Source organism: Sciurus carolinensis, chromosome 1, assembly GCF_902686445.1.
Source record: "Sciurus carolinensis chromosome 1, mSciCar1.2, whole genome shotgun sequence".
Classification (NCBI taxonomy): Eukaryota; Metazoa; Chordata; class Mammalia; order Rodentia; family Sciuridae; genus Sciurus; species Sciurus carolinensis.
Genome location: NC_062213.1, coordinates 202,561,677 through 202,631,430, shown reverse-complemented (window position 1 = coordinate 202,631,430; position 69,754 = coordinate 202,561,677). Strand labels below are relative to the sequence as shown.

Genomic DNA, 69,754 nt, shown 5'->3' with positions numbered 1-69,754 from the left:
ACAATAGGAAAGATGACTTGAGGGCATCTCAGGAATTAGCAAGACCGCACCCATCTCAAACTTAAAGGTGTAAAAGTAAAAATTCCGTTGAGAAGAGACAAGGAGGGCACCTGCTTGTACACGGGGACCTAGAAATTTGTTTTCACCATGCTCAACCATCCAGGTACTCAGATGCTGCTGCAGCCATGGTCTTAGGAGGTTTGGCTCCTGCTTGGCAGCAGACCTTGGTATCAACCACATGATGCTGGTTCTGAAGGAATGCAGGATGCTGGAGTTCATGGATCATGGAGGCTTCCACCAAGATTTCAAAGGAAGGTTTGGGAGACCAGGTAAAGTTCAGCAAGGTTGGAGTCCCTGAAAGCTGCCCCAGAGAGGCTGGTGTGTGAAGATGTGAGAAAGAAACCAAGGCTGTAGCAGAGACCCCCAAGATTAAGAGATGCCAGTAACATAGAAAGTCTGCTGAAGAAAGCTGCAGGAATTGAACAGAGACAAGCCAAGAGAGAGACCATATGGACTGTTACCAGCAAGGCCATAGGTATACACCTTCACAACCTTCAAAGAGAGCATCAGGGGCCAGGCACAGTGGCACATGCCTGCAATCCCAGTGGCTTGGGAGACTGAGCCAGAAGGATCATGAGTTCAAAGCCAGTTTCAGCAAATTAGCAAGGCCCTAAGCAACTCAGTGAGACCCTGTCTCTAAGTAAAAAATGCAAAAGGACTGGGGATGTGACTCAGTGGTTAAGCACCCCTGGGTTCAATCCCCAGTACAAAAGAGAGGGAGAGAGGGAGGGAGGGAGGGAGGGAGGGAGAGAGAGAGAGAACATCATGAGGCCATGTGCCCCAGATGCTAGACATTAAGCTATAAGACTTATTTGCCCAGCTGAATTTTGTCTTGTTTTGGTCCCACTCCTTTCTACATTCCCATTTCTCTCTTGTGGAATGGAAATATTACTCTGTGCTATTATATATTATATATCTATAACTTGCCTTTGATTTTTACTGGGAAAAACATCTGTGAGTTTGCCTTGAGTCTCAGATGAGATTTTAGACTTGGACTCTTGGGCAATGCAGGAACTATGAAGGCTATGGGGACTCTCAAAAAGGACCAGATGTGTTTTGCACTGTGAGTCAGGCATGAACTTTTGGGGACCATGAATGAATGTTACAGTTTAGATCTGAGGTATCCCCCAAAAGCCTATGTGTGAGACAATCCAAGAATTTTCAGAGGTAAAATGATTTCACTGTGAGGTGTAACCTAATCCACTGATATGGATTAACTGAGTGGTAACTGTAGGCAGGTAGGGTGTGGTTAGAGGAAGTAGGTCACTGGCTATGTGCCTTTGGGGTTTATGTTTTGTCCCTGGTGAGCTGAGCTCTCTCTCTCTGTGCTTCCTGGCTGTCTCGTCCTGAGCTGCTTTCCTTCACCATGACTTTCCGCCATGAGGTTCTGCCTCACTCAGGCTCAGAACCTCAACCTCTGAAACCATGAACCAAAATAAACTTTTCCTCTTCTACATTGTCCTGGTCAGGTCTTTTTGTCACAGCAACACAAATGCTGACTAAAACACTCCCCCTTCCTACTTCCCTGCCTTCCTGTGCTTCCTGGGCCCACCTCCCACACACCCCAAAGCCTTGCACAGCGGTGCTGTGAGTAAACCAAGGCAGACATAACTTTCCCACTTGGTGTGAGGACACATGGGTACCACTTCAGAGGGGCTTTTCACCCACTCTGCCTTGAGTCTGGATAGAGACACAAATTTCCCCTCCTGTCTTTGTTAGCGAGCACCATGCACCAGGGTAGACTCCACTTCACAGAGGCCCTGGCTGTGTTCCTACTTCCTCACCCACCTCAGCCCAGACATCGGGGTACAAAATGCAGTGAAAAACGTGAGCAGCTACAGTGCCCTCATCCGATGCCGGGAGATTTCCTTATGGTTTTATAGGAAACAGTTCGGGAGCTCCTCAAAGACACGGAGAACCACCACATTATCCAGTGATGCCACCTCCGGCGCACACCTGAAGGACTCAGAGCAGGGACTTGAACAGATATCCGTACGTCCGCGTTCACAGCAGCATTATCCACAGTAGCAAAAACAAGGAAGCCACCCAGTGTCCATTGGTGGCTGCAGAGATAGGCGAATTATGATGTATCTGCAATGAGAGATTCAGCCCTAAAAAAGAGCGTGCTGGGAGCTGGGGCTGAGGCTGGGGCTGGGGCTGGGGGCTGGGGCTGAGGCTCAGCGGTAGAGCGCTTGCCCAGCATGTGTGAAGCACCGGGTTCGATACTCAGCACCACATAAAAATAACAAAATGAAGGTCCATCAACATCTAAAAAAGAAAGTATATTTTTAAAAAGAAGAAGAGTATTTCTGGGGCTGCTGGAGCACAGTGGTGGAGTATATGCCTCGCATGTGGGAGCCCTGCCTTTAATCCCCAGCACCAAAAAAAAATGTTCTAATAAAAAAGAAAATTCTGACACAGACGAGAAAGATGGATGGATGGGGCCGGCCGGCCGTGCACAGCAGCGTGAATGTCTGAAGTGCACACTTCAGAACCATCAGGGGAGCTGGGCGGAGCTCAGAGGCAGAGTGCGTGCCCAACACGAGCAAGACTCTGGGTTCCGTCCCCGGAACCACAAGAAAAAAGAACAGGCACCTGGTGAAGAGGGTGAGTTTTATGTTAGGCATATTTTATTACCATTGTAAGTTAGTAAGGAAAAGTAACTCCATTTTGTGTTTTAAAAGTTACTTATGTTTCTTCTTGGATTTGTAGGAGTCTTTTAAATTGAAGTGAGGCTTCTCCAGAGAAACAGAATCAACAGAGAAAGAAATGTATTATGAGGGATGGGTTTACAGGACATGGAGGCTTAGACGGTCCGCCCTCTGCTGTGTGCAATCTGCGGGCCCAGGAAAGCCAGTGGTGTGGGTCCCAGCCCAGGTTCAAGGACCTGAGAGCAAGAGGCCTCGGGTGTGGGTCCTAGTCCAAAAGCTCCACAACCAGGAGCTCCCATGTCCGTGGGCAGGATAAGACAGACGGATGTCCCCGCTTGCTCGGAGAGGCCACCTCACTCTGTCGGGCTCTCAGTGGGTTGGCTGATGCTCACCCACATTGGTGAGGGTGGATTCTCTTTGCTTGGTTTACCAGTTCTAATGCTGATCTCTTCCAGGAACATCTTCACAGACACACCCGGAAATACAATTTATCAGCTATCTGGGCATCCCTTAGCCCAGTCACGTTGCCACAGAGAATTAACTGTCACAGGGACCAACAAGAGAAGGGCCTCGGAGGACACGCATGACCCGATCACCACCTCCTCTGCCTCTCGGCAGCACTATTTGCTGTCAGCCTGAATGGGTGGCTCGGGTGTGTCTCAATCTCAGGCTGCTTACTGGAGTGAAGCGGCAGCATATGAAGCAGGATATATTCAGAACACAGGATGCTCTGAGACAATCCCTGGATTGGAGGGTAAAACCAAACCCTCCATGTAGAAGTCCACGTCTACACACCAGCACCAAACTGCTTCTCCCAACCCCAAACCTCTTCTTCCCTAGCTCCCTAGGCTGCAGCCACACTGGCTCCATTCTTTCTGTTCTTTACACAACCCAAGCTCTCTCCCACCTCAGGACCTTTGCACCTGCCATGCCCACTGGTCAGGACACACTTTCCCCGGGCTCTTATAAACCTAGCTTCTCTGCATCCTCCATGTTTCAGCCTAATGCCAGTTCTGCAGAGAGGCCCTCCCTGCCAACCTTCACCAAAAGGAATGTTAGATACTTAGAACGATCATCCAGCCCACAACCTGCTTATTCCCTGGCATTGATCACAGGTGATAATTTACTGTACCATTTGTTTCCTTGTTTGTGGTTGATCCCCTCTAGTGGAATTTGAACTCTAGGAGGGAAGAGGACCATTTCTTCTTCATACCCAAGCAGCTGGTGCCAGATATGGAGGATGAATTCAGGCAGATGCTATGCAAAAAAAAAAAAAAAAAAAAAGGGACTTCTCATGATTCAGTTTCATGATACACTAAGCCCCTAACTCTGACTTCAGGCCAGTGAGCCAACTATGGATGGCAATGTGCTAAGGGCGACCATCCATGGGGAAGATGAGGCCAGGCGGGGTTCAGCAGACATGGGAGGGCGAGAGAAGGAACGACACATGTCTTTGTCTGCATTAAATTCTAAGAACAGCGCGGAGCACACGCTCTCTGACCCTGCTCTGCTTGGACTGTGCGCTGCCAGGTCTGCAGCTGGAGCCAGCTCCTGGGAGGGAGCATGTGGATCCCTTCCAGGAGCGAATGAATCTTTCAAATCCCCAGGCTTATTGGCCCTCTGAAGGGTGTCCTGATTCTGCCTCCTGGGGAGACTGAGCCCAGACAAGATGCCTTCGGGAAAGTGACTCTGCAGAGTCCGCAGTGCTGGGACTGCTGCTTGCATCACGGCTGGTGACGCCAAAAGGGACCCGTGTCATTCTGCACCGTGTGCACCCAGCTGCTGGACCTCCCAGCTTTGCTCCTGTGTCCTCTACCAGCAACCGGGGTGTCCTGCAGGAAAACAGAGGAAATTCTGGTTCCTTGAGACGCTGCCGGGGTACAACTAAGGGAGGCTGCCCAAGAGTAAGGGCCCCTCCGACTCAGCTTGGCCACCACAGTGTCCTCGGCACACGTCTCTCTCCTGTCCTCACAGGCGGGCTCTAGAGCAGAGTGAAGGGGAGGACTCTGGAGTTAGTCCATGCTGGGCCTGGGACCCGCACCTGGGCTCCAGGTCACCTGCATCAGCCCTGCACTTTGAGGTCCTAACCAGCCCAGGCTCAGCCTAGAGAGCCCAGGGTGATCCCCAGTACGTCTAGCGTCAGAGGGGGAGCAAACCATGACCCTCGCCAACCCGGGCTCTAACAGGAGGCCACATGTACGGGAGGCCCAAATCAGAGCGTCTCCAGCCCCCCACCCATGCAGGTGCTCTGCCCCCACGTCCACACGCCCTCCCGAGACGTGGGTCTCTGAACAGGAGCCTCACGGATGGACCTCACGAATCAGCTGTCCACTGCAGGGCCCGGCTCCCCGCCCTCGCACGGCCTTGTTGGGAGTTTTCTTCCCAAGTCGATTTATGGCCAGTCCTATTCCTTCTGCCCCAGTGTGTGACCCTGGTCTGGGTCAGCCCCACTTCTTGTCAATACTGTCCAAACAGCCTCCACCTGACCTGGAAGCCAATCTTTTGCCAACTGATTCTTTGTCCACGCAGGAGCCAGAAGCAGCTTCTTCCACCTTTTAAAACCCTTCGGTGGTTTTCCATTGCCCTTGGAATAAAAGTGCCAATCCCTGGCCTTCCAGGCCTGACCCTGCCCTCCTCTGCCCCTCCCTCCCCACCAGTGTCCAGGCCTGGGGGTCAGGCTTCCTGCCAGCCCCTCTGTATGGGCTCCAGACCTTGTGCAGACAAATGCAGGGTTCCTGTTGCGCCCAGCTCCCCAGCCTGGCTTCCCAGGCTTGCAGGGCTTTCACGTTCTTCTTGAAATTCGAGACCCCTGAGAAGCTCACCTGCTGTGGAGGCCCCATGCCACCATAGGTTGCAAGAGAGGGGGCACGGATCAGCATTCCCTGCACGAAAGCAGACTCGAATGAATGATGGAGAACTGCCTTTTCTCTCTTGCTCTGCTTCTCTCCCCTAGTGGCTGGACGCTGCTATGGGTCCAGACACCTTGTATCTCCCTGCGCGACAGCCAGGTCAAAGCCCCTAGCCCAGCATCCCTCGAATTCAGGACCGTCAGCACTGGGTGCCAGGTTGAGGAGAGCCACACTCTGTGGGCAAGAACCCAGAGCCCCACCTCCTGTGCTAAGGGTCCTCAGTTTCTTGCCCAAAAGCCCTCCACCCGTCTATGTGGCACAAACCCACGTTGAAGGCTGGGAGCCCAAACCACAGGAATGGGGTTTATGTTAATGGGGTACTTTCTTGGGCCAAGGTGCAGTTATCTTATGTAACACGTACTGTTATTACCCATTGCCCCTTTATAGCTGGGGAACAGGTGCTTACAGAGGTCTAGTGATGGGCCCAGAGTCCTGGGATTTGAACCCACCTGGCCTGACTTTCCAGTGGCTTTCTTGCCACCCCCTAGCTCAGAGTTAAGCACCCCCATCTGCAAGCAGGGTTAGCTGGGTTCAAGTTATGATCTGGGAAAATTACTTCATCTCTCTTAAGCTCAGTTTGCTCATCTGTGAAATGGGATAAGAGTGCATGGCTGGTTGGGAGGTGCCGGTGAGAGTGTGTACATGAGGTGCTGGTGTGTAGTCCAGGCTGACTGCTTGTCATCAGCCCTGTGACCCCAGGCAGAGTACTGGGTCTGCTCATTCTCTAGAACACTCAGGCCACCTAGGGTCATTGGGAGGATGGAATGAAACAGAGAACACAATCCAAAAGCCCTGAAAGCTGAAAGTCAAACTCCCTAGGCAGCAGAAACTGACCTGGCCCGACCTCATTTGGTGGCAAACCCCAACCTTACCTGACTAGGAGGCTTGAACAGGGTGTTTTGAAATCCCCTGCAGTGTGGCTATTCAAAACTCCTCTGTGCTTGGTGACAGTGTGTGGACCAGGCATCGTATGCTCTGTGGTGTACACATCCCCCATCTGAATCCTCTAGGATCATCAGAGCAACTCCAACATGTGAAACACGCCCAGGGGTTGCAATAAGGGATTGTGCTTATGGTGTCTTTTGCACATAGCTGGCATACAGCAGGTGCTTAATAAGTGGCCGTTCACTCTTCTTTTAGGATTATTCCTGTCCTTCCCCTCTTTCTCTCCAGCTCAGTCTGCTCTTCTGTGGTGGAAACGAGAGTTCTCGTGTCTCTCAATGGATGTGAACAGATGTTGAGGAGGATCCTGATACAATTACTGCACATCCAGAGCTCCTAGCCCACCTAGGCAACTGTCTGACACCCTGTAGCCAGATGGCCAAGCACAGGTGCTCTGCAGAGGTGCCTTCTGTTCAAATCCCAGTTCTGCTACTTTTTAGCAGGGCCTGCCATTTGACCCCTCCCTGCCATAGTAACAGGGATCCAACTTCAGCTGTCCTAGGAGGACTTGGAACCCAGCATATAATCAGTGTAGGCAGAATTATTATCAATCCTCTCTCTGAAGCATAAGCCATAGCTAGCCTTACCATGCTGGTTTGGAAACTGAGGCAGAGGCAAACCATCTTGGCAGTTCAGGAACAGAGCCCTGTTCTCTGCTGCCTCTCAGAAGCTGGGACAGAGGGACATGGTCCACCCCAGCAGTACCTGCCCCCTGGCCTGTCATCTGTCCATTTTGAGTGCCCAACAAAGTTCCCAGCATTATTCAAAATGTTTCAGAAGCACAAGTCTGAGCCTCTTAGACTTGACACGATTCCAGAGATGACTTCCTTCTAAAAATGATCAGGGACACTTGTGGGCAGAGACAAAGAGCTCACAGAGAGTCCAGGAAAACAGGTTCCAGACTGGCAGCTACCGAGATTCACAAGTTATAGCTTTTCCTTGGAGACACGGAACACCACTGGCCTTCCATTAACGGAAGGCTTTGCTTGCAGGGTCTCTTGAGGACTGTCACTGGGAATGGTTCAGGCTGGATCCACTGTGGAAAAGTGAAAAGAGGGAGTGCAATGGCAGCTGGGCATTTGTCCTGTGCCCCACACACACCACACCTGCCCCTGCTGCTGGGGCAGAAGTAGGCCTCACTGCTTCCTCTTATTCCAATCTACCGAAGGCCTCCTGAGAGAGAAACCAGCCCTGCCCCAGCCTTCAACTCCTGCAAAACCAAAACGCTCCTTACAATTTCTGGCATAGAAATGGAACCTCAAATAGAGGGAAATAGAGGGTGGGAGGGATGTTTTTCCCATAGCCAGCAGCTTTTGCAGAAAAACAAGGATTAAAGAATCAATTAGAGGTTTGACAACCAGGTTAAGAGAAAGAACAGGAGGAGGTCAGCAGGGAGCCAAGAGCCCTTCACAACTGGCATGGAAGGGCTGGGGGGTAGTGCGGTGGTAGAGCACTTGTCTAGCACATGGGAAGTCCTTAGCCCAACCCCCAGCACAGGGAGAAAAATATCTGAAATGGGTACAAAATAGCCAGATAAGCTTTTCTCCTCCCACCCTACAAGTCAGGGACCCAGGGATACCTAACTGGGTCTCTGTGTGTAACTGTCCATGCAGTTCGCCTCTAAAGTTGACATACGGTACACATATTTAGGTGTGTGTGTGTGTGTGTGTGTGTGTGTGTGTGTGCGCACGCGTGTGCACGGGCTATGGTTGGAACCAGGGTCTTATACATGCTAGGCAGATGCTTTACCACTGAACCCCCAGTTCTTAGTGGTACATATATTTTTTGCCTTGCTTTTTGTTTTCTATTTCATCAACTTTTTTGAAATATGATATACACACAATCAAATGCACCCATTATAAGTGGAACTTTTAATGAATGTTACCCTCACTATCTGCATACACCTTGATCAGAATGCAGAACATGTTCAACATTTTCATCATCCGAGAAGTTTCCTCTGGCCTCTTTGCACTCAGTCCCCTTCCTGTCCCTGCCCTAATCGTCCACTGATCTGTTCTCAGTCACTATGGTATTATTTCATGTCTGTTTTCTTTTTTTCTTTTTTTTAATGCTATTGTAAATAGATTTTTAGATTTATTTTTATTTTATTTTATTGTTAATATTATTGGACTGAGATCAGACTCAGAGGTGCTCTAGCACTAAGCCACATCCCCAGCCCTTTTTATTTTTTATTTTGAGATAGGCTCTCACTAAGTTGCTTAGGGTCTTGCTAATTTGCGGAGGCTGGCCTTAGACTTGTAATCCTTCTGGTACAGCCTCCCAAGTCACTGGGATCACAGGCGCACACCACCTGGCTGGATTTTTTTAATTTCATATTCAAATTATAGCGAGTAAAAAGAATTTTTATATAGTTTATTTCTTGTGATCTCACAACATTCACTCACTAGTTTAAGTAGTTCTTATATGGATTCCTTAGGATTTTCTAGTTATCGACATATTGTCTGTGACTAAAGACAGTTTTACTACTTCCTTTTGACTGTGACTGAACTCTGGCTCCAAAGTTCATTAAAAGGAAAGTCAATATCCAAGAGATAAATGTTGGGAAAGCAGGCATTATCAAGTGTGCTAGCAATCTTCGAGGTAGACTGTTATCTCCAGAGCCCCTTTCCAAACCTCTGGAGAAGTAAGGGATACTTATATGAAGACAAAATTAGAGGTTACACACAGGAGCTTGAGTCAGGCAGTCTGGTGTTTTGACATCAACCACAGGTGATAATCTTCTAGTGACAGCCTATTCTTATCTTGAAAGCAAGATGCTCCCAAAGGCAGAGAGGCAGCCATATCCTGGGGAAAGGGAATAAGAATAAAGCAAAATGGAGTCACTGATGGCAACAGACTTTGTGCCATTTATTTCTTTTTCTTGCCTTACTGCATTGACTAGGACCTGTAACACAATGATGAATACAGAGCAGACACCTTTGTTTACTGCTCATCTTGGGGTACAGACAGGCATCTGTTTACTCTTAAGTATGTCAGTTGTAGGTTTGTTTTCAGTACCTTTTATCAGATGAAAGATTTCTCTCCCATTTCCAGTTCACTAAAAGCTTTTTATTATGAATGATGTTCAACTTCATAAAGGCTCTTCTGCATCTATTGACACCATTGTCTCCCCCCCCCTGCTTCCTTCTGTTAATATGCTGAATTATGTTGATTGATTTTCCAATGTTAAGCCAACCTCTCATGCCTGGGTCATTTCTCATTTGGTCATGATGAAGTATCCTTTTTCTATATTACTGAGTTCAATTGTTCATGTTTTGCTAAGGATTTTTATCCATTTGAATCTCTGCTATATGTCCCCAGAGCTTAGAACACTGCCGTGAACAGTGTAAATACTCAATAAACGAGCTGAATCTGATAGCTTCCTTGACATGGAATTGCTGAATCGCAGGATGTGTGCATTTCTATATTTTAACAGAAATTGTCAGACTTTCCTCTGAAAACATCCCTGTCTTCACTCCCATCAACATGTGTGCAGTATGACTCAGCTACACGCATGGGGGTCATAGCCACATTCCCTCCACTGAGCGGTGGGGAACAGGTAGGAGAAGCACTTGACATCCCCCAAGCGAGCACGGGGAGGTTTTACAGAGAAGCCAATCCCTGAGTCGTCTTGCTAGAATTCCAGCGAGGAAGAGGAGGAGGCCCACCAGGTCCAGAGTCTGGCCAGCAGAAGAAGGGGAGCAGCCTAGGCGGCAGAAACAGCATCTTCAAAGGCACAGAGGCATGAAAGATTGTTGCATCAGCCACCAACTAGTCATGTGACCTTAGACAAATCTATCCTGCTAATCCATAAAAAGGGAATGTCAACAACAGGGCTGCCAACACCATGAGCACCCACTGAGATAACACAAGAGACCCTGGGAAACCTCTAACGTGAAGGCACTGTTACTACTGATAAGGAGGCAGGGAGGCCAGTTTGTGTGTCCAGCTCAGCACCAGACTGACAACCCTTGAGAAAAGAAAGTGGGGGTCCACTGCTAACTTGGAGTTAGCAGCCTAGGGCCTAGCCTCAAACACCAGCCTAGGTAAGGACTGTGCACCAAGGATTCAGAATCCTGCTCAGTGGAAAGAGTCTGGTTAACAGCCTGACAGAATTCTCCTTAGCTCTCCTGCTGCCTCAGAAATCATCTGCAGCTAAGATGAACGCTGACTTCCTAAGCGACTTAAGCAATGACTTTGGTAGATTCCGGAAACAGGATCACATCTCCCTTTCTTCCTTTCCTCCCTTCGTTCTTTTCCCCTTATGTATGGAGCATTAGCATGGCCTCCTCTCTTTCTAGGCCTGGAAGCAATGGCTTTAATATAGAGCAATCGCCGTATTTGTATTTTGGATGACCGGTGCCTGGGAGTTATTTCTGAAGAGTTCCCATAATCAAATACAGATTGGCTGCTGGCTTCTGTTTGCTCACAGCTCCCTTCCTACTTGGGCTCTCTGTTTACACATAGCAAGTGCATCTAGCAGCTGGGGCTGGTCAAGGTGCTGCTTTCAGCAGCTGCAGGGAGGAGAACACAAAGAGTTGGTGTTATTCAACACCAAAGGGTAAAGACTAAAGGACTAACAGACAGAAGGGGTAAAGTTGTGGCCTATGAGAACAGTTAGAAGATTTTTTTCCCCCTGCAAAGTAGATAAAATTCATGCAGACCTGAAAACCTTAGCAGTAGTGGAGGGAACACAGAGAAACAGGTAGATTTGGATAATTTTAGAAGCTAGAAGAGCCAGGTGAGTGATGGGCTGCTGAGAGAGAGGAGAGAATCTGAGGAAAAAGGAGTTTCTGGCACTGGTCCCTGTGCAGACTGGCAGTCACCACCAGAACAGGAAATGGAGAGGTTGAGCAGGTTTGGAGGAGGGGAGGAATGATCAGTTCAATTTGGGACATTTATTCACTAGTTCCTTGCACATTACAGGACAGCAGGAACCATGTCAGGAACAATTGTTGAGCAAGAAAAAAATCAAAACCAAAGTCCCTGCTCTCCTGAAGTCACATTCCAGGGTGGGAAGGGCAATTTAAATAATCAACAAAGTAAGTGCAGAAGCTCAGGTTAAGGATATTCAGGGGAGTCATGAGATAGACTCTGCTGCAAGGGTAACCAGAGAAGGCCCCATCAAGTCAGCCCAGGAAGTAAAATGCCAGGCTGAGTTAGACAGTGACCCAAGATGTACAAGTAGAGAAACAGTTTAGATGTATCAGTCTGGACTGGAGAAAACAAAAATAGGTCAAAAAGTGCATTGCAAAATACATACAGCAGATAATACTACTTATAAATCAAATAGCGTGGCATCCCAAAAATATATAAAATGATGAGCTGAGGTGTAGCCCCGTGATAGAAAGCTTGGCTAGCTGGGTAGGGTCCTGGGTCCCATCCCCAGCACCACAAACACATGCACACACAATATACTTAGGGTGCACTGTGAGGTTAGGCTATTTAAAAAATCATTTAAGCTGGGTGATGGGTACGATGTATTTGTAGTTTTTGCACACGTAAATATCACAAAGTAAACTTTCTAAAAAGGAGAGTTCGAGGGCCTGGTTACGTCTCGCTAAGCACGATTTCGCCGCCTGGGAGCTGGGACCATGCAGGCCCTGCCAGTTTTCACTTCATCCAGCAGTGGCCTAGGACCGCCCAGATCGGTGATCCGCTCGGGGCTGACCCCGCCCCATCCAAGGAGGTCGCCCCGCCCACATCCGCCTTCTGCCCAATAGGCGCACGGAATCCGGGCCCACACCTCCGCCGCGCCCCGCCCCCGACTCGCGCCGCCGCGTGACGTCACGGCCCAGCCCCCGCCACGTGACGGCCGCGCGCCGGGGTCTCCTTCGCCGCCGGGTTCGCGCCGCAGAGGCCGGTGAGGCGCCCGCGGCGAGGCCGCGGAGGGAGCGGGGCTGTGGCGCCCGCACGCGAATGGAGGCACCGGGGGCCGCCTGAGGACAGCGGGGCGAAAGGACCGGGTGACTTCGCGCATCCCTCGAGCGGCGGCGGCGGGCCGCGGAGCCGGCGCGGCCATGGCGACGGGCACCCAGCAGAAGGAGAACACGCTGCTTCACCTCTTCGCCGGCGGGTGAGCCTCAGGCCGAGCCCACGCGCGCCGCGGCCTCCTCGGCGGGCGCAGCGCGGCCCCCAGGGAGGGGGCCCGGCGCCGGGAGGGGTCGGGGCCTCGTAACCCTGCGCGCCCCTCCGCTCGGCGTGCCCTGCGTTTTCCCTCCATAACACGAGTGGCTGGTGAGCCTCACGGCGGTCCTGTCGGCCAGGGAGGCTCGGCCGCGGGCCTCCTCCCGGGCCACGCTCGCCCGCCCGCTGCCCAGCGGGATTCGCTTTGGTGGCCTGGCGCCAGAGACCGGCATTGCAGCCCTGGGCAGCCCTGCGGATGCCCGGGTCTGCCTGGAGTTCTCGGGGTGGCTAGTGCGGGAGGTGATGTGGACGGTCAGAGGCCGCAGGTGTTGGAAAGTGCGGGCGAATGGCAGAGGTGCCAGCCAGCAACACGTGGGAGGGTTAAATGAGGAGCCTCGGGAGGCTGCGGGGTCGGGAAGGTGTGCCCATTGTCCAGTGCCTTAGGTTTTTTCAGAGGAGGCCACCCGTTTGGGGGAAGGTTGAATTGTATGGAGGCTGGGAAGGTAGCTGATCACCGCCCCCCCCATAGATCTAGAAACGTTTTTGAGTATTAGGAATATTTTTTAATCACAGCTGGTGGCATTGGATCCTTCCGGTTTCTCCCAGATATTTGGGGTCTTATTTGGGGATCTCACAGGCCTAACACGAAGGTTTTTAAATGTAGGACATTTTTTAAAAAAATTTTTTTTTAGTTATCAATGAACCTTTATTTAGTGAGAATTGAACCCAGTGCCTCACGCATGCTAGGCAAGCGCTCTACCACTGAGCCACAACCCCAGCCCCATGTGTAGGTCATTTTGCATAAAGCAGTTTATCCTGGCTTATCATCTTGAGTATTTGGGTTGCAGCCTGGACTGATACCTAGATGTAGTCCTCATTACAAACAAGGTAAGGTTAAGAAACTTACCTGCAAGGATGATGAAAGCAGTTTCTGAGCTTTCTGTACTCTTATAGTAGGCCATTACTTGTTTTCTTCAATTAGACAATTCTGGTGGTTCCTCATCGGAAGAATTTCTCATTCATCTCTTTTCTGTCAGTCCTTCAACCCTTCCCATCATGTCTCCATGGATATTTCCTTTGAGAGTAACAGAGAAGCATTCTTAAGAGACTATAAATTTGTCATTCCTGGAAATTTTAAAGAAGTTGGCCACATTTTTAAAGTCTCGTGCATTTTTAAAGCCAAGTAGGAGAATTTTTTTAAAATGAAATTTTGCTCAGTGATTTTTGGTTTACTGTTTTTAGTGAAGTGGTCTTTTTAAGTTTTTCTTTGTATTCTAAACTGGAAGAACCTCGCTGTAATTGATGGCCCGTCTTAATGGATTTCCCCGTGTGCCCTTCATAGTGCCCTCTGGCTGCCTATTCTCCTACTGGAGTATCAGGCTTTTACCTTGTGATAGAAAAACTGCAGTGGGCAGCACCACCACCAGGGCTGATGAGGTAGTTCATTAGGGTAGTGCCAGAACCACAGGATTTAACAAACTTCAGTTCCCTCATTAGTGCAGTTTGGGATTACTATGCTTACTGACTCAAGAAAGAAAACGAATCTTCAAAAGGGATGTTTCCAGACTCACTGATTGGATTTTGATCCATCTTAGTAGTCTCATATACTTGACTGCAGTTCTTTGAGGGTAGAACCTGAAAGGAGCTTTGTAGAATGGGCAGAGTCTACAGTTAAATGTAGTCAGGCCAGTTGTCTCACTAGTCCGGTGGAATACATACTGCTTTGCTCCATGTAACCATTTTTACCTCTTGTTAAACTGGCATCTTTCCAAAGAACTAAGTTCAGTTCCTTTATAAAAGCTTTCTGAAAAGAAGTCAGGGCCCTTTTAAAATCTGTCACATTTCTCCTGTTTATTAAATAGTTTTCAGAAGGTATAATAATAAATTAATGCTATCACTAATTAATGATATTGAACAAATAGTTTTGTTAGGTTTAACAGGCTTCTGAATAGGTGGAAGTTAATTTTAAAACCTGATACTTCCTTGGATTCTTTGCAAAGAAGAAAAATTCCTGTATTAACCTGTAATCATATTTGTTGCCTTTTAAGAGAACAAGAAAAACCACCCACAAACCAATACCTAGAAGTGAACACTTTTTAAAAGGTTCCCTGTGTAAATATATGTCTCAAATACAAATTCAAGTTCATTTTTAAAATAGTTCTGTATTCTTTAAATTGCTTTCTTCTTAGTGATATTTTGAGTTTTAGGGGAAGCATGGTAGAATGTCTCTGAATACAGTTTTTCATAGAGCCATATTTATTTACCATCAATACTGAGCTGTGGAGAGAGCAACAAAGAAGGCAAGCTTAGTTTCTAAACCCAGTACTGAAGTTTATTGAGGATGTTAATTAGACTCGTTTACAATAGGGTTGGCTAATGTTCTAATGACATTTCTTCCTAATCTTCTATCGTTGCTGACTTCCACCACTATAAATAACTGGATATCTCTACCTGTGGAGGAATAATTACTGAAACGTTTTTGGTCCCTCCATATCCATAAACTATCTTAAGTTAGATCATTTCTGCATTAGTGAACTTCATTCATTTGATGGTGTTTAGTACCTTGGGGGTTTCTGCTTCCCTAATCTGGGTGGTATTATTGTCAAAACAAAGTACTCATACACATTTTATTGTTATTGCATAACAAAACCTTTTATTTCTTTTCTGCTGTTTGAACCTTCTCATTTAAAAAATGCTGGACTGCTGTGAAGTGGCCCTTCCCTGTTTAGGCCTGATTTGCCCCCAAAGATTTTGGGGAGGGACTGGTGGTATAGCTCAGTAGTGGTGCACTTGCGTGGCATGCCCAAGGCCTGGGGTTGGATTCCTGTATTGCGCACAGAGGATGACTTGGGGATTCTGCTTGTCTGTTAGTGTCAGTGATGCCCTTCACCTGCAGCACAGTAGCGGGGTGGAGATTAGCAGATCTGCTGGGTGCCTGAAATAGCTTGACTAACTGATAGAGATTTAGAGGGGGAAGACCTGGACTAGATACTTCAGGTCTTATTTTTATGGCATGATTTTTTGTTTTGAAATCAAATATACTTAACATAGCCTTTAAAATGTATTTTAATGGGAATGTAGTTATGTCTTTAAAGTCTTAAAATGTAAAAATCACAGATATTTTCAAAATTAGTATTTCACCCCTATAATGGGCAGCTTTTGATACTCTGGTACTGTATCCCTAGAAGTTTAATCAGCCAGTGGTTACTGTGGCCTTGGGGAATACTGAGATGGTGTGAGTTCACCTATTTTCCAGGGAGGGGGAGGAAATAATCTACAGAAGAGGCAAGGCTTACTTGAAATGCTTAAAATTTTTTGAATAAAGTACATAGTGTATACATAATAACTCGCATATGCTGTTAGGTATATACTGCTTGTATAAACTTGTACATGTTGCTAGAAGTGTAAATTGACTGATTTTGTCCAGTGTGTTCATACATGTTTCAAGCATTTTTAAAATTGTATAGTATTAGGAAATTTCCAATACAACAGAGGCTACATGAGGGTAGGAACCATGCTGGTTTTCTTCACTAGAATCTCCTACTAAATCTCCATGTTACAAATGCCCAATCAATATTTTTTAAATGATTAACCGAGCAAATAAAAGATATTATGTATCTTACCCAAGACTGTAGACTGAAGTGGTCTAAGTTGTCTGAAATAAAGAGAAGCACCACCTTGATTATAAATTGCAAATTTGGTTCTATATTAAGATTTGCTAAAACTATAGGTATAAGGTAATGTTACTTTGGTTTTGTCTATTTGTGAAAGATATGATTATCTTCAGGTTTAGAAAGTTCAGTAGAGTTTTGTTTTTTAATTTGTTTTAGTTGTAAATGGACACAATATCAATTTTTTTTTAATGTGGTGCTGAGGATCAAATTCAGTGCCTCACAAGTGCAAGGCAAGTGCTGTACCACTGAACCACAACCCCAGCCCTACAGTAGAGTTTTTATTCATTTTGAGTGCTGTTTTCAATTTTCTTTCCAAGTGAAGTAGAATATAGGAAATAACTACATCAAAAACTGTTTCGCTTTACTTTTTTTTTTTGTTGGTGGTACTGGGGATTGAACCCAGGACCTCACGCATGGTAGGCAAGCATTCTACCAGAGATACATCCCCAACTCAAACTATTTTGCTTTCACTGAGTGAGTACAGAAAAATTGCATAATTAAAATCTCATAAACTTATCCAAAGTATTCAAATAAAACTTCCCAGACAATTATAGTATGCACAGAAAAGCAACTAATGTTTTTCAAATAGTGACTCCAGAGGTAGCAGCAGAAAAGGCAGAATTGCAAGAAGCACCAAAGATTAGGAGGACTGCTCGTTGGTAGACCCTATGATACGTATATACGAGCCGCACATGTGGAACCCAGTGTACTACCAGTTGGGTAGTGATTCTTACCACAAAGAGCACTTTGGCCTTGACTTTGGTGTCTAATGTGTGTGTGTGTGTGTGTGCAAGCAGTAAACAAAGGTTCTGGTTGAAAACTTCTGGGTTTTGATCAATTGTCGTAGTCATTTGAGTCTCACAGGTCAAAGGTAAAAGTCTGTGAGCAACTTTAAAATATTACGTAGTTCTGTGTGAGCACATAAAATGGTAGAAAAGCCCAGTGTGTATGTGGTGGCAGGAATGCCCTAACTTTGCCCTTCTGTAAACTGGAGGAGAGGTGCCTGATCACCGCAGGGGGAAAAGTCAAGCAAGCGTTATGTGGGTGTTAAAGATAAAAGATTAATGTGCTCTCACATAATAAACCTAAGACTTCAGTTCTGGAAAGGAGGAATGAAAGAAGGTAGAGAAACAGGAGCATGTTTTTATTTAACAGGGAACGAATATTGGAAAAGGGAAAGAGTGCAGGAAAAAAAAAAACCTAGTTCGTAGGTTTTTAGGAAAATAGACTCCAAAGCCAGATGCTCCAGGACTCCTCACAGATGTGTGCTTGGGCTGCTCTGCTCAGCCCCTGCTGCTTGCTTGGAGTGCAGCGTGCAGAGGTTTTTTTACTGGACTTTGGCATTACCAACTAGACCAATATTACCCTGGGAGTGAAATTAAATAGTACCCTGAAAGTTTCTTCATAGCTGTTAGAAACACCTACTATAAACATAAGACGTGACTGTTCTTTGGAAGATTATAGCATTCAAACTCCACAAGTGCCTTCTTGCAAAGTGTGAGCATAATTTTTTTTTTTTTTTCTTTTTGGCTAGGCTTGTTTAGGAGACCTTCAATCCTAAGTACTAGAAAATGTACTTCCCACTCACTTAATTACTGATACATACACCAAACTTTAGAGGAAGGACAGGCTTCAGGGGAGGACTCATCTAACCAGCTGGACAGTATCACAGTGGAACCCACCTGTGCCTGCTCTGCCTCCCAGGTTCGTCTGCTGGATGCTGGGGTTGGTTGCTGCATGGACACAAAGTGGCTTCCAGCAGCTCCTTCTGTCTCCCGCCCCTGAGCAGGTCTGGAGTTTCACTGTCCTTGGACCCACTTGGACACCTTCCCTAAACTGGTCATGGTCCCTGGGGGAATTATGCTGAGCATCTTGGGCTGAATCCCATGTCCTTCTGTGAACAGACAGCCTGGCAAACTGGAAGGTGTTTTATTGACGGGTTTAAGTGAGTCAGAACTAAAATGAGAAATGGGCTCAGTCCCATGTGTAGTGTGCAGCTTGACAAACAAGGATCTGGTGAACACAGAGGGAGGGGGAAGGATGCTGGGAGGCAGCCTGCAGTGCCCGCCACTGAGGGTTCTGCTGCCTCCAGACATGCTGTCCATTTTATTGTTCTGAAACCAAGTTTCTCAACCTTAGCCAGGTAATTCTTTTGAGGAGAAGGGATGTCCTGTGCATGGGAGGATGCTGAGCAGCATCCTTGGCCTCTACTCACTACATGGTAGTAACAGCTTCCCACCACCCATTTCTCTGTGTGTTTTGGTTTTGGTTTTGGTTTTTGTGGTGCTGGAGATTGATCCCAAGGGACCTCTACCACCAAGCTGCATCCCCAGCTCTTTTTTTAAATTTATTTTTTATTTCAAGGCAGGGTCTTGCTAAATTGCCAAGGCTGGCCTCCAGCTTGTAATCCTTCTGCCTCAGCTTCCTGAGTTGCTGGGATTACAGGTGTAGTCACTGTGCCTGGCTCCTACCCCCCATTTCAACACCATAATATTTTCAAACATTGTCAAATGTCATTGGGGATGGGGACAAAATTGCCCAGGCTTGAAACATTGGCCTAGAATAGTGGTCTTCAAATTTTAATCACACAGCCTATGATTGAAATGTTTATTCTGCCCTATTTTATACATGTAAAGTGTATACACAAAATATGAATTAAATAGAGATTAGAAATAAAATAAAATTTTATTTCTTTCATCTTTTGTTTTTTCTTTTTTGGTACTAATTGAACTCAGGCACTCTACCTTGGAGCCACATCCACTACCTTTTTGTTATTTTGAAATGGGATCTGATTAAGTTGCCAAGGACTTTGCTAAGTTGTCGAGGGGGCCTTAGATTAGACCTGTGATCCTCCTGCCTCTGCCTCCCAGGTTGCTGGAATTACAGAGACATGCCCTGTTGAAATTGTGTTTCTTTCTATACATCAGTGGGTCATTACAATGGAAGACATACCCTACTTTGGAGCTTAATGGTCTAATATATTGCTGCTCAGTCAGATTAGTCAGCTCCCCAACTATGTGATGCTAAGTCTGTGACACCATGTAAGTGGACGTTGAATGTGACTTTTCCCATTGTCTGAGCATGGCCACTAGGGCACTCAGATGAACCAAATAAGCCTAGTCTTAGAAAGAGGTGGGAGAGTCTGCCCTCCTACATTGACCGCTCCACCCGCAGACTGTGTACCTAGAAGAAAAGCCATGACTGTCAGCGTTGCGTCCTGTTGAGAACTAAGAGCATCTTACTGTCCCTGTCCTCAGCCCTACTAGGTCTGGGCTGCAGAGTGAGGGAGCTCGTAAGACGGAAAGACTGGAAGCTTGCTCTGAGGCCATATGCTTCCTGCTGGTGGGAGGCTGGTGCGAGAGACGAACCAGCAGGGTGAGAAGGGGCTGGGAGGGACAAGGCTGGCAGCCCGTTGGCTCAGTGTCAAGGAGCATGTGGGCCAGAGGAAGGGAAGGCATCTAGTGCTACCCAAGTCTGCAGGCCAAGAAAGGCAGAAAAGAGGTTGAGAGATGGACTCCTGGTGAGACCCGAGGGAGGGGTCGTCGCACCAGTTTCACTGAAATTGTAACATTGTCTGAGTAGAGCACACAGCCAGATGGACCCACAGCCAGACAAGACCACATCTCTCCTCCCTGTCCCCAAGCCCAGAGAACCATAAATCAAAGGGAGAAACGTGACAGAGCAAGCCAACTCCCCACAAGCCACAAGTTTGCCTGGCAGTAGAGGGAAATTTGAAGCAGAATAGAGATTGAAGTTTTTAGTGGAACTGCGTTTGAAAAACTGAAAGTTAGGAAAAGTCTGGAATCTGCCCATGTCATGAAAAGGAAAGAGGAATTCAGTGGAGCACAGCTGGAAGTGATGGGTGGGGGACCAGTGACAGAACCAGTGCCCTTTCTGAATTGAGGCTCCAGAGATACCAGGTCAACTCAGCCCAACGCGGCTTCAGCTGAGCCCAGTACCAGCCAGGTGGTGTTCGTGTTGAAGAATCCAGACCGCAGGAAGAGTTTTTTTCTACAGAGAATGTAATTTGTTATAATTTTCAGTGCTTTAGACCCAGATATTTTTAGAAAAAGTAAATATTTTATGATTGTGTGTGTGGTGCTGGGAATGAAACCAGGGCCTCAAACACACTCTACCATTGGCCCAGCCCAGCCCTGAGATTTAATATTTTTAGAAAATTTTGGAAGGCCAGTCAAAGTAAGTCAGTATTTCATATTCATATTCTCTTCTCAGACTCATGAATGTCTTGCCCATGGTGGATCATGAAGGAAAAAAATCCACTGAAAGAAACTTGGAAAAATTCTCCTAGGAAGTGTTTTAAATTTTAGGAAGAATTTTTGGGGGAGTGCCTCTGGGAATTGAACCCAGGAGTGCTTAACTACTGAGTCACATCCCCAGCCCTTTTTTATTCAGAAGCGGGACCTTCCTAAGTTGCCGGGCTGGCCTTGAACTTGCCATCCTCCTGCCTTAGCCTCCACAGTCACTGGGATTATAGGCATGTGCTACTGCATCCAGCTGGAAGGATCTTCTTTGGAAATTTTTAGTGAAAGGTCATAACTTGTTTTCTTCTAATTGAGTATTATAGTGAATTTATATCTGACACAAATGACTTAAAAATGTCCTTTGGACAGGTCACTTCTAAGACATTTTTTCAGGCAGGTAAGGTGAGTCCTGCCTGGTGCGTAGACACTTGCTCCCACGCTGCAGGGTTCTGTCTCAGTGCTTCTGTTGCTTGTGGCTTGGTTGCTTGCTGTGACACTGATCCTGCAGCCTCCCTACTTTGTTGTCAAGGCTCCTGAGCCTGTGAGTGCCCGGGTTTGGTCTTCTTGACACTGCCATGCCTTGCGCTTGGCTGGGTACAACATAAGGAAGTGGCTGCGGTGCTTAGTGTGCGACCTGCTGCCTCAGAGAGGTCACTGGCTGTCAGGAGGCAGCTTTGTTGACAGACCGCTTCCCGCTGGTCATCTTCCCACCAGCGGCATAGATTTGGATGACAGTGGCCAAAGTTATATGAGTGCACCTGACTTAGGGACAAAGTGAAGGTGGTTGACCTGTGTCTGATTTGAACTTGTTGACTTTTTGATAAAAGAATTTAAATAGAAGTTTTTTGTTTTTTTTTTTTTTTTCCTGTTTTGGTCACATGGAGTTAGATTGTTCACCATAAATCAACTTCAGGTATTTCTTTATCTTACTCTGTAGCAGGTAATTTTTCCAATATTTTGAAAATACTGGAAAGTAAGTTTATGAATTTTTATCTCTGTGGTGTGTGTGTCACTGACCCTCGAAGCCAGAGCCTCTTGCCCTTCAGGCAGCATCCAGCCCTGAGTTCCATCCCACCTGCATGTTGGACTTTTTAAGCATGTGGTTAGTATTATACTAGAGAGTTGGAGTTTATTTTGTGTTCTAACCCTAGGCATGGGTTAGAAAGTTAGTCTTTCAACCTCTTTTTAAAACTGCTCCCCATTTTCCTGTTTTCTTTGGATACAGCCTAGTGCTTAGCACAAATTATACAGACCAATATTAACTAAGGAAGACTCAAAATTCTTTCTTGATTTAAAAAAATGAGTTTTACAAAGTCTAAATTAACTAACCAAACTAATATATAATGTTATAGCCAAACTAATATAATTGCTTTCTATAATACCCCATAAGAGGCTATCTTAGCTAGATAGGATTGAATACTTAGGCACTTGGAGACTTTGAAAAAGTATATAGCTTATCGAGAGCCATGTTGCCTTTGGTAACAGGGATTCGTTGGTTTTTATCTTCCTGCTTCCCCATCCTGATTGTGATCCCTCAAAGTGCTTTTGTGATTAATGGGTTTAGGCCCTCAATTCAGAAACCACTGTGGTAAATGGCAGCTCAGTGTAGGCTTTGTCCTTGTTGTGACTTCAAGCACCGTTACCTCTGTCCTCTTCTCCCCCATCTATACGTTTCTGTCTCCTTGGGTTCCTCCTTGTAAATTGGGAACAATTATTCCTACCTCTTAGGATTGTCGGAGGAGCGAATGCTTGTCACAGTCCTCATTGGGCTAATGGCAGCAGTGCTGTTGTGTAGCAGAGGGCTTTCAGTGCTTGTCTGGAACTTCAGCTCCCGATGCAGGGCCTGCTTAGAGGTTTAATCTCATTCGTTGTGTGGGAGGGGCTAGGTTGCTTCCTTCTGGGTCTCCCCACCTAACCCTGCCTTCCTAGAGCTAGGGCGCTAGCGCAAGTGCTGTGCAGTGCCATTGCCTGTTCTGTGGTTACCTTTCTCTGTCTGGGATGCCAGTACAGTGGGGGCCATGAACCTCCTTGAGTGCCAGGCCCCACAGCAGCTTACTACAAGTGCAGGCTGCAGGTGGCGGAAGGTAAAGGGCGAATGCTCTTCCCAGATAGTTAGGTGCCTTTAAAAAACATTCTCCATGAAATCTCAAGTGAATACATACTGTTTGAGATCTCTCTTGTTGGGTCCTGATGGGAGGGATGCAAAGTCCTGACCTTGAGGATCATCATACTGTAGAGCCACATTTTCCAAGGAGGAAAGCCTATGTCCCTGGTGGTATGGGTGGTGGCTTTAGATGGTACTTGACATTGTCCATTATTACTAGATTATCAAACATGTGATTCGTGGATACTGTTGTGTAAAAGAAGAAGGAAGTAGGTGTTTTAAGTCAAATCAGTTATTGGGATTACAAATGTGCGCCACTGCACCCAATGAGGCCTGGGTTATAAAGGGATAAAAGAGGAACAATGGAGTAAGGGGAAGTAGCTTGTTTTGAATAATTTTCTGTTAGCCCTGATAGTTACCCAAGTTATTTTGGATGATTTTGATTGGTGCTGGAGTCTGTTCCCACGTTAGTCTACACATAATCGGTTGTTAGGAGCCTAGCTTGAAGGGATTATCAGTAAGCAGTAAAGTTTTAAAATATAAATTAGATTTTAATAAAGACCCATATTGTCATAAACATGGAATTTCAAAATAGCGACATTACCCAAATATTTGGTTTTGATGTACATTTTCTAGAGTATTCCTTATATCATGTAGTGAGATGAGAAATGGCATGAATGTCCAAAGTTAGGAAGTTTGTTAAAATATTATATATCACATATAACTAAAAAACAAAAATGTTTAAAATGTTATATATCGACACTGAGGGACAGTACAAAACCAAGACAAGGTGACATGTCTGTGCCAATATAGAGGATATGGTGACAGTGGTTATCACTTTAACTCTGGAATTTCAGCTTTTTTTCTTTCTTTTTTTTTTTTTAACCGCCCTTGTGTTCTGTTTTCTTTAATATATGTGCCCTTTTTCTAAGAGAAAGTTAGACTCCACATCCTGCTCCTGCAGAGAATCAGGCCACGCTGATCCTGCTGTGTGTGACCTCTTCTCTTACAGGTGTGGGGGCACAGTTGGTGCTATTTTCACTTGTCCACTAGAAGTCATTAAGACCAGGTTGCAGTCTTCGAGACTCGCTTTCCGGACCGTCTATTATCCTCAGGTTCATCTGGGGACCATTAATGGAGCTGGAATGGTGAGACCAACGTCAGTGACACCTGGACTCCTGCAGGTTCTGAAGTAAGTTCTGCCGTGCCCAGTCCTCTGTGCTCTTGCCATGCACACTCCTATTCTGCTGTCAGTACAGAATGTCCACCAGATGAAATGTTTTGTCCTTATTTAAGAACTGGTATTTGTGTGAGGCATGCGCCCGCGCACGCGTGTGTGTGTGTGTGTGTGTGTGTGTGTGTGTGTGTGTTACTGGGGATTGAACCCAGGGTTGTTCTACCTCTGAACTACATCCCCAGTCCCTTTTTTTTTCTTTTTTTATTTTTTGAGACAAGGTCCCACCCACATTGTGTAGGCTGGCCTCGAACTTGCAATCCTGCCTCAGCCTTCTGAGTAGCTGGAATTACAGATGTATGCCAGCACATCCAGCAAGAACTAGGATTCTTTATGATACCTTTGAACCCTGACCTTGTGCCCTTGGCCATAAGGGTCCTGCTGTGCATGTGATCATCGTCCAATGCTGATTGAGTAAACCAAACTACAAAACAAACCGAAAACCTGTGTTTAAATTGTTGCATCAAATTGTCACTGTTGCTTAGATCTTTTGAGGGCTAACAAGTAAATAAGGGGATAAAATTTTTTAACTTGAACAAGACATGGGTTGTATTTTAAGAGGGAATGGTATGCAAATGAAATGCTTTTGAATTTTACTTTTTATTTGGAAATAACTTATAAAAGTTCTTTTGTTTTATTACTAGGCTAGCTGCCTTCTTTGTTATTTTTGCTGCAGAAAAAATATCTCACTTGCTTACAAAGTAGCTAAATATTCCTAAATTGAATTTGGGTTATCAGTCTCAAACGTTAAGGCAAAATAAAAGATTCAGAAGAGTATTTGATGATATCTGTTTTTTAGCTTAGGGGCTGTACTTTAAAAAGAGATGTTTAATAAATGATAGTTGAATTTAACTGAGCATAACACTCAGACCTCTAACTTATCCTTGGAAAAAGATGTATCAGGGAAAAAATTGCTGTTTATTCCTGTAGAGATCTACTTGGGAAACGTAAGTAAAAGAAGCAGCGACTGGAGATTCTCTGGCCTAACACCCACACACTCAGCACTTAGGCAGAGTTCAGCCACATCTTAGTTAACGGAATGAGTCTTGGTTTGTTCTTAGATACATTTTGTTTGTAAAACCTACCTGTACAGCACTCTGGCATACCTGCCAAATATGATAAAGGGTACATATAGCTTACCGAGCAGAGCCTTTTTTACATTAAACACTGAAAAGGGGAGCAGAGACCCAACAGGCAGGAGGTTAGGGTCGCGCACAGAGAAAACAGAATCCAGTGACAAGGAGGTGGATGTGAACTCCAGCCAGGATACACAAGCCACTGTCCTTAGTGACTGTGAAAATACCTCCCACTGGCTGTTCACAGCAGAGGCAGACACTGGGTCCAGGTGACACCTTTCACCTAAGGAGCATGCAGTGCCCAACAGTGAAATGACGTACCTACTTTGCTAGCTTCCATACATACTTGCTTAGTTCCGTTTGACAGCTGAATTTAGGTTTACTGTACCCAGCAGACTATTACCCAAAGTTGTGGGTGTCAGCAGGGCTGAACCTGTAAGATAAATGGGAATATTTCTATTTTAATTCTATAAGATTACATATTCCACATCTCTAATACCTTGTGACTCTCATCTCCAGTAAATCCTGCCTCCCCCCCATACGTGTCCCCAAGTAGGACAATCATTTATCAAAACGTAACTCAAAGGAAAAGGGCTACTCCATCTTTTAAAATCAAGAAACATCTTCCACACTGCACAAAAACATTTTTGCCCTACAACCTTCATTGGTTGATACAGCCACAACAATGAAATACCACATGTGGATACTTTTAAACCTCTTACACTATATGCGTATCAAAATATAAAGAAGGAATTAAGTAAAATTTTAACATTTGGAAAAGCATCTGTGAAGCAGCACTTCTCAGCTGAGAACTGTTTTATTTACTTCAGCTTTATCTCCTAAGCCTGATACATGTATTTTTTGAGATTTTCCATTACGCCTCAGCTGATATTATAGCTTCCAAGTAATGAAAGTCCACTTTCATTTAGTAGTACGTCATTGTCTCCACGGCCACCTCAAGGTATGCTCTCTCAGGCCTGCTGTCACCGTTTTATAATGAAGACATGCAGATCAGAAGTCAAAAAATGTGCACCAAAGTCATGTCTGATGCATAGCTACCTTTAAGGATTTTGAGCAGCTAAGAGCAAGATTTAAAAAACAGCACAAAAGCCCTAGGATTGAGGCTGAGCTGCTGGTCTTTCGGGTTCTCTCAGCTATCCAGGACCATGTCTTCTGCTGCTCCTGTTTCCCTGGCTGTCTGTACCGCACCGCCCCCTGCTGCAGGAACTAGCAGGGCTTAGAGCCCAACCTCTCCTCTAGTGACAGCCCCTCCCTTGGTGATCTGGTGATCACTTTTCATCTTGTGGCTGTAAATACCATCTGTGAATGACAGTGTTTCTCTCACAGCCCGTCTAACTGCCTGTTGGACAGCTCAAACATTCACTGACCATTCCAAATGTACCGGTACAAACCAAACTCCCTGAACCCTGCTGCCCCCGAAGCTCCCTGTCTGGGTTAAATCCTCTTCCTCTGCAGCTGTACAGCTCTGGGGCCTTGGAGTCACCCTTGAGTCTTGTTCCTCTCAACCCCACAGTAGATGCTGTCAACTCTGCCTTCAGAACATATACAGAATCTGACCCCTGTTCAACACCTCTTCTGAAGTAGTCCTGGCAGAGACCAGTGTCACACCTGTGTCATGACATTGGCTTCCCAACTCCCTGGCCTAAGACTTAGCTATCCCCATCCTCTGTTCTCAGCACGGCAGCAGGAGACTCCTCCGCTTCCATCCCTCCTGAGACTACCATCTTCCTCCAAGCAAAAGCCGCAGCCCACAGCTGTCCTTTGTCTCACCTCCTGTGTCCCTCCCTTGCCCCTCCAGCCTCCTTGTTCCTTTCAAAGGCCAGGAACATTTTCTACCACAGGGTGCTTGTTGTGGACATTATCTACGTGGCTTTGTCACCTTTGCAGGAAGGCCCTGCAGTGACCATGCTATTTAAAACTAACCCTCCCCCACACCCATCCCCCCTTCCTGCTTTATTTCTATCCACAGCACTTATCTCCTTCCAACAGTGCAATTTATTTGTTTATATGTTCTTTTCTTTCCTCCCGCCACCCCCCACTTGAACTTCTTGGAGTAGGGACCTTACTATGATTGCTGAAGTGTCCTGAAGCACCTAGAATGCGGCCTGTGACGGAGTAAGCACTCAGTACAATCAGCGAATGGATGGGATTGGGCCGCTCGATAGATACTGCATATAAAGGACTCTGCGTCCCCTGCCGTGTAGAGAAGCATTGGCTGCTGTCTTATACATGTGCCTTCTGTGGTGTTAAACATAAGATTTGTAAATGAGTTTCTTGATGGCCAGGACCTCAAAGGGGAACATCATATTACCTAATTCCCATCTGAAGAAAGCACTCTGGCCCTTCAGGGACAGCACACATGTTTTCCTGTGGGTGAGTTCTTAAGCAGTTTGCAATCAGGCCACCATAGGCTGTGTGCCTCGAGGATGACTGCTTTTCATTGGGCCACCACCCACCACCCAGTGGGAATGCCGTCTTTCTCACCTGGACTATTAGCCACCCCTGAGCCAGGGGCAGCTGCTGTGGCCTGCAGAGAGAGCTCTTTGTATAAGCAAGGCCAAGGACTCAGGCCTTTCCCCTATGCTGCAAAACCCATTTTTGTTTTCTATTTACATTTCTGGAAGACATAGTTATTCAAAGGCCCAAATGGTAGCATGCAACTTGTAATGCTAGTGACTTGGGAGGCTGAGGCAGGAGGGTGGCAGGTTCAGCGACTCAGGCCAACCTCAGCGACTTAGCAAGACCCTGCTTCAATAAAAAATAATAATAATAATAAAAAGGACTACGATGCAACTCAGTGGCAGAGCCCTCTGGGTTCATTAAACTTTGACCACTCATCACGTGTCCTGCTGTGGAGGAGTGATACTTTAAAAGACATCAGTTGCAGTTTGTTTATAGGAAGTTTATTTTTCAAAATGCAAATTGTTGTTTACTCAGGTTAACATCAGAGAAAAAAATTCTCTTTTGGAGAATGGATAACTTTTATCCTTTGAACAGTTACATAAAAGAATAAAAGCCAAGGTATTAACAAATTCAGGATCCCCCTATTAAATATACCAGAGTAATGTTTATTTCAGGTATCTGATTTTTTTAAAAGTTTGGTTTAATTTATTTTTCAATAAGGCTTCTACTCTTTAAACTACTGAGGTGTGCCTTATATTTGTTTTTTCAAGTTTCTTTTTAATCTGAAAAGTAATGTAATGTATGCATCATTGAGCCAGTCTGTATTTTTTAAAAACTGACCTGTTTAGGTAAGACACTGGTCTTGGATTAGTCAGTGGTAAACATATTGTGGTCTGAAACTAGCAAAGAGATTGAAATGCTCCAAGCAAGACTCTCAATTCCTTCTTGCATTTCTTTCCCAAATGAAGGTTGATGTGACTATGGGAAAGTGAGTCTGGATCCTTATAAACCTTCTTTCGAAGCTAAAGTGGACCATTTATAGTAGGAACTTGATTATTCCAGAAAAGTGTTGTAAACACCCAAATAGCTTAGATGTTTGGATTACATAACAGATTTGACTCTTTGCCAACTGTTAATATGCGTAACTATGGAGACGGCTGTCTTCAGTTCTCTAAAGGTCTGAGTCACTTGAGGACATGAGCTCCCTGCTCCATTATGGATGAGAGACTCCCAGCTTCCTGGAGCCAGAGATTCCCTTAATTGTGTTTAAATGGCTTCTAGAGCTGCACACTACATTTCTGGGACCACAGACGGAATCTAAACTTTAAAGATTGTCAAGTATACTTAGCATTAAAAACCTTTATTATATACTATGTCAGGAAGTGTTGGTTATTTCAAGGTTAAGAAAAGTTTTTGTTAAGAGAGCTGGCCTTTTTAAACAGTCCTGCTTTGAGAAAGTAAAGTATTTGAATGTGAAAACATTAAATTCTCGTGTCTCTCTTAGGAGCCAAATGGTTTACTTTTGACCAGTGTGAATATTCATTGAAACCCATGAATTTCATTTTGAAGTATTGTGTTTATAGAATCCTAAGAATTGTGTTTACATTATAATCATGATCTAAGTTGTTTTTATAGCCTATCGTAAACTTTTTTTAGTAGTTTTTTTTTTTTTTTTAAGTTAGTTTGCTTTTGGTTTTTGTGGTGCTGTGAATTGAACCCAGGACCTAACACATGCTAGGCAAATAACTCTACCAATGAACTGTGCTCCAGCCTAAAATGTTTTTATTTTGAAATCATTTCAGACTTAGAGAAAATTTACATGAATGGTACCAATGACTTTCTTATGCCTTTTTATAGATTCACCCAATGTTTAACATTTTGATACATTTCACTTTTATTTTGTCTGTCCATACATATATTTTCTGTTCATCTCTAAGTGGGTGCCATGTGGTTGTCCCTTTACCCCTAATTCTCCAGCACTTATTTCCCAAGAGAAAATTCTCTTAAAGCCACAGTACTTTTCAAATTCAAGAAATTTCATGTTGATATGCTACTTTTTTAACTATTCTACAATCCATATTTCAATTTTAGCATTTAATCTGTTATAAGCAATTGATTAAGCACAAGAACTAAATTTTGCTTTACAATAGCATTTCTCCCCTACTCTAGATCTTTCTTAAGTAATTTTTCCTCCTTTCTCTTTGCCTGTTTATTATTTAAATAAAGATGTGATTCAGGGCTGGGTTTGTAGCTCAGTGATAAAGCACTTGCCTCACATGTGTGAGGAACTGGGTTTGATTCTCAGCACCAATGTAAATTTTAAAAAAAAATCTATTGACAACTAAAAAATATTTTTTAAAAAGATGTGATTGGTATGCCACACAGTCTGCCCATTCAAGAGCGTGCAGTTCAGCTGGTGTCGCTTTGTGTGCGGTGCTGTGTGCTTAGTCCCAACCACTTGGGAGGCTTGGCTTTAGGCTACAGAAGAAGACCCATCTCTTCATTAAAAAAAAAAGAAAGAAAGAAAAAGTGCAATTCAGCTGTCGTTAGTATGTTCACAATTTTGTCAACCATGACCACAATTTAATTTTAGAGCATTTTTGTCCCCACTTAAAACATAACCCTTTACCTGTTTGCATCATTCCCATCTCTTGCCCCAGTCCTAGGTAACCAAATGCTAGTCTGTCTATAGATTTATTTCCCCCCAACATTCACGTAAATGATGTGTGTTGGCTTCATGTGTCTGACTTCTTTCCTTCAGCTGAATGTTTTTTAAGGCTCATCCTTACTGTAGCAGTATCATTACTTCCTTCCTCTCTATTGTTGAAGTATGTCCATGTATGGTTAGGTCTTATTTTAAACTCATTTGCTTTGACCTTTATCAGATGCCATGGAGAAAAAATGAAATGTCCGCTGCGCTAGTATGTGTTCCCTGGTCTGGGTGTGGTAGAGTCAAGCAGAGTTTGTATCAAAGGACTTAGTCTGGGCCACACTATCAACTGTGTCCTGGCCTCACTTCAAAAGACTGCCTGTCAGTAAAGAAAGATTCCCTGATTAGAAAATAAGACTTCAGTTTCTAATTTTTTGAAGTAATTTGATGATGTAAATTGAACTGAGGTCTAGCTTACTATTTTTTAAAAGAATTATTATTCACATACCATGAAATTCATCTTTTTCAAGTCTACAGTTCAGTGAGGTTTAGTATTTTCAGAGTTAGGTGACCACCACCACTGTCTAATTTCAGAATATTTTCATTATCCAAAAAAGAAACATGTATCCATTAGCAGTGTTTCCCATCCCCCTTCCCCCTTTGTCCCTGGCAACTGCTAATTTAGTTCATGTCTCTAGAGATAAATATTTTATTCCTTTTGATGATACTGTGAATGGAATTGGAGGGTTTTTTTTATTGTTTGTTTGTTCTTTTTGTTTTTTAGGAGAAATCCCACTGTGTTACCCAGTTGGCCTCGAACTCTTGGGCTCAGATGATCCTTCCTTCTGCCTTAGCCTCCAAAATAGCTGGGACTGCAGGCATGCACCACTGCAACCAGCTTGGAATTGTTTTTTTTTTTTTTTTTTTTTTTTTAATTCTGTTTCAGAGTGGTCATTGCTCCTGTGTAGAAATACAACTGATTTCTCCTATTGACCTTGTATATTATAACATTACAGGACTTATTTATTAGCTTTATTAACTTTTTAGTGGGTTCCCTAGCATTTTTTAAATATTTTAAAAATATTTTCAGTTGTCGATGGCCATAATACCTGTATTTTATTTATTTATTTATTTTTATTTGTTTTTATTTGTGGTGCTGAGAATCAAACCCATGGTTTCACATGTGCTAGGCAAGTGCTCTACCACTAAGCTACACCCCCAACCCCTAGTATTTCAATATAAGATTCTTCTGTGCATAAATAGGGTTTTACTCTTTTTCTTTTTAAACCAAACACCTTTTATTTTTCTTGTCTACTTGATCTTAAGGTATCAATATTTACTTTAAGCAGTTGAAATATTTCATGAACATCTAAAAATTAGGAGGAGAGAAGCTGAGATTCATAGTTGGGTTGGTTTGTACCCAGGGGATCTAGAGCATGAAAAGTGACATTGTTACCTGAGGAGGGAGAAAAGCTGCCAGTGGACAGGACTTGAACACAGTCCACATGCCATGTAACAAACATCATTCTAACTCTTGCACCAAAAATTTCAGCTTGGTTTGGAAGACCTCTCCGTGAGACATGTGGAAGTGGTAGAGATAGAGAACTAGCCAGACTCACTTTGCTGTTGTCATTAAGTAAAATACCTTTTATCATACCTCCAGTGTGTCACATGAAGGTGTAAAACATAACATGTCACCCTTCGACTAGGATGTGATTATTTGTGAGCTGGTTCAACATAGAATGCTGTCAAATTGAAGGTACTAGTTACCAAATAAAGAAAAATTCTCAATAAGATAAGATTAGCGGGGGCATGGTGGTACACACCTGTAATCCTGGCTGCTCAGGAGGCTTAGGCAGGAGGATTGCAAGTTTGAGGCCACCCTGGGGAACTTAAGGAGACAGTGTCCCAAAATAAGAAATGAATAGGGCTGGAAATGTAGCTCAGTGGCAGAGTATCCCTGGATTCAGTCCCATGGATGGGTGTGTGTGTGTGTGTGTGTGTGTGTGCGCGCGTGCGCGCGCTCATGCGCAGGGAGAAAAGAGATTACGTTAGAGAAGACCATTAATAAAATCAAGGTAACTTCTAATGGATGCAAATATAAGATTGAACCATTGAAAAGGATAAATTTAACCAACTTAAAGAATTGCTATATTGAAGTAGAAAAATGTTGAAGAATGTTCCATACCGTTTTAGGATTTTCTGAGTTGCTTTGAATTAGAAACCATATTAATTTTTTAAGCATGTTGGCAAGGTTGTGGAGAAAGTTGAAGCCTTAGGCCTTGTTGATAGGAATGTATCACAGCACAGCCTGTGTGGAAAACAGCATGGCAGTTCCTCAAAGCCTAGAACAAGCCTGTGGCCAGCAATTCTGCCACTCAGTGTAGGTCCAAAAGTATTAAAAACAGGGATTTGAACAGGTGCTGTATTTGTTTGCCTGTCTTCATAGCAGCATTACTCAATAACCAAATGGTAGGAGCAGCTCAGGTATCCATTGATGACTGAATGGATGAATAAAATGTGATGAATATAACAGTAGAATATCATCCAGTCTTTAAGGAGAAGGGAATTCTGACACATGCTGGGGCATGGATGTCCCTCAAAACATGCCATGGGAAATAACAGTCACAAAGAGGACACATAGTATGTGATTGCACTGGTGGGAGGCATCTGGAATAGCCAGATGCAGAGTCAAAGTGGAATGGCAGGGTCAGGGAGGAGTAGGGGTGGGGTGTTTGGTGGGTAGTGTCAGCTGAAGAGGAAGTGCTAGAGGTAAATGGGAGCTGCTTCCACAATAGTGTCCGTGTCCTCAGTATCACTGATGTGTCCATTTAAAAATGACCAAGATGGTAAACTTCGTTATATATATTAGCACAGTTTAAAAAATAAAAGAATGGTGGTGCATGCCTATAATCCCAGCAGCTCGGGAGGCTGAGGCAGAAGGATCACAAGTTCAGAACCAGCCTCAGCAACTTAGTGAGACCCTAAGCAATTCAGCCAGACCCTGTCTCTAAATAAAAATGTTAAAAGGGACTGGGGATGTGGCTCAGTGGTTAAGCACCCCTGGGTTCAATCCCCACTACCCAAAAATAAATAAAGAATGTATCACAGTATCCTCTTGGGACTCAAGAAACTAGACTTCGGCTTTAAATAACCTTCACATATACCATGAAACTTACTAGATTTTTCTGTTCCTTATGTCCCTCTTTAGGACTCTGCTACCATAGGCAAAGATCTATAAGATAGCACTGTTATAAATAAAGAGGTATTTCCAAAAGAAATGCCACCCAGAGAAATCTCAGAGCTGTTTCTCAGGGAACCTTGTTATGATTGGGGATGCTTCCCTTTGCTGGATGTTCATCCTGAGTAGCATTTCAGTGTGTAGCACAGACTCTGAATATCTTGCTCCTGCTTGAGCAGGGAAAAGGCTGTTGAAAACATACCCAGTGATTGCTTTCGAAGCATGCTGTGTCACTGCATTAGTGGCAACGATACTCGGGGTCGCCTTCTGCATGGAACTGATGTGAAAGTTGACTTGTCGCCATTTGGCACAGTCCTTAAGGGGTTTTTTACAGGTATGTCTTTTATTATTCAGGTCGATCTTGGAGAAAGAGGGACCAAAGTCACTCTTTAGAGGCTTGGGTCCAAACTTGGTTGGAGTTGCACCATCAAGGTAAGCATTGAACTGCTCTAGTTCATAAGAGCAGTGTCCACGCTGGGGCCTTCCTTGCCTGGGAGGCACTGCTCACCAGCCAATTTCCTTTTCTGAGTTGGATTTACTTGAATATATTTGACATGGAGAGAGGATGATAGCTGCGGTTGTTTTTGTGTGAGAGGAAAAGATTCTGGTTATTTTATTAAATAGAAAGCTAATTTGCTATCATCACCTGTAATCTCCCTTGAGTGTTTGCTGCCCTAAGTGTGGTGTGTGGTCACCACATGGTATTATCTGGGAGCATGTGAGAAAAACAGTCATGTAATTGTGGGGCACACCCAGACCTACGTACGGCACAGCAGGATCCACAGATGATTCATGTGCACTTGGAAACACTGATCTGAAGGAACTGGAAAGGCATCCAGGCTTTACTTTTTACTTTCTTTGCAAAGTGACAGTCCCCCCACCTTTTTTTTTTTTTTTTTTTTTTTTGAGCAAGGCTTAAATTCTCTGTAAAGCCTGTTAAAATATACAAAGCTGTGCTGTGCCAGTAGCATAGCCACTGACCACATGCACCTGCTTAAATGTAAATTAATTAAAATGGAAGATTCTGCTCCTCAGTCTTATGTTTCAAATACTCCAAATCCACAGGTAGCTAGTGATTCTGCATTGGAGAGCATACAGGTGCAGAACATTCTGTCTTTGCACGATAGCTGTGGACAGTGCTGATAAAGAGAGTAACTGGGTGTAAAGGTGAACGTGTACATGTCAGAGGACACAATTTCAACAATCTGAAGACTTTATTTATTTCCAATTCTAGAATTGGTCAACATTTTGTTCTATAAAATTTAGTGTGTTCCAGTGGGCCAAACAGAAGATAAGAACAGGGAGACAGAACAATAGAAAAATAACTGGTTAACATCTAGTTCCTTTTTGTAAGGATTAAAGCAGAGGAAACTTGATGGTCACATCAATTGAAACTCTTTGGGAAAGTTAACAGTTATCTCTCTAATCCTGATTTCTTGGAGGGTCAGATAACATCTGAGTTTGGTGACAGGCAATTCCACTTTTTCTGTCTGGTCTTTTTGGGGCGTAAGGAAGGAATTTAGTCCAAAGCAGTGGCCTCCTGCAATTTTTATTTAACAGTAGTCAAGATCCTAAGATAAAACTTAAATCCTATAATTGGGTTGTTGGCCAGCAGAAAAAAGCATTTTGCCTGCATTACAGGGAAACTTCCAAGCAGCCTGAACTCCTGAGCCCCAGCAGCAAGGAGGAACGAGGGGAAAGACTGAGAATATTGGGGTGGGGGACAGAAACACTGCGCTGGCCTTTATGATCCTGAGTTATCCAAGGCCAGTTCAAATTATATTTGACTGTTTTTTTGGTGTAAGATAGAAGTGTGGTATATTTTAGAAATGTTACAAGCTTTTAAAGTGTATATTGCTGCTTTAACAGATTAGCATTCATTCAGAATGAAGAACATAAAAGGACTTTGTACACCTATTACCAAAATCTCATTTTCCTCAATTGTTTTAGACACTCAGTCTTCACTAAATAATTTCTGGCTAGGCAAACAAGAACTTCCTGGGCAGGTTTTGGTTTTAGCACAGGTGAGGTCAGGCTTTTGGTTACTTATTATCTCCCATATTATTTATTATACCTCCCATATATATTTTATAGTGCCATGATGATTTCTTTATAGCGTTCTCTCTTTGTTCTAACAGGGCTGTGTACTTTGCATGTTACTCCAAAGCCAAAGAGCAATTTAATGGCATTTTCGTGCCTAATAGCAATATTGTGCATATTTTCTCAGCTGGCTCTGCAGGTATGTTACCTAGTGAGTGAGATAAAAGCCTCTTGCTTCCTAAAGCATGTGTTATTTTTTTCCCAGGATAGAAATTCACTTCCTGTTATTTTTTTTTTTACCTAAAATCATTTTCAAAAGTTTTATGTTAGAACTGATGGAATGCGTGTTTGAGAGCAGTTTGTAACTTGATTTCATTTTCTCTGACCTCTCAAGCTTTAATATTCTCCCTCAAAATTCACATGTTCTCCTGCATGCTGCTGGTTAGTATTGTTTGTTTTAAGTCATTAGTGTGTTTTTATGTCTTTCTGCTTTTCCCATTAAGTTGTTTCCGTCTTTGTGACTCCCCAGGATCTGGCAGGCCCATCTGTCCTTAATACCTGGGGTGCACAGTGAGGGTTCAGGGCTCTGGGGCAGTGTTTTCAGATCAGAGAGCTTCTGCTCTCTTTCAAGGAAGTCACTCTACTCACTGTAGAATGAGGGGCAGGACTGTTCCTCAGGAAGTCCAGGGTAGAAAGCATGGATTTGCAGATTGCCAAGAGAAGGTCTGTCTTTTTATACAGAGGTTTATGTCCACTTAAATTGAAAAACACTTTAGAGAATTTAAATTGACATTTCAGGAAAATTCCCACCTTCTACCATCCTGTAAGGTATAAACACCAGTTTCATTTGCCTCTGTTACCCCAGTAAAGGTACTAGCAACCTATTTGAATATTTAGAGATTACGATTTCTAGACCCTGAGTGGAAAATGGTAAGCAGAGCTGCTTCACACGATTTCCCACTTCACGTGGAGCTCTGAGGAGGACGTAGCATTCCAGATAGGTCAGTCTGCACTTAATGGGCCCATATTAGTCAGCCAGAAGCCAGAGGCTACTGATCAGTTCTGTGACTTGCGGAATTAACCTAGAAGAACAGAGGTAAATGAAGCAGACCTTCAGGGAACTTTATAAGCCAGTGTCTTCCTTAATAATTAATCTGCTTAGGACTCTGATGTCTTGAGGTATCAGGAGTTGGACTAATAGCACAGCATGGCTTTTTTTTTTTTTTTTTTTTTTTTTTTACTGGAAAGATGGGCAAAGTTAAGATGATTCCTCTAAGCAGATCAGTCTTAATACTTCATTTCCCAAAATGATTCATCAGTTCAGGTGAATAGAGATTGAATTCCTTTTTTCCAAATTAGATATAGGGTAACCTTTGGATTACATCAGCAACTTCTTTAAAAATCCTTTGAGGATCTGAAGCTTCTAAGTTGTGCTCAGAATTCTTACCCTGGGAATCACTTAGGAGAAAGGTCAGCAGCACCACCTAAGGGTGGGAGAGACCCAACAGGCTCTAGAAACTGAGTTCTTGGGGCCCAGGAGTAGAGGCGGTACAGTCTATAGACTGCAGCTTCCACCTTCAGTACAGAGAGGTAACTGTCTCCCCCACCCAGCTCAAGCCACGGAAGTCCTGGTTTCAGAAGTTGTTGTATGGTGTGGACACTGGCTCTGCCCACTGATGACTTTGTTTTTTTTTTCTTCCAGCCTTTGTCACAAATTCCTTAATGAATCCTATATGGATGGTTAAAACCCGGATGCAGCTAGAACGAAAGTAAGTTACTGATTGTTCTTTCCTTAATGTAAGAATTAGGGGAATTTTTCCTTCCCCAATTCTAGCTATGGTGTTAGATGTAGGACTATTTAGCCACACACCCCAACTTTTTTTCCTTCAGTCTAAGCATATGTAGAAATAGCTTTTGTTTTGAGATTTGTGCTTGTAAGCGTTGTGGGGAGAGGAGGGCCACAGAGATAACAGGAGAAAATGGGAAGTTTTCTCGGTGGGCCTGACTTCCTTCTCAGACAATCTTCTCAGGGGGCTGTGTGCAGCCCCACCAGGTGACCTCTGAGGACTCTTCTCCAGAGTCTTCACCATCCAGGGGAGGATGCCAAAAAGAGCAGAGGGGAGTTTGAATAAGGCCCTCAGACACACTTAATTTTTGCCCTGAAACTGTAGCCAGGAATTAGCATTTTTTAATGTGTGCTTTGGATTCCTTTGGCATTCTGGGGAAAACTGTAGGCTCTTTTTAGAATAAAGTCTTTTTAAAGCAATCAAAACCAGTCATTAAAATACAATTAGCCAGTACAGTGGCATACACCTGTGATACCAGCAACCCAGGAGGCACGTAACAAGGCTAGGAGGGCCGTCAAGATGGCAGCAAGGCCAGCTGCCATCTTGAGAGCAGCCAGGTTGCAGAGTGGGCAGAAGATGCTTGAGGCAAGAAAGCGCAGTTGATCAGAAGATGGAATTTCAGCAATTTAGCTTGAAGCTCTTAATCAGTTCTATTTTATGATTCTAGAATCTGTATTACTTTATTCCAAAGCATAGAACAAGTGTTCAATGAGTCAGGCAGAGGAGGTTGTTTTCTTAGAAAAGGGCTATCTATTAAAGGTAATCCCACTAACTCAGGAAGCTGAGGCAGGAGGATCACAAGTTCAAAACCAACCTCAGCAAATTAGTAAGGCCCTAAGCAACTTAGTGAGACCCTGACTCAAAATAAAAAGGGCTATAGGGATGTGGTACAGTGGTTAAGTGCCCCTGGATTCAATCCCCAGTACCACAAAAAAAAAAAAAAAAAAGGAAATAACAAAAAGAAGTTTGGCCATTTAAGAGTTACTTTCCTTGTAATGTAGTGATAAAGAGAGCAAGTAATTAAAAACAACTGGTCAATGTCGGCTTACTCTAGGTTACCTTTTTTATAAAAGGATTAAGACAGGGAACCAAGTTTAGAAATAATAGGATTAAACTACATCGTTCAAAACAAACAAACAAAATACACCTTTTGTTCGTGAGGCTGTGGGTTCCTCAGCGTGCCCACAAAACACTCTGGAGACTAGGGAGCCTTCATACTCCCCAGCCTGTCAGAATTTCCTTCCTTTCACACACTTCATGTGTGATTTTGTCCTGCTTTTCACCTAAGCACCTTCCTGTGTCTTCCTGCACCATGACTTGGAATCTAGCACTTGCCTGCCCATTTTTAGATTTTCCGAGTGTTTTGACTATATTGCAGTTGTGACTCCCCTGTGACAGATAGTCTCCTCCATCAGCTCTTTCTAGAATTAGGACAGAGGCTGTGAACATGCTTCTCTGGCCCTTGATACAGACACACAGACCACTGGGTGGGCCAGTCAGGTGCCCTAGTGTGTTGAACTGGCCTCACAGGGAACCAGGAGTCAGCTGGCCACAGGACAAGGACAGGTTTCTTTCTGGTGCGGTTTCTCTGTACTTCAGGCGATCACCTTTGTGACCTGGTGCAGTGCATCTCTCATGGCCTGTCATTGGTTCTCCCCATGCAGAATAAGGGGCTCCAAGCAGATGAACACACTCCAGTGCGCCCGATATGTTTACCAGACAGAAGGCATCCGTGGCTTCTATAGAGGGTTAACTGCCTCATATGCTGGAATCTCAGAAACCATCATCTGTTTTGCTATTTATGAAAGTTTAAAGAAGTATCTGAAAGAAGCTCCATTAGCCTCTTCCACCAATGGAACTGAGAAAAATTCCACAAGTTTTTTTGGACTCATGGCAGCTGCTGCTCTTTCTAAGGGATGTGCCTCCTGCATTGCTTATCCACACGGTATGTTTTGCTTTTCACTCCCAGAACAGTCGAGCAGCTGACAGGTTTGTCATTTGTCACTGTATCAAGACCTCCACTGCACAAACTGAAGTGCAAATACTGGTGGAGTGTCCTTTATGTGAAATGCTTATGATGAAAAGCGCTTCAGATTTGGGGACTTCCAGGGTTTGTGACATGTGTGTAAGCTTTACCAGTTAAGCACGCGTAATCTGGCCAGCATGGTGCACTCCAGAAGCTTCAGTTGGATTAGCGGATTAGGGATGCTCACCCTGTACCTGCAGGTCAGTGGAGAGTATAGGTGGCCCTCGCTACCCGAGCATAGATTGTGAGCAGTGGAACTGCCTCATTCAGCTTCAGCTGATTGGGGCCAAAACTTGCTGTGCAGAAATGCAGGCCCTGTGCTGCTGAACTTCTGTTTTCAATGAACACAAAATATGAATCTTACTTAAAATTCCTTGATGCACAAAATTATGTGGGAGCCAAAATCACTTTTAAAAAATCACTCAGCTTCTACTTTGCGTGGAATGATAAGTAAGGCTACTTTGGGTAAGTTTGTTTTTTAGCAAATTTGCTTGTTTGTCCTGGTGCTGGAGATTGCAGGGCCTTGTGAATGCTAAGTACATGCTTTGCCATTGAGCTGTACCCTTGCCAATTTTTTTTAAAGAATTATAGAATTGGTGTCCCACTGACATACTTTGAACATGGGCACACACCTATAATCCTAGCTGCTTAGTCAGCTAGAGCAGGAGGATCACAAGTTTAAGCTGAGCCTGGGCTACTTGACAAGACCCTGTCTCAAAATTTTAAAAAGGGCTGGAATGTAGCTTGGTGGTAGACCATTTGCTCAGCATGCTTGAGGCCCTGGCTCCATCCCCAGTAACAAAACAAACCCACACTTAGTTGATTGTGCCATGAGAAATAAACTGTTTCAGAAGCCTGCTGTACTGTCAGCAGTGGCCACTGCACATGGTATCAGGTACCAAGTGGCAGGTATCAAGTTTCACTGTGTGCTGGGGCACTACCAGGAGACCCAAAGGGATGTTGGAGAGGTGGTTGTCCAGGGTCTGAGTTCTGCACAGCAGGCAGGAGTGACCAGTGTCCAGCTGTGGGTGCCTGGGGAGGGGGCCAGATGGGCAAAGTCTTGAAGAAGGAGAGAATGACTCTTCGGCTGGAGGGAGTGGGAAGGTGTGGAGAAGGGGAAAGTCAGAGAGGGAAGTATGAGATGGGCTAAAAAGAAGTTACCCTTTCGTTGTCTTTCTAGGCTTGTGACTACCCTGTCCAAATAGAACCAGGATGGCAGATAGACACAGCTGAACCTTGACTCCTCTCCCTGTTTTACTTGTGCCTAAAGCAGGTGTTTGTCTCTCTGCAGAGGTCATTAGAACACGGCTCCGGGAGGAGGGCACCAAGTACAAGTCCTTCATCCAGACGGCTCGCCTGGTGTTCCGGGAGGAAGGCTACCTCGCCTTCTACAGAGGACTCTCAGCCCAGCTCATCCGGCAGATCCCAAATACTGCCATCGTGTTGTCCACCTATGAGTTGATTGTGTACCTGCTGGAGGACCGTGTACAGTAGCAGGCCACACACTATGCTCTAGGAGAATAAAACTGAGAAACTAGAGATTTTTCCCATTGATGTTTAGAGTGTCTGAGACTGAAACAGGCAAGGCCACAGAGCATCTGGCTCCTGTCACCTGTTGGACATTTCCTTTTGGATTCATGCTTTCTGGAAGGTTTAAATTCATTAACGTTAACAGTTAATTATAACTTTTTTTTTTTAACTTAAGAGGATTCAAGATTAAGAGGCAACTAAATTAAATCATGCTATTTAATTTAAGTGTGCATTTTGTTTGTGTCCTCTTTTATGCTCATCGCACTGTAAACTGTAGGAACACAGAGGGCATAAGGTTGAAGCGCAGCTTACTTTCTGATCTGACCTGACAGTCTCCATTACCAGATGGGAAAAAAGTATCATATTTTGGTGGGACTGTGGGCAAAATTTCCCACTCTTTTTCTCCTCTGTACTTTGTACTTTTCCAAGCCTTCATACAGATGGATCTAAGCTTTCAGATGCATAAGAGGAAAAAAAATTTTTTCTGACACCAAATATCCTATGTTATAAACATTTTCCTGAAGGACCCCTCGTCTCCCCCGTTGAGCCCATGGCGCAAATTTTAAAGACTGTTTATCCATTGCCTGGCTCCTGGATGGACCTCCAGAGGCGACACCTCAGAAGCCAGGCACAATCCAGCCTGGCGGTGTGTTGAGTGGTGGGCAGCGGCTGCTCCCTCTACAGTCTGGCTCTTTCTCAGGTCTCTGCTGTTGTAGAGATGGAACCCCATATGGGATGTCGCCCACCCCACGAGGTCACTCATGCTCAGACAGGATGTTCTGATCAAAGCCGGAAAACAAATCACCAGCATTCCACTCCCTGCTTTTAAAGGAAACTTAATAAACACAATGATTATAACAAGACAAAAGGCAGGTAAAAATCAGATCTTCCACTAGCTCTTTCTCTGGAATTTGTTCATGAAGGTTTTTTTTCAATCTGAATGTTTAGAAAGATATTTGACCCTGATACTGGATACACTGTATTTCAGATTGAACTGCAGACACCTTGGTAGGGACAGGGGAGGATATTTTCTCTTTACAGTCATAGGGAAGTCAGTTGGTGTTCTTGAGTTCACTAATACAATCTGCTTCAACAACTACCTAGAAGTCTAAATGGGCAACTATAGCCAGGCTTCTCTGCTTCTAAAGTGCATGTTGGGAAGGCGATTTCTCATCCAGAAGCTCCTTGCAGCGTTTGGTAGTGGCATTTAGCAACAACCTCATTTTTAAAAAAGTTTTATTTATTTTTATGTGGTGCTGAGGATCAAAGCCAGTGCCTCACATGTGCTAGGTAAGTGCTCTATCACTGAGCTACAACTCCAGTCCCTCCATTTTTATACTCACAGTAAACACAATTTTTTTCTCAAGATTTTATCTGTGCTACAGGTTGAGAATGAGATTGCTTAACTTTCACTTACACATTCTTGAATACTTCGGATGTTGAGCTAGTATAACTTAGTTGTCCACCTCTCCTTCACCAGGCCATCAAAATGAAAGAAAATTGAGCACTCGGAGTGGGAAGGGAGCAAGCAGGAAGGAAGGGACACTTTCCAAAGAGGAGCTGCTGGGTTTAAAATGGGAAATACCATTGCTGGAACCGAGTGGAGAAACGCCATGATTTATTATTCTTTGCTCCACAGGCTTAGTCATTGGGATTTCATTATTTTTAAATAATCATATGAATGTATATATGTATATATATATATATATATATGCATACATATTTATGGCTTTAAAAACACTCATTGCATACCTAGTATATGCCATGAACTGTGCAAGGTATTAGGTATTTTCTCATTTAAATTCATTCTGGTGACCTCGTGAGGCAGGTGGTACCATCCACATAGGAAGTGAGTGGAAGTATGTCAGGTGACTTGCAGGTGGGAAGTGGTAAACTGACCCCAAGTAGCCTGCTTCCTATTGAGTAAATTAATAAAAGAGGTCCAGAGGGCCTTGGAGCCTGTGGAATGTTCTGGCTCCAAGGTCTGTGTGTGTCAGGTAATGCCAGAGAAGAGTTCTACTTTGGCTCAGTTTTAGAGGTTCCAGCCCATGAGTGGCCTGCAGCTTTGGGGCTTGTAGGGAAGCAGCACATCATGGCAGAAGCACGTGGCACAGCCCAGAAGCAAAAAGGAAGAGACCAGGGTCTCACAGTCCCCCTTCAAGGGCATGCCCCCAATGAGCTGAGTTTCCACCACCTTCCAATAGCACAGAAGGCTAGAGACAAAGACTTACTTAATAAAAGACTGCGGGGGGGGGGGGGGTCATTCTAGGTTCAACATGTAGCCGGAATGTTGTAACTCCAAAGGCAGGATCAGTAAGCCATTCAGGAATCTGCATCCATAGGGAATGCCACTGATCAAAGTGTGCTTAAACTAACAAATGATGCTACACGTGGGTATCATATTGCAATCATTCCTCTGGGATGCAATCTTCTTGGAAAAGGAGTGATGCTTAGTCACAGGCCTGTACATTTGGAGGAATGCTAAACATCACAGGATATTCACTTGTGTGATCACGCCTGGTAAAAGCTGCAAGACAAGGCAGGAGTCAGGGCTTTGTTCTGACACCCTTATCCAGGAGAGGTCTAGTCCAGGCCCAAGCACCCCCTAGGCTTCAAGTTGGTTCCCTTCACTCACCCTGGTCCCTCCTTCCTGCCCAGTGAAGGCACAGTTGAGTGTGGGCAGCTCATACTGGCAACAGAAAACAAAGATGCCCAAATAACCCATCTCTGCCACAGAGAACTTAGTATTGGTCTCAAAAACACTGGTAAGATTGTGGGGTCACAGAAACGTTGTGTGCTTAGATAAAAAGATTTCCTGTTCGCTTTTATTGGCTAATAATAACTCCTACAAAGTGTATCTTCCTTCCAGTCCCGCCCCTGAGATAACTAACCAATTTGCAGTTATTAACCACCCTCTACTTCCTACAAATACACACACAGGCTTTATTCAAACTTGGCATATTATAAAAATAATCAGCATGTGGATTTTTAAAGCGCACCATCCCTCCGGGTCACTACCTCCAGTTCTGCGGTTCTTTCTAATGGTCGCATTATATTCTGAAGCATGGCGGTCCTGGGATTAATCTGGTCTCCATCGCTGGACGTTTATATTTGTACAAGCTAATTTTTAACCCCTGTGGCTTCAGGAGTTGCAAATTGCAGCAAAACGGCACTGCGCGCACATGCGAGGTTTGGCTAGACGTTGGGAGGACAGGACTAGCGAGAGGAAAGGACTGATGACAAGCAGCCCTAGGTGACAGGACGCGGGCGGACTCCCAGCCGCGGGAGCTCGGGCCCACGCGGCCGGCGCGTGCGCGGGCGGGACCCTGGCCCGCCTCTGCGCGCCGCCTTCCTCCTCCGGACGTCGGGGGGCGCGCCCGAGCCGGCGCCGCGCGTTTCCGCCGGCGCCCCGCCCACCCGGGCTCGCCCCGCGCCGCGATTGGCTGAGCGGCGGGAGCGCGCCGAGTCAGGGGGTGGGCCCGCGTCTGCTACAAAGCGGCGAAGGTCACGGCGCGAGCAGGCGCGCGCCGCCGCCCCGCGTCCTGCTGCGGCCCGCGCCCCCTGCCCGCCGCCGCCCGCCGCTGCCACCGTCCGCGCGGGAGCCATGGAGGGGGTGAGCGCGCTGCTGGCCCGCTGCCCCACGGCCGGCCTGGCCGGCGGCCTGGGGGTCACGGCGTGCGCCGCCGCCGGCGTGCTGCTCTACCGGATCGCGCGGAGGTGAGTGCGCGGGCCAGCCCCACGCGGCCTGGCCGCCGCCCCGCCCAGCCCCGAGGCGCCCGCGGAGGCCCGGCGGGGACCCGGCCTGCTTGCGAACGCGCGGGACCGCTCTGCAGCCCCACCCCCACCCCGAAAAGACCGAGTTGGGAACCGAATCGGGAAGCGGCTGGGGAGCCCGGCCAGAGCGGGGGCTCCAGAACGTGGGGTGAGGGGGCTGCCGGCTCCTCCTCCCGCGGGGCCCGCGCCCCACGCCCTGCAGGGCCGGAGGCCGGGGCCCCCTGGCGGCCTGCCCTGGGCCCCCTGCACTGGGCCCCCGGCAGCGCGTCCGATGGGGTGATAATAGCTGGCACTTGCTCTTCTGCATGTCATGGCTCGGGCAACACGCTCCTCACATCGGCCATTTCAGAGGCAACCAGTGCTTCCTCCAGGAGAAGCCGAGAAACAACAAGCCAAATTGATGTCAGGAGAGGCACGTTTTGAACTGAAGCAGCCCGTGTCTGGAATCTGCACTCCTGACCCCTGGCTAGACTGCCTCCCGGAGGCCGAAAGCTAAGCTGCTTCAGAGGTGCCTGAGACTTAACTGGGGCCACCCTCCGCCTTGCCAGGCTGAGAACATGCAGACCCCTACATCCACGTCCCCCGACTTTATGGTCAGACACAGAAGTGGAATGGCCTCTTGCTTCAGCAAGGCCTGGGGTCAGCTGTTTTCCCACTGATCCACCTTCCCTGGGCACAGGGAGAAAAGTGGAGTTTGAGACCATCCTACGGACAGCACGGGGATGCACGAAGGTGAAGAGTGCAAAGGGACTTGCCCAGGGTCACTCAGCAGCAGGTGGCAGAGCGGCAGCTTGAACCCAGAAGCCTGACTGGCCGCCTCAGGGGAGAGACAGGCAAAAAGGAATGGGGTGGGTGAGTCATGGAGACCTGGAAGAGGTAGCAGGTGTCTCTGGAGGAGGGGCTGCCTCCTGGGGAACTGAGGGAGCCCCCACCTCAAGGGATCGCTCACCCTATATCTCCACATGTTCCATTCCTGCCCCATTTCTGGAAGCTGGAGGGGCCTACAGGACCAGCAGGTCTGAACCAGTCGTTTTGTAATACTTGTGGGCCTGAGGCAATTTGCTCGGATTCCCTTTGCTGCCTGTGGGCAGCAGAGCTGGTCCAGAGCCAGTTCCTCCTGGACAGCAGCACCTCAGTAGCCCAGGATTGGGAGCATTGCCGAGGAACAGTCTGCACCTGCTCCCTTGGGTTTAGTGTGGCTGCATGTGGCTAGGGCTTACTCCCTGTGCCACACACTCGTATGTCTTGTGCTGCGACTGTTCCCAGGGGCCATTTTTCCCTTCCTGGCCTGCCATCCATGGCTTTCATTCTGCGAGAGACAAGACAGCATGAGTGGTCTTGGTGAGGTGCAGGGTATGTGCCAGAGGTCCCTTCGTGTCCCTGAACAACACCGTAAGGCTGAGGTGTAGTGTTGGGACTGTCACAGTTGATTGGGCAGAGGACCACCGGTCCTTCCCAGGATGCTCTTAAGGTGTCCTCATAGGGCATTGGGCGTCATCTGGAGAGCAGTCCAGCACGTGGCTGCTGGAGGGAGGACACTGACAGTGAGGAATCCTTGGTTCTGGCCACAGCAGGGGTTTTGAGTGATCCTAGGGAGAGATGAAAGGAGAGTTGTTTTTGGAAGGTGACTTGGCAGGGTCAGTGTTTGCAGGCTCAGTGTAGAGATGGCAAAGGGCAGGAAGGTGGTCCTGAGGAGTGATGTGGAGCGAGTGTCCTCTTGACTCTATGTCAGCCTTGCCCTGGGCTTTAAGGCTGGCTGAGATTCCCAGGAAGTGGTCACTTCTCTAAAGGTTCAACTGAGGCTCCCTCACCCTTGAGTCTTCTTGCCCCAGTTATTGTTAATGACCAGAGCAGCTGCCATTTCTGTGCCAAGAGTAGAGCCATAAGCACTTGGAGCTGCCACCCTGGGCCACAGCTCCAATGGCCAGAAACTGTTATTCTCTCATCTTACTGATGAGAACACACAGCCCTGGAGAGGTTGGTCTTCCTGCCCCATGTCACAGAGCCCCGTCTACACTGCAGCGGTCAGCCCAGCCAGGCCTCATGCGCTGCATGCTCACTGAGCACCTGGCCTGCCTCTCTGCACTCACAGGCAGCACAGCCCCAGATTACACTTCCCTGGGCTTGCTCTCCCCTGTGTCCAGGCAACTGATGGCCATAGCTTCCTACACCTCCCTCCCACTAACCCTGGCTCTGCTGCTCAGGTACGTCTTGTCCCCCCTCATTGAGTTGCCAGGATTTGCAGGCACTTCCGTGCACCCATCAAGTGCTGCCTGGGGGCTTCCAGCAGCATCTGTGGGTGTTTATTGGGATGAAGAGGGTGCAGCCTCCCCCAGTGCAGAGCACAGCCTGTGGTGGCATTCAGAGTCCCTGTAGGGGGCCCTCGTGTTACCACTTCCCACCACTCATGTCCGGGGCTGCGCACTCAAGCTGAGCAGAGGCTGTACCCTGGGTCCCTATACCTCATGTGGTCCCCGCCTCTGCCTGTCATTGAGTGCACCCACTCTTTTTTCTTGTGGTACTGGGGGTTGAAACCAGGTGCCCTACCACTGAGCTCCGCCCCCACCCCTTTTTGTTTTTTGAGGCAGGGTCTCACTAAGTTGCCCAGGCTGGCCTCTAACTTGTGATCTTCCTGCCTCGTCCTCTAGAGTAGCTACTATTACAGGTGTGCACCACCACACCTGACTTGAGCACATCTGCCACAGGGTGAGGGCAGATGCCCTGCATGTTGGCTGCTTTCCTGTGGCATCTGTCACCAGCTGGCTTTTGAGTTGTCATTCTTGTCCTTACGCAAGGACCAAGTGGAGCACTTTGCTAGTCCTTGGGTCTCTGCAAACTTCACATGGTGAACTGATAGGTAAAGAGCCCGCCCCACGCCAGGTCTGTCTTCAGAGGGGTAGATTTGGGGGTTTCTGCCTTGCTATTGGTAGCATCACTGTGGGCTTCGCTGTGCTTTGCTTGGGTCCTGGCAGTGCCCAGTTGCAGTTCGATGCTTGAAGCAAGCCCCGGAGGCTCCTTGGATCCTGTGTTGCCCACCAGCACATGGAAAGGCAAGAGAGCCGCCCTGTGAGGCCAGCTCTCCCAGGGCCTCAGAACCAAGCCTGACTCGCAGAGACCAGCCTTTCAGACCCCCCACCAGAGCCTGCTCGCAGTGCCCAAGGTCACAGGTGACATGGCAGGCCCTTGGGCAGGCGTGTGCTGCTTGGCCTGAGGAAGACTGGTGTACGCATGGACTTGGAGCTCCTCGGGATGGCACCTGAGCCATGTCTGGTGTCTCCTTCACGGGACCCAGAGCAGGGTGCACACCCTGACAGGTCCCTGGGCCAAGGCACTCGAGTCATGGGCACACTGTACAAGTGGAGGCACCTCAGGGCAGGAGCTTTGTTCTAACTAAACCTCTGGGTTCGGGGTCCATGGAGGGCTAGCATCTTCAGAGGCTCCTACTCATTGTTTGCCTCTCTCTGTTCTGGGCTCGTGGCGTGCTGAGCTTGCTTCTGCCGCCTTGGCTGCCTCAGCCCCCCTCCAGCAACCCAGTAGCTCAGCATAAAGGTGACAGGAGCTAGGAGAGTTGCTTCCAGGCCCACCCATAAGCCCCCAAGCCTCCTCCTAAAGGGACGTGACTGGTCTGAGACCATCTTCCTCCTTTACATAACTGTGTCACTGCGTCTGTTCATCTCAAACAGGTGTGGTTTGTCCTAGAACCGAGCCGTGGCCAAGCTGTGGACTGTTGACTGGGCGGGGAGATGTGGGCCAGTGGTTCATGAGGGAACTTCGAGGGTGGGGTGGGGACCTTTCTCTGAGTAGGAGCCAGGCCAGGTGAGGCTGGCTCAGCCACTGGCACAGTAGGCCTGGCAGAGGTAGGCCTTGAGAGCAGGACTGCCTGGCCTGCCTGGGAGGTGACCTGAGGTTCCAGCCAGCAGTCCCTCCCTGCCACCCACACACCTTTCAGGGCTGTCCCCACAGGAGGGAACTGCTAGCTTAGGAACCGCCTGGCCAGGGTAGTTGACAGCTGCTGTGACCACAAAAGAATACCCCTGCCCCAGCAGAGTTAGCTGCTGGCCTGGGACAAAGCCTTCCCTTCCAGGCTGGGATCCTCCTAGGGCCCCAGCCATTTCCCCAGCAAGGGGCTCCCTGGGTGGGAGGGGCTTCCTGAGCAGGAGCCTCCCTGGCTGTTCGCCTGTCTTTGGTTCCCAGGGTGGGCACCGGGGTTGGCCTCCTCTTCAAACAGACCAAGGGGTCCTTGCTGGGGTTGGGGGGGTGGTCATCACCCAGAGATAGGGTGGTACAGAGCCTCATCATTGGCCTGGGAGGGCCAATGAGAAAAGTCACACTGCCTGGCCACCCGCTGTCAGGACACACTCCCCTGCACAACTACGAAGAGGCCTGTAAAGTAGGTACGAATTAATAATCAGGAGTGCTAATTGCCCAGGCCCGCCAGACCACCCACCAGTGGATTCCACTCCTCCAGCCATGGCTGGCCTCTTGGCCTCCTGTGTTACTGTCCCCATTGTTGGTGCCCAGTGAAGCCATCTGGTGAACATGGGCCACCTGCCGGGCTTGGCGCTTCCCCACATTCCTTGGTCGGGTCCTCCCAGCAGCCATTCTGGGGCAGTGAGTCTTAGTGTCCCCATGTGATAAGTGAGGGAATGAAATGGGGATGCCAGGAGGTAGGGTGACCCTCCCTGAGGTCACGCCAATGAGCACAAAGCCACCCCTGCCTGTGCTGTTGAAAAGATGCCGCTGTTCTTTGTCATGGTGAGGGCTTTGACCTGATCTGGGGCAGGAAGGGGGTGTGGGGCTGCCGGTGGCACACCCTGGCCACCCTCTGTGGACCCTGTGCCCTTCCCTATGGAGCCTGGTTCCTTTTCCTCTGGCCTTTATGGCCTTTATGTACTTTTCTAGACCCAGCATCCTAAGCTGGGCACAGGCCCTGTAAGGCAGCCCCCTTGTCCCCAGCTGACAGGTGATAGAACTCCTTTATTCTATTCATAGTCAATGGATGGGCACAGAGGTCAAGGCCAGGCAGCAGCAGCCATACCCTACTTCCCAGGGGCTACTCTTCGCCCAGACCAGTGGTCCTTGGCACGGCAGGGCACTGTGTGTCCTATGCCACTGGTCCTTGTAGCATGCAGGCGCTGTGGCTGCCAGCACTGCTCCTGTTTCACAGATGTGAGCCCTGAGGCTGGGAGAGAACTTCCCACTCCTTCCTCGGGATGTGGACGAGGGGTGGCTGCCCCCTCTGCCTGGGCCCGGGCAGCGACCCAGAGCTGGGGCTGGAGGCAGGAATGGCGAGGCCAGGACCCTAGGCTCAAGCAGCTGCCTCCTTCACTCATGTCCTTCTAGGTTCTGGGACTGAAGGGGTTTGTTGGGTCCTTGTGTGCCTCCCCTCCCCCAACAACACCCCACAGCCAATGAGGCAGATGGAGGGGACAGGGGACCCAGAACACAGATCCCCCAGTGTCTGGGCCAGGATTATCCTGAAGCCTCCACCTGTTGCCACATGTGTGACCAGCAGGGGCCACTGGGGTCCTGCCCACCCTTGTTGCTCCACTACAAAGGCTGGACCCTCTCCCGGCAGCTGTCACTAGTTCCTGCCCCTCAACCTCCTTGGCTGTACTTTTTTGGAAAGCATGGGAGACTCCCTTCCCTCTGAAAACTCCGGAGAGCACCATTTCCGCAGCCTGGGGAGGGACCATCCTGAGTCGGGCCCCAGGTCATGGGGGGGCTGGTGGCCCTGTGTCCCCATGTGGATGCACTGGAGCCATTGGATCAGGTGAGTCTCCAGCTGCTTCCTGGGAGGTGCTTTGTCTGCTGTGGTCTTCTCGGCTGGTCCTTCTGGCCCGGCCACAGCACGTCCAGTCCAAGTTTCCTCCCTCCGTCAGTGTTTCCTCCCACAGCAGGCCTATATCTCCAGCTGGGATCCTGTTTCTGGTGCCCTTTCCCTGGTGACCTGGGGCAGGACTTGGGTGGCCTTCCCTCTCACAAGTCTTGAGGTCTTCTGGACTAAATCCACTGTCCTTGGTCCACAGGGTGAAGCCAACGCACACAATGGTCAATTGCTGGTTCTGCAACCAGGACACGCTGGTGCCCTATGGGAACCGCAACTGCTGGGACTGTCCCCACTGTGAGCAGTACAACGGCTTCCAGGAGGTGCGGGCATGGGTGGGTGGCAGGTGGGCAGTTGGACAGTTGGGGCTGGTGCTCCTGAGGCAGCACCTCAAGGCCACATCCCAGGGTCAGTGGGCCCCATGTCCTCCCTCCATTGGACCCTGAGCAAGGTGCTGGCATCTCACGCCTGCCTCACTGTTGTCCTGGTGCAACACCCTCTTTTGAGGAGGAGCAGCCAGGCCCAGGGAGCCGCGGCAACTTCTCACATCTCACCACTACAGGTGGCAGACTTGGGGTACACATCTGCCGCTCTGGCAGTGTGTGAGTGAACCAGTGTGGCCGGCTTCCAGTGAGACTTGACAGAGCAAGCAGGCAGCCGCTCCCAGGCCGCTGTTTGCAAGCTGGGTTCTGAGGGGCGAAGCCAGAGCCAGTTGTGTGCGCGGGAGGCAGCCCCAGGCCCTTCCTCGGCACCCCGGCCTTCAGGCTTCCATCTGAGGGGTTGTCAGAAGAAAAGCTGCTGCTCTTTGACGGAGAGAAAGAGTGGGAATTCAGATCCTAGAGTGCCCTGCCGCTCGGAGCCAGCCAGGGCCCGGGAGTGGGCTCCCGCTAACAGGAGACCCGTGCTCCTCCCCAGAACGGCGACTACAACAAGCCCATCCCTGCCCAGTACATGGAGCACCTGAACCACGTGGTCAGCAGCGTGCGCACGCCCCAGGACCCCACGCAGCCGCAGCAGTGGGTGAGCAGCCAGGTCCTTCTGTGCAGAAGGTGCAGCCACCACCAGACCACCAAGATCAAGCAGCTGGCCGCCTTCTCACCACGGGAGGAGGTGAGCCGTGTGGCAGGGCTGACCTGCACAGGCACTGACTGGGGCCAGCTCTGCGCCTCCGGCCCCATCAGCCAGACAGCCGCTTGTCTTCCCGAGTACCCAGGGCCCTTCCCCTGACCCTGCGCTGGCCACATTCCAGGGAGTGCGATTTCCTTCTCAGCTGGAACCAGACCACTTGCTCTCCGTCTTGTCACGGCTGCCTGGGGCTGAGCCTGGGAACACCAGTGGAAGCCCCAGGGATTGCTGTTCCAGAGGTTTTTGTCCCTGGTCAGAGGGAAATAGGAATTTTGGACTCTGCCGGGCCCTGTGAGACCCATCCTGTACCCATCCTTCTAGGGCCCTTTGCCCATTGGCAGCCTGGGCGTTTCCTGAAGATGAGGAGTTCTGGGGATTGAACCCAAGGGCTGTACCACTGAGTTCTACCTCAACCCCAGCTGGAGCAGTTCTGAGCTGGTGGAGACACTCATAGCTCTGGGAGAGGAAGGAAGCTCGGTGTTGCTAAGAAACTTGAAGTTAGGAGTTAGACTGAGTTGGGAGCTTTGTTGCCCTGGGCCTCCCTCCGTGAGATCCAGGGATTCGTCCTGCTGGACCCCACCCCAGACCTTGCCTAGCCTGTGGTCCTGTGACCTCAAGAGGCAGATCCCAGCAAAGGCCCAGAGACACTGGCTTTCTGAGGTCCAACCCGAGAGGGAGAGAACGGAGTGAGCTCAGGCCAAGCAGGGAAAGACTAGGGTCTGCAGAAAGGGGAGGAAATGGGGACCTGGCATGAGGTGGCTTTTCTGGCACACTTGGTCTCCTCAAGAAATCAAACTGATAACCATCCTGGCCACTCCAGACGAAGAGGTACAGTGCTGTCTCTCTGAGGGTGCTAGGAACAGGACTTGTCTTCTGGGTTATTCCAGAAGCTAAAAGACCCATGTAGCGCCCCACTAAGGCCTTGGCCCAGCCTGCAGCTCTCTAATGCAGTCTAGACCATCCGTCAAGGGTAAGGGCAGGCCCTGAGCCGGGGTGTCCATCCTCCACAGAACCAGCAGCAGCCTCGAGCCGCCTCCTGCAGCTTGCCCACCTTGCAGGAGCTCCGAGCAGGAGTGGGCACTGGTGCAGGCAGCACCCCAGCACCTACCTCCAGGTGCCTCTCGGAGCAGCAGCACTTCGTCAGAGTACTGCTGTCATCTGCGCCCCTGCCCTGTGCTGTCCCTCACTCTTGGGAGCCTGCGTCACCATTCAGTGGTGGTGGTGGGGGGGTACTCACCCATGCTCACCCCCTTGCAAATGGCAGGACCTGGTTCTGAACCGGGGGAGCTCGGGTGTCCACTGACTCCAGCCTCTGTCCCCACCCGCAGGGGAGGTACGATGAGGAGATCGAGGTGTACCGCCACCACCTGGAGCAGATGTACAAGCTGTGCCGGCCATGCCAGGCAGCCGTCGAGTACTACATCAAGCACCAGAACCGCCAGCTGCGTGCCCTGCTCCTCAGCCACCAGTTCAGGCGCCGAGAGGCCGACCAGGCCCACGCACAGGTCTGAGACTGGCATCAGGGACTTTTGGGGCTTTGGGTCTAACGGGAAGCCCCAGGCAGCGGGCTGGATCTCAGTGACCCTTCCTGCGGAAACAGTCTGCCCCTGGAACCCCCTTCCCACCCTGTCCCCCAGGTCCCTTTGTTACCAGCCAGGGTGTGTGTTCCCAAGGAGAGTGACCTGGATTGTGACGCTTTGGTTACTTCCATGCCCAAGCATGGGTCTGAGTGGCACTTGATCAACATCATCACATGCATTCCTCGTGACAGCCTTCATGGTTCCTCTTAGGTGCTGTGACTCCTGTTGACAGACCTGGGAAGGTGGAGAAGTGTGCACAGAGCCCCACACCTGCCGGGCACCAGTACCAGGGCTTAAACCCAGGAGCGTCTGGCTTAAACTACTAGTTGTTATCACAGTACTTAATGAAATACGCTGGTCAGAACTAGATGTGCATCTCCATGGGAGACACTTGCTGGCACATGCAAGGTTCTGGATTTGCATTGCACAAAAAAAAAAAAATAAAAGACCTTAAGAAGCACATAGTAGCAGATACGTTTAGAAGTAAACACCGCCCCCTGATGTCCTGAGATGTGCCCTGGGACACTTGGTATGTGGTTAACGGTCTGCAGCTGAGCCCCTGACCCACAGCAGGACACTGGGTGGACTCTTCCTCAGACCTGTGGTTCTCAGCTACCTGCCTGGTCGCCTACACTGAATGACTTACGACTGTATTGTTTAACTTAAGTCTTGCCAGTGCTAGTTAAAATCACAAGTGAGAATTTGACAAAATAAGTTTGGAAAACGTATTTGGAGGAGTAAGGTCCCCACAATGTGAAAAAGATTGTTTGAAAGGAAAGCGAGCCTGGTGAAAGGTGCCCTCCCACGTGAGCTGGGGGCAGGAGGAGGCAAGGCAGGGGTGTGGGAGCGGGGCCTCCGTGAGCATCAGGCTCTCAAGTGGGTGCCGTGGGACCCTGGCCCACACCCCGCCCCCCTGGAGAGGGCACTGGTGGCCGTCGGTGGTTCTGTGGCACCTTACTGACCCGTCTCTCTTCCTCCCTCAGAACTGCTCTACAGTGAAGGCCCCAGTCCAGGTCATCCTGCTCCGCGCCCTGGCCTTCCTGGCCTGTGCCTTCCTGCTGACCACTGCGCTGTACGGCCCCACTGACCCCTTCACCCCAGAGGCCGCCCTGCCCCCAGCTCTGCCACCTGGCAGCAATGGCTCAGCCACGCCGCACAATGGCACTGCTCCTGGGGCTGAGGGTTGGCGGCAGCTGCTGGGCCTGCTGCCCGAGCACACGGCAGAGAAGTTCCTTGAGGCCTGGGCCTTTGGGCAGAGCCACCAGATGGGCGTTGTACTGCTGGGCCTGCTCACCTGCCTACTGGCCATGCTGCTGGCCGGCCGCATCAGGTGCGTGTGGGGCCGCGGCTCAGTGGGCAGGGATTCGAGCACTGCGCTGCTCTGGGAGCTGGGAGTGAGAGGCCTTGGTGGTGCACAGCCCTGGGCTGAGCGCCGCCACATAGCGAGACGAGACCCGTCCTTCCTCCAGGGACCCAGGCCTGGCGGGTGAGACAGGACAGCAAGTGACTTGCCCTACCAGGGGCAGTGGCACCAGCGCTTGCCCACTGTGACGTGGGTCCAGCCACTTCACTTATCTCCCTCATGCTCCTAAGTCAGGTGGTGATGACCACCTTCCATGTGGACTGTGGGGCTCAGGCGAGGTCCTCTTGGACCTTGCTTCCTTCCTGAGTGACAATAGGCCCACATTGCTGTGTCCACACAGTGGCTCAGGAGGTTTCCTTAGCCCCCTGGCACAAGCTGAGGAGGACCACCCACCCACTCTGGCTCCGCCCTCTGAGCAAGGCCTGGTGTGGATGGAGGAGGCAGGAAGTGACAGGGCTGGGGTTCCTGCCTTGCCCCTTGGGCACTCACCTGCACCTGCTGTTCCCCCACAGGCTCCGAAGAATCGATGCCTTTTCCACCTGCCTGTGGGCCCTGCTGCTGGGGCTGCACCTGGCCGAGCAGTACCTGCAGGTGGCCTCACCCAACTGGCTGGACACTCTCAAGTTCAGCACCACATCCCTGTGCTGCCTGGTGGGCTTCACGGCAGCTGTGGCCACAAGGAAAGCAACAGGCCCACGGAGGTTCCGGCCCCGAAGGTCAGAGAAGCAGCAGTGACTGCGGGGGGAGGACAGGTGGATGAACAGGCCCAGGGTGCGGCTCGTGCCCGGAGTAGACTCCCCTCGGTCTCGTCTTTTCTTACCTGCCTCGCTCCCTTCCACCCAGCCTAGAGCCCCAAGTCCAGTCCAGCCTCTCCACGGCCCCCCTTCTGTTTCCCAGCACCACCAGGCCCCCAGTTGAGGTGCTGCCCAAGCGCCCGGTGGCTGCTCACCACCACTACCGCTGAGACCCTTTCACGGCCTCGGTGGCCCAGTCATGAGCAGCACCCTCCGTCTGCCTCTGACCCCAGCCCCGCCCTGCTGCCTGCAGGCACACGCACGCACGCACCGCCATAGCCCTTTCCTGGCTCTGACTGCACAGGATGAGTGTCAGGCTGAGCCCTGACACAGGGCAGTGGTGGTGACTACCTGCTGAACCCTCGCTGTGTGACCAGACCACTCAGGCTGTGTGGCAGGGGAGACATCACTCAGAGTGAGGGAGGGCCAGAGCAGAATCACCACCCTGGCCCCACATAGGACCTCCTGCCTGTCTGTCCCTTGGTCCTGCTTGTATCTGGGCTGCCTCTTGGTCCACGACCCAGCTCCCTGCTCTAAGACCTTCCTGAAACTGCATGTTCTCTCCACCTCCTTCCCCAGGATTGGGGAGCGTACGTAGTTCTTGGGCCTAACCTGGCCTTAACCATGATTTGTGAGATCAGCCTCATCCCAAGGTGGACAGTAGGAAACCCGGCTGCTTCTTGTGGTCAGGAAGTTCCTTCTGGACAGCCAGGCTGTGCTGGGCTTGCCCAGGGTGCTGAGACCTAACAGTCTCTGCTCGTCAGTTGGTCACTGGGCATTCCACATGCACACCCTGGCCACTTCCTTGCCCTGCCCGCTGGGCCATGGCTGCCCCTCGCTGGCTGGCAAGGGCAGGACTTGAGTGCTCTCATCGGCCCTGCTCCCCTGTGCCTGAGATGTGGCCCAGCTCCTCTGCCGAGCCCACGTGGTGTCTGGGAGAAGCTCAGGTTGCCCCAGTTCTGCACAGGTCAGGCACTCGGATCCAGAAGCTTGGTGACACCAGGTCATTGCCACCTTGTCCTCTGGCTCGTCACTCACTGGTTTCCTTGTAGCGGTCCATAGGCTGCTGTCCCTCCTGCCCTCCGCCGCCCCAGGGAAAGGCGCTCCTCACTCGCTGTTTGTCCTGGCCAGGCTCTTGCTGTTCCTAGCCTCAGTTAACCATCTGAAACAACAGGTGGGCCTCTGGGTCCCTGGGGTGCTGGCTTTCAGGGACAAGGGTCACGTGAAGTAGCACATGGGGACATGCTCTGAGAACTGGTGCTGTCCAGTGCAGAGAGGTCTTGGCTGTGCGTCTGTGTGCACGGGCCCCAGCGAGAGTGGGGCCGAGGCTGGCCTGCTTGGCGTGTTGCCTGTGGTGGCCCCTGAGTAGGCCATAGACTCCCTCCAGGGCCATCTGTCCTGCCACTTGTCACTCAGCGTAAGCCCCCCCCCCCACCGGCCCACAGTGTGCCAGCTCTTCCACCCTCTGCGTCAGAGCCCAGGGAGGGCAAAACATGACACGTGTGAGGGGCCACCAGCCGCCAAGGCCTGAGGGGCTGAATAGGCAGGGGGGAGATGGCTGGTCAGCTTCAGCGTGGAGCCCCACAGGGAGCTGGAACCTGGGCCCAGGCCCACCATTGTGAGCTGTTAAGTAGACCTGGGAGGCCACCCCGCCTCTAGCCTCCATACTAGAGTGGTAGCTAACATCCTGCTCAGTTTCTGCGGGTAGTGAGCCCAGGTTGGGCAGGAGACCATGTGGGTTTCTGTGGCCTTCTGTTACTTCAGACAAGGCCTGGCCATGCTGGACTCGGCTTATTGCTCTGTGAACAGGATGAGATGAAGCTCCTCAGGAAAGATGTGGATGAGGCCACGGCCTCTGCTTAGCAGTGAGGAGCAGGGAGCCACAGTTGCCCCTGCAGCTTCATCTGCCTGTCCCCTGGCCTTGTGAAGCAGCCTGAGGGGGAAGGTGCCCGCCGTCCACCGCGCGCTCTTGGTGTGATGTGAATCTCCTGTTCTCAACGCTGACAGTGTGGTGCTGATTTCTGCGTTCTTGGCGGTGGGCAGGAGCAGGATATGTGTGTTTATTTAAATTATTTATAATAGCTGGAGCCAGCTCTGGCTGGCAGGGATTCCTTACCAAGCAGATGTCTCTCCCGCCCTTTGGTTGGTGTGAAAAGACATGTGTGGGTAAGGATTCCTGGCCTTTTTAGAGTTTTGTGTGACTTTTAACTGTCCATTGAAGTTTCCATTACAAGTGCTGGCACCTTCCAGTATTAATGGCAGCAACTGAGGAAGTTCAGGCTTCCCTGGAGCGGGGCATGTTGACTGGGGACCACGGTCAGAATGTCCCGGGTCGGGGTGACCATCCCTGCTGAGATGTGAGGGAGGTGGGCTCAGCCATCGTCACCTCTGGGCTCTGGAGCAGACTGCAGGACCATCCTCCAGGATCCCTCAGCCAGCCCCGCCCTGCCAGGAAGGGCCTGTGAACTCTGTCTGCGACTGGTGCCGAGTCTCATCTGTCTTGTGTAGGAGTGTCGGTGATTGTCTAGTGACCCCTGATCACTGTAAACGCCACTCTGGCCGTAGACGTCATGTTTTAAATGCTGTGTTTTCAATAAATGCCTCCCGGGCCCTGCTATTTCCGGTTGGCCTCAGGTATCATGTCTTTTCCTGTTTTCTTTCACGTTTCTTCAGAAAGTCCTCTGCCAGGGCTGGGCAGCGGGGAGGGTTTGTTTGGGGTGTAGGCATGTACACAGAGGTCTAGGTGGGAGGTCTGGGTGCTGGTGACATTGACGCCAGATGGCGCAGGGGCCACCTCTCCTTGTTCGCCTTGCTACATATTTTTCCCATCTCAATAAACAGCTGCTTAAAACATAATCTCTCTCCTGCTCTTGGTGAGGAGGGGCAGAAGTCATGTGGCTCCTCATGTGTCGGTCAAGCCAGGGTCACAGACGTGGCTCTCCAAGTCCCCATCTGAGGTGGGTTTGAGCACCTGAGCATTTGCGTCTGCACAGCTCTCTGGAGCCGGGCAGCAGGTTCCCATAGCAGGAGGACGCTCTGCTGGTCCAGAGCAGAACTGAGCCCCAGCAGAGACCACAGCATTTTCTTGAGGGCCGCTTATCCAGTGGTGTCACCTCACATCACAGCAAGAGGGTGGTCCTCCAGCACCCCCCGTGCCAACGTTTTCCATGGCACCAGAGTCAGAAACATCTTCTATCAGATGGTTGGGATTCTTGGGTTTGACTGGGGGGCGGGGGGCCCAGGTGTGAGGAAGTGCTGGAGAACGTGAGACCACACTGGCAAGACCCCGCTGCTCCTTCTGGTGCTGACCCTAGGGGCCAGGAGCCTCTGCTCCCAGCTGGCCACCTCCAAAGCCCATAGCCTGACAGGCATCTCTCCCATCTCTGCATCCCTGACGGCGCTCACTAGTCCCTGGGGTCTTCCTGCTCCAGAGTCACCCTTGGCTCCTGGCCTTGAGAGGAGTGGTCGCGGGAGGCCCAGCATGGAGTCCTGCTGCCACCTGCTGGAGGGGCCCGCTCCGGCCTCGAGGCCCCCACCCTGCTGCTGTGGTGTTCCCTGCTGGCTCCCTAGTCTCTTTCTACAGAGGCTCCTATGTGATGGGGCCAGTAGTCCACAGGTCCCAGCCACTGCCCTGCATTTGCCTACCACGTGACATTACAGTCCCCAAATGAGAATGCCAAACCTTTTTTCTTTTCTTTTTTTTTTTTTAAACCTTATTTTTTGGTGCTGGGGCCTTGCATACACTCAACAAGAACTCTGCCCTTGAGTGGCACCCTCAGCCTGCAAACTGTTTTTTGTTTAGAGGCAGAGTCCTCCCCAGAGTTTGGCAAGGAGCTGGGCATCAGGCCTGAAGGACAAGTCAGCAGGTGGAGCCGGGGTGCGTCCAGCCTGGACCCAGTTGGCCAGGCCCCTCTACAGTCTCTGCCTCCATGTCCCATGTTCTGCAAACACTGGGCCTCATCACTGGTTCTGAAGTCCAGGCGGCCTCCTGGTTCTTTGCAAAAGATCAGATGGTCACGTGATCCTCCAGGGAGTCAACAGCTGTCCCCGTCCTTGCCTTACAAAACTTCTTAAAGAGACAGAGGAGAGAAATAGCCGGGAGAGTGGTGGTAGCGTGGCTAGTGATCCCCTGAGCACTCGATCGTGACGGCACGGGTACCTTAGCCAGCCCCAGCGCACCACGGGCCTGAGCCTACCCACCATCTGTTGCCACATGGTCCGCTGGGCTCCTTTGTCCCTTGGGATCGAGGTAAGGCTGGACGCCCAAAGCTCCGTCCAGACGGCAGACTAATGTATTAACTGCCTCTGTCCTCTCCCCGTCTGTAATCGGGTGCCTTAATCGGAAGCATGGTTGACACTCTGGCCTGAGGCCACCGTCCTGGTGTGTGATCTGTACCATTCTCAAGTTAAAGAGACACTGTCACCTGTCTTTCGGGCAGCCTCGCGGTCGTTCGTGGGTCTTTTCTGAGCTCGAGTTTGGTGTGCATCCCCTGAGAGCCCCGGGGTGCGAGGCCTGGCCACCTCTCCCTCTGCGCCATGAGGGGCTTTAGAGGAGCATCCGGTGTCTGAGACCAGAGACCAAGGGAGAGCACCAGGTGGCCTTCAGGAGCCGTGCCCAGGAAGCACAGGCCCCCCGTGCTCTGTCGCCTCCCCGGGTCCCAGCCCATGTGGGAGACCACTCAGGGTGTCTCCTGGGCTCCACTGCTCTGCTGGGAAGCTCTGGACAGAACAGGAAGTGGCAGGAAGGAGCCCGGGTCCACTGAACCTCACTGAGCAGGCAGCACCCGGCTGGGTTTTTGTTTCAGGGCACTGGGGTTGGCGTGAGGTTGGCAAGGGCGACAGTGTCACTTTAATGCCGAGACTTGTAGTGGAGGTAGTTTGCTGTGAGCCTGAGGGGGTGGAGGGGCATGCAGGGTGGGCTGGGTCCTGCCGGCACCTCCCAGCCACCCGCTCCTAATGGCGCAAACGGACAACTGCTTTCCTGCTTCAACTAACGCACGCCTCCTCCTGTGGGACCCCGACTCAGGCCCTCCTCGCACCCTGGGAGAGGGCATGGGCCCCCGCTGGGCAGGCTGCTTCCAGAACCTTCCGGGCTCACCCTCTTCCTCTCTCGGTGCCCAATGGGCCCTTGCAGGTACTTCCCAGGAGACTCTGCTGGCCTCTTTCCCTCCAGCCCCAGCCTGGCCATGCCTCACCCAAGTGTCACGGGCTCCTCACCATCCCTGTTCATCCCCACCCCGCCCGGCTTCCTGCCACTCACCAGTCAGCAGCTGTTCCGGTCTCCCCGTCGGGCCTCGCCCTCCTCACTGCCAGGCCGCCTCAGCCGGGCCCTCTCCCTGGGAACCATACCCTCTCTGACTCGTGCAGGTAAGAGGCACGCCGGCGTCCTGGGCAAGCGCAGGCGGGATAGTTGGGCTGGGACCTGATGAGGAACAGATGGGCCTGCTCAGCAGCTGCCCTTGGCCTCAACTCCTCTCAGCCTCCAAAACCCAGGACAAGGAGCAGCATGGTCACGGGTTAAATGAGGGTGTACGGAGGGTGCTCAGAAGGGCCACAGGCACCCTGGGGCCTCTGTAAATGTGAGCTCATGCTGGGTTTTGCCTTTTCCTACTGTTCCTACCATTCTTGCATCTGTCGTTCTGAGCAGAGTCCTGGGGACGGGGACATGGGTCCCCAAGGGCAGGGATTCTGTTCAGGTCAGTTGCATTGGGCAAGCACTTGGTGCTCATGGACTTTGAGGGACCAAGGCCTGTCCCTGACTTGAAAGATTTTGTCTCACCCTCACCTTCCCGGGCTGTATCTTCTGAGTTACTAGTAATTAATTAATTACTAATTAATTCAGTGTTATGCTGCGCAGGGCCCGAGTGTCTGGTGATCCCCTCTCGACTTTCAGAAGCCTCCCGGTGGAGCCACCTGGCGTGGCTGTCTGAGTGCCCAGGGGACGTTAAGGCAGGATATGGGTGCATCTTGGCTAATTTGATTTCTCTCTACTGAACTGTGGGCGCCAAGCTTGGTAAAGTACAGTCAGGCCTCACTTAAGCCTCTCAACAGTTCCTCCCAGCAGGGGGCTGCAGCTCCATGTCAGCCCCCTCTGCTCCCCAGTTTCCTTAGTTGACTTGCCTGAGGTCCCACTGCTGCTGAGAGCCGGGTAAGCCCAGGCTGTGTGGTTGAGATGCTGCGGAGCAAGTGAGGGTCACCCTGTTTGTCGCCGGGGGAGACACAGCTCAGGGCCTTCAGAGGAGCAGGAGGATGGCATTGCCCTTAGTACCGGTTCCGGACTCGGGATATTCCTGCGTAGCCAGCCAGGCGCCAGGTTGCTGGAGGAAAGTGGCTGCTGCCTTTCCCCAGCAGGGAATTGTTCTGAGGCGACCAGAGCCCCTGCTTGTCGATGCAGCCACAGGCAAGTCACAGCCAAGGACTGGCCCAGCACAAGCTGGGTGCTGGTGGGGCCTGTGGCCCTTTGTGAGCAGCACCTAGACTGAGGGTGTCCTTGGAATGCCCTAGACCAGGACCCAGACCCTGCAGCTGGGAGTGTCTCAGGAGCTCCATCAGGAGCTGAGACCCACCCGGCAGGGGCCCGAGCCTGGGGCCTAGTCAGGGAAGGGACTCCAGCTCCCAGGCCTCTGCAGGACAGACCCTGCCCGAGCCTTTGGTGCTGTCTTGGGAAGAGGGGTGCTTGGTTCTTCACACATGACATGGAGCCAGGGGCCGCTGTCCACACTGCGATCCCAGCCCTTGATCCTGGGGACTCAGGAGGCTGAGGCAGGAGGAGCAAAAGTTCAAGGTTACCTGGACATCTCAGCCAGACCCTGTCTCAAAATAAAATGTGCAGAAGGGCTCCGTGGTGGCCGCTCGCTCAGTCCCCAGCACTGCAAAAAACAAAATGGAAATGAGGCTGGGGCACAGTTCAGTGGGCCCAGGTTCTGTCCCCAGCCCCCAAAGTAATAATGACATGCTCCCAGGTAACTGTCCCCCTGACAGTTAATGGCAGGTAATGGCAGGGACTCGCCCCCTGAGGGCAATTGCTGCTCCTGTGGCATAGGGTAAAAATAGGTGGGACCCTGACTCTGCCACTGCCCACTCCTCCCCTGAGAAGGCCCTGCCTGGCTGCTGGGAATCCTGAGGGAGGTGAGGGGAGTCACGTGCCGTCGCTGGAGCAAGGCACATCTGCCCAGGGCCTCCCATTCTCCATCTGACCAGGCTGGTCCAGGGCCCTTCCCAGCCAGCTGTGATGAGGATCATCGTGTGGGAACGGAAATGCCGCTGCACCACTGGGAGCAGCTGAGGCCCCAGGTCCTGGCTCCCTGCAGCCTGAGGCCCCTGCCCTAGGTGGGCGCGTGCGCCTTGCTGCGCCCTCATCTCCTCTGACTGGGGTGGAGTGAGTGGCAGTTAGCTCAGCGGAGCGCTTCCCTGGCATGGAAGGCTCTGGAGCCGTGACAGGGTACAAGGAGAGCAGTCAGCCTCGTGTCTGACACAGGCTCCTCAGCAGACTGGCCGCTGGTGTCATTGAGGGGACTCTGACAACTTCAGAGGCCTCGCTGCCCCAGTGTGGTGGTTGGCAGTCAGGCTGCTCGCTGACCTGAGACCGGTGGGAAGGTTTCGTTCTCCCGCTAAGCAGTGATGTCCCTCTCTGTCTCCCATGGCCCAGGCAGGCAGCTCTCGGTGGAACTTGGTTGTGGAGGCAGACTGTGCCGAGGTGCCAGGCTTGCCAGGGCTGAGCACACACCGAGAGTGGCACAACTGAGGGACTTCCGCCTCGAGCCTCCAGGAAGAAGAGTGGCAATTCTAGAGCCAGTGCAGGTCTTTGCGGCAGGGCCTCCCACCCGAGGACAGCAAGCAAGCTCACTGTCCCCAGCAAGGACACAGAGTGGCCATCCTGAGGTGGCAACAGAATTCCATGGGTCTCTGAACATCTGGTGACAGTGGGGTCCCAGGGTCCACAGCAGGAGTGGGCCCAAGGCAGGTGTTCTGGCAGGTCTCTACCTCACCTGCGGGAGGCTGTGGGCCCAGGGTCAGGCATGTGGCCAGCCTTCCTGCCTCGCTCCCTCTGCTCTTCCCTGCTGCTCCCTCCAGGCCTCAAGCCTGCCTGCCCAGGGCAGAGATCCTCCCCAGCATGCGCAGACCTGGTCCTGGGGGCTGACTGGCATGCCTGGGTCTTGTGCCCACCCTTCCCAGCACATGGGCTGGCCTGGAGTGTGGGCCGGGGGGCAGCCGTCGGTCCCCACAGCGGGGCACATGGCACCCTCCAGGTCTTCTGTAGCTCTCAGCAGGTCATCTGGGGGTCATAAGATACCGCCCAGGTACACTGGTTTAGGAGGCAGCGTGTGGGGTGCCCCGTGGGTCCAGCACAGGGGACAGGAGCTGGGGTAGTGGAGAAGTAGAAACCCAGGCAGCTGAAGAAGCGGCGCCTTGTGTGGAAAGCAGGGCACAGCACGAGGAGCCCGGGACCTGCTCGCCTTCCAGGGCTCTCCGTTTCCTTATCTTCAAGATGGGCATGTGCCAGGGTACCTGGGTGGTGGGATCAGTCAGATGCCCGTGTTTTGGGAAAGCTCGAGGTGATAGCGCAGCTCAGGCTTCAGCAGGACGCCCAGGGCGGGGGGAGAGGTGGCGCCCGTGGTCGCAGGCCTGGTGCATCCTGCTTCTCTTTCTGTCCAGACTCAGGGTACCTGTTCAGCGGGAGCCGCCCACCATCTCGAGTGTCTCGACCAGGGGAGGTTCCTCTTTCAGGTAAGAGAACAGGAGCCAAGAGTGGGGACAGGAAAGCTGCCAGGGGCCAGGGAGGCCCAGGGCTTCCAGAGCAGAGTAGCCCGAGCGTGAGCTGTTCACACCAGCCCTGGGCCAGAGACTGCCACACCCGGGCCCCGGTTTCCTGGGCTGAGATGGGGTGGTGAGTTACGGGACGGAGACACGCTCTGGGCACAGACCACAGCTGCTTGTCCCTACCCAGCCTCGCCTTCGGCCAGAGGATTCACCGGGGCTTCGGGCAGAAATCAAGGGCAGGGCTGTGTGACCGCGGCGCCATGGCCGCCCTCCCAGCTCCAGCAGTGCCTCCGCTGCCGCCTGCATCTCCTCCCCAGGACCACGACGCCACTCTTGTCCCCCTCCCTCCCTGCAGATTACTTCCCGCTGCTGTCGGGGAGCTGCCCCGCCTCGCGACTCCCCTCCCCGGTGCCCTCCGTGGCCAGCTCAGTGGCCTCCAGCTATGGCTCCCTGCGCCACCGCAGGCCCCTCATCAGCCCCGCCCGGCTCAACCTGAAGGGGCAGAAGCTGCTGCTGTTCCCATCGCCCCCCGGGGAGGCCCCCAACACCCCCAGCAGCTCGGAGGAGCACTCGCTGCACAACGGCAGCCTCTTCCCCATGGAGCCGCCCCCGCTGCCGCGGAGGCAGCCCACGCAGGACAGGAAGCACACTGTGGGTATGTGAGGGCACCAGGCACCCGTGGGCGTGGCCTTCAGCGCACCTCCCACCTGGCAGGGGCACCAGGAGGCCAGCCATGCTGCGACGGGGCTGTCCCTAGACATTCCCAGGCCCCAGACTTCCCCAGTGTGACTCTGGTGGCCTTGAACCCCTAGGACATTGTCCTCTACTGGCTGGTTTTATTTTTTTCTTTTGCAGTTAACTTTCAGGGTCCTCCCTTCTGGACCCATTGAGAACGGTCATGCTCGGCCAGGCCGTGTCTTGTCACAGATGTTTTTGTTTTGCTCAAATGATCTTGTACTGCAAAGCATTGTAAGAACGTTCAGGTCCAGACGTGGTGCACACCTGTAAGCCCAGCTGTTCAGGAGCCTGAGCAGGAGGACTGCAAGCTCAAGGCCAGCCTCAGCAATTCAGCAGGGCTCCAAGCAACTCGGCGAGACCCTGTCTCAAAAAATACAAAGGGCTGGGGATGTGGCTCAGTGGTAACGAGTCCTGGGTTCAGTCCCCAGCACCAAAAATAAAAAAAATGCTTAGGCCCAGGCTGAGGATGGAGCTCATTGGTAGAGTGCTCGCCTCGCCAAGCATGAGGCCCTGGTTTAACCCACAACGCTGCAAATAATAATGAATAATAAAAATTTTAAAATGTCTAGGACTGGGTATGAGGCTCAGTGGCCAGTGTTTGCCTGCTGTATGAGGCAATCCTTGGCACTAGCCTCCTTTAAAATCTTTTTTTAAAACCAGGGATTGAACCCAGGGGCACTTAACCACTGTGCGACATCCCCAGTGCTTTTTATTTTTTATTTTGAGACGGTCTCACCAAGTTGCTGAGACTGACTTCAAACTTGAGTACCTTCTGCCTCAGCCTCCCAAGTCACTGGGATTATAGGTGTGTGCCTTTAAAGTCTAGGACTTTCACAAAGATGTGCAGATTTCTCGTGTCTCTAATAATGGCGGAAGTTCCAACCACCCTGGCTGAATGCTGGCTAGCAGAGGTCACCTGTCCCCAGGGCTGCCCTGCTGCCTGTCCCCCTCCCCTCCAGAGGTCCCACTGTGGGCATTGTCTACTGCCCCGATCTAAATCTAGCTACCCATGGCAGCTAAGCAGCCAGGGTCCAAACAAGGTCTGAACAAGGGCCTGGCCTTCCAGTGCCCAGGGGAGGTGAACGGGCTGGGACGGGCCGGGCCACCACTTCCAAGGACCATGTCTTGGAATTATTAAAGTGGAGCTGCCCACATGGTCCCTGGGGGTGAGCTGTGAGCACCCACGGAGACACTCGCCCCTCTCTCTGCAGACATGAGATCAGTGCCAGAGAGAGGCAGCGCCTGCAGCACCCGCTCCATCAAGAAGGAGGACGAGTCTTCCCAGTCCTCCACCTGTGTGGTGGACACCACCACCAAGGGGTGCTCGGAGGAGGCCGCCGCCTGGAAAGGTCTGCACCCTGGCTGCGGGAGGGCTCGGGAGGGGACAGGCCCAGAGCCAGAGTCACCTCCTGGTGGCTACAGAGCTCTGGCCTGTGACACTGGGAGAAAGAACCCTCGAGGGCACCACAGTCCTCCGACTGGTGAAATCTTCCCAGTGCCTCTGGTCCAGAGTCTGGACTCAGCACATGGCCCCCCTTCCTGCCAGGACGGGTCCAGGCTACACTGTCTCGGATGAGTCTCTGGCCTCAAGTGCCTATTTAAATTTAACTGAATGAAAATAAAATAAAGAACTTGGGCTGGGTTTGGTGACACGCACCTGTAATCCCTGCAACTCGGGGGGCTATGGCAGGAGGATCACAAGTCCATGGCCAATCTCAGCAACTTAGTGAGACCCTGTCTCAAAATAAAAAATAAAAAGGCTGGGATGTGGCTTAGCGGTTAAGCACCCCTGGGTTCAGTCCCTGGTACCGAAAAAAAAAAAAAAAGAACTTGGTTCCTCAGCTGCCCTGGTCACATTGCCAGTGCTCAGCGGCCACCTGGCTGTGGCTGCCGTGCTGGACAGGCAGACACTAGAGACTTCCCACCTGCGGCTGGTCTGCAGAGCTTGGGCACCTCCAGGCAGCAAGGTGTGGGCGTGGGCACGCGGCTTCGGGCCGCAGCAGGGGCTGCGCTGCTGGTTCGGACCCTGGCTTTGCTTGCCAGCCGGGCCGTGGATCAGTCAGTGGTGAACACTGGTTTCTCCCCTGGCCCCCGAGTTCAGGGGTTTGAGCTGACGCTGAGTCAGGCAGGTCTGGGGCGTGACCTTGAGCCTTGGTGAGGACAGAACCGAGTCACTGCTTGTTACCTTCGAGACCTGGCCACCCCCATTTCCTTGTCTGAAGCTGGTGTCATGGTTGTCCCACGTTGCCCAGGGATAGGCACAGGGCAGCCTGTCTGGCCTGTCTGCTCGTCTTGGGAAACGTGCACTGCAGGGAGTCAGGGCTCCATGGAGGACGGGCAGGACCCGGGTCCTCCATGGTGGGGACACCCTTAGGGACAGGGACACTAAGGCCCCGCCAGCCGCCTCCTCTGGAGGACTGAGTGACCCCACCAAGGTGTCTTCTGACTGCTGTCTCCCCCTGCACAGGGCGCTTCGGCCCCTCCCTGGTCCGGGGCCTCCTGGCCGTGAGCTTGGCTGCCAACGCCCTCTTCACCTCCGTCTACCTGTACCAGAGCCTGCGCTGACCGCGGCCTCCTGGAGGGCGGTGTCCAGGTGCCAGCTGCTTCCACCACTGCCAGCCTCAGAAGGCTCCCCAGGGCTGCACCTCCGCCGTCTCCAGGGCCTGGACCTGCCAGGTCGTGCGTTCTTGTCCTCAGGACCCCCGCTCTCCTCACCTGACAGACTGTCCGAGGCCACGTTCCTCGCCTGCCACCCACTTGGCTGACACTTGTGGGTGTGTTTGGTGCTGACACTCTGACCCTGAAGCCCGGGCCCCTCCCCGCTGTCCAGCCCACCTGGCAGAACGCCAGGACTACTGTACCTGCAGCAGGAGGGGCTGCCTGACCCCTGCCGCCAGCTGAAGGCCCATCTCCGTACTGTACGCCCCTGGCACGGGGACACTCAGAGCCCCACTAAGATAAGACCCTGGGATGGTCCCTGGGTCACCACCCCACCCTCGTCCCCTTCCAGAGAGAAAGCCTCCCTGGGTGAGCCCTGAGGATGGGCCTCGTCCTTCCTCTCTGCTGGCTTCAGGCAGAGATGGGCAGATGGGGTGCCCGGCTCTCGGTTCCAGTGCCCACCCTCCCTCTCCCTGCAGACCCTCCTCCTGCCCATGCACCCCCCTAACTGTGACTTCTGGTGACCTTCCCAGGAAGCAGCCTGTTACTCTGAGGACGCGGGGCCTCCCCTGATGCCCAGGCCCACCCGGTCCCTCCGCCCCACATGAACTGCAGATCTCAGAGGAGACTGGACCCCACCCGTCCCCCCTGGGCACTTGGCTCCTCTCAGCCCAAGACCCACTGTCCTACCCTTTCGTCCTCCTGCGCCCACCTGGGTTCCACGGCCCTTGTCTCCCGGGCCACCTGGACTGGCCGCCTCCGCCCCGCTCCCCTCAGTCCCTGCCACCTTGCCTCGTGCCATGGCCCATCTTGCCTCCGTGCGGGGAGGAGCACCTTGCCTGACAGCCTGTGGGACGAGTGTCCAGGTGCTGGAGCCCCCGGCCTCGCCCCAGGCGTGCATGTCTGTCTGCCTGTGATACCGTGTTTGTGCCGCTGGGGGGACCGGCCGCCTCAGTGAGTTCCGGGACTCTGTGGGGAGGGGCATGGGGCAGGAGGAGGGGTCTTCACTGTCATTCAGGGATAGAGTTTAGTTTTATTTTTGTACACATCTTGCCAGGTTGGGCGTGGCTGACCAGCGGCCGCCTCAGCTCTCCCTCCGGGGGCATTTTCTTAAGCTCGGTGCTTCCTAGTCCTTTTTAACACGCGGGGAAGGAGTCCTCTGACCTCGCCACTCCCGTCCTGGGAGCCCCTGATGCTGTGTCCTGGGCCGTCCACCGCCCTGGACGTGGGGGCCAGGGTGGTGTGGGGACTCAGTCCAGCTGCCAGAGAGGGTTCCAACAGGGAGGTGGCACCTCTTGGTCCCCGTTGGTATAGTGGGCGTGTTGCGTTTTTAAATTTTGTTTCTTGCCTATCAAAACCAAACTCCATTCCCAGCGCCCGTCTCCGCTCTGCGGGCTCCGCTGCCGGGACCGGGCCCAGCACCCCGCGGGGCCGGGAGGCACTTCGACGTTCTGTTTGACACAGAGGACACAACCTTATTTTTGTTTACAAAAGCAAAAAATGAAACCAAAAAACATACCGACCTTTGAACTGTGCCTCGCTGTCTCCTTTCTTGTCTGTGCTCACTGCCGGGGAGGAGCCGCGCCTCCCGCACGCGGGCCCTGGGGTGGGCTGGCAGGGCAGTGTGGCCAAGTGGCCTTGGAGGGGAGACCTGCCACCTGGGCTGGCCCAGGGAGGAGGTGCTGAAGAGGTGGTGAGGAAGGGTCCTGCCGAAAGCGCTCGGCTCTGGCCAGCATGCGACCGCGGGAGCCTGGCTTTCTCAGCCCTCTCGAGTGACCCTGTGGCCCTGAGGCAGCTGGCCAGCACCAGCACCTCTGCGTACAGACTGGGTGCTGCCCAGCTGGGGGCCTGGCGCCCTGGCTGCAGGAGGAGAGGGCCCCAGGCTGAGCGGGGCCATGGGGTCTGCGTTCCCTTGTCAGCTCCAGCGTCACTGAGCCAGCAGGCTGGCCATCCAGGCCGTCGTGGGGAGGCCAAGCCCCAGCACAGAGCACAGGGGCCACTCTCTTTCTGACCCAATGCCCACCAGAGATGGACAGCGAGTTGGTGCTTGATTCCCCCAGGCCAGAGCTAAGCCAGACCCCAGGGCAGATGGGGCACAAGGCCGGGCTAACGTGCCCTGTCCAGAACCATAGGACCAAGCTGCCCACAGGTGGGCCCCACATCCCAGGTCACTGACTCCAAGGGTACCCGTGATACCCTCGGGGTCCTAAGGTAGCCCAGTGACCCTGGTGGGCTCCTCCCGTCCTGCACATGAGCCTGAGTTTCAGTCTCACTTCAGAGCCCGTACCCAGCACCATGAAGACTGCCACACTGTTACAAAAAGAAGCAGGTTGCTAAAG

At 50.4% G+C, this 69,754-nt stretch overlaps 2 protein-coding genes across 4 annotated transcripts; both read left to right on the top strand.

The window, feature by feature from the left end:
* The first annotated feature begins 12,376 nt into the window (after positions 1–12,376).
* Slc25a33 (solute carrier family 25 member 33) lies at positions 12,377–41,013 on the top strand. Its single transcript, XM_047547472.1, has 7 exons — positions 12,377–12,638; positions 23,741–23,920; positions 33,708–33,785; positions 35,492–35,592; positions 37,096–37,162; positions 38,905–39,185; positions 40,558–41,013. Exons 1-7 carry the CDS (start codon positions 12,583–12,585, stop codon positions 40,758–40,760), a joined length of 966 nt encoding a protein of 321 aa, XP_047403428.1. The 5' UTR covers positions 12,377–12,582; the 3' UTR covers positions 40,761–41,013.
* Positions 41,014–44,279: 3,266 nt separating this feature from the next.
* Positions 44,280–68,939, top strand: Tmem201 (transmembrane protein 201). 3 transcript variants are annotated; one of them, XM_047558556.1, is made up of 11 exons: positions 44,280–44,513; positions 50,600–50,720; positions 51,313–51,507; positions 52,851–53,027; positions 54,086–54,432; positions 54,978–55,181; positions 60,394–60,626; positions 63,915–63,986; positions 64,375–64,674; positions 65,969–66,106; positions 67,225–68,939. In XM_047558556.1, exons 1-11 carry the CDS (start codon positions 44,401–44,403, stop codon positions 67,320–67,322), a joined length of 1,998 nt encoding a protein of 665 aa, XP_047414512.1. In that variant the 5' UTR covers positions 44,280–44,400; the 3' UTR covers positions 67,323–68,939. The 3 variants fall into 3 exon arrangements, with proteins under 3 accessions (XP_047414512.1, XP_047414529.1, XP_047414520.1); XM_047558564.1 differs by lacking the exon at positions 44,280–44,513 and adding an exon at positions 44,550–45,302; XM_047558573.1 differs by lacking the exons at positions 63,915–63,986; positions 64,375–64,674; positions 65,969–66,106; positions 67,225–68,939 and adding an exon at positions 62,908–63,447.
* The last annotated feature ends 815 nt before the right edge of the window (positions 68,940–69,754 follow it).

Coding starts and splice junctions, on each gene's coding strand:
- Slc25a33 (XM_047547472.1), top strand. CDS start 12,583: ATGGCGACGGGCACCCAGCAGAAGGAGAACACGCTGCTTCACCTCTTC. Junction 35,593..37,095: donor TTTCTCAGCTGGCTCTGCAG/GTATGTTACCTA, acceptor TTTTTCTTCCAG/CCTTTGTCACAAATTCCTTA. Junction 37,163..38,904: donor CGGATGCAGCTAGAACGAAA/GTAAGTTACTGA, acceptor CTCCCCATGCAG/AATAAGGGGCTCCAAGCAGA.
- Tmem201 (XM_047558556.1), top strand. CDS start 44,401: ATGGAGGGGGTGAGCGCGCTGCTGGCCCGCTGCCCCACGGCCGGCCTG. Junction 44,514..50,599: donor CTCTACCGGATCGCGCGGAG/GTGAGTGCGCGG, acceptor CTTGGTCCACAG/GGTGAAGCCAACGCACACAA. Junction 54,433..54,977: donor CTGCTGGCCGGCCGCATCAG/GTGCGTGTGGGG, acceptor GTTCCCCCACAG/GCTCCGAAGAATCGATGCCT.